Source organism: Hydra vulgaris, chromosome 03, assembly GCF_038396675.1.
Source record: "Hydra vulgaris chromosome 03, alternate assembly HydraT2T_AEP".
NCBI lineage: Eukaryota > Metazoa > Cnidaria > Hydrozoa > Anthoathecata > Hydridae > Hydra > Hydra vulgaris.
This window is the reverse complement of record NC_088922.1, coordinates 12,716,658-12,777,605: the sequence shown is the minus strand read 5'-3', so window position 1 is coordinate 12,777,605 and position 60,948 is coordinate 12,716,658. Positions and strand designations below refer to the sequence as shown.

At 27.9% G+C, this 60,948-nt stretch overlaps 3 protein-coding genes across 3 annotated transcripts; 1 reads left to right on the top strand and 2 right to left on the bottom strand.

The window, feature by feature from the left end:
• Positions 1 to 7,504: 7,504 nt before the first annotated feature.
• On the bottom strand, positions 7,505 to 9,148 carry LOC101236463 (uncharacterized). The gene is made up of 2 exons (XM_065792379.1): positions 8,438 to 9,148; positions 7,505 to 8,223 (listed from the first exon to the last, which is right to left on the bottom strand). Exons 1-2 carry the CDS (start codon positions 9,106 to 9,108, stop codon positions 8,100 to 8,102), a joined length of 795 nt encoding a protein of 264 aa, XP_065648451.1. The 5' UTR covers positions 9,109 to 9,148; the 3' UTR covers positions 7,505 to 8,099.
• A 3,634-nt stretch (positions 9,149 to 12,782) lies between these two features.
• LOC136077955 (uncharacterized) lies at positions 12,783 to 16,591 on the top strand. Its single transcript, XM_065792377.1, has 5 exons — positions 12,783 to 13,006; positions 13,084 to 13,215; positions 13,291 to 13,388; positions 13,548 to 14,025; positions 14,102 to 16,591. Exons 4-5 carry the CDS (start codon positions 14,010 to 14,012, stop codon positions 14,473 to 14,475), a joined length of 390 nt encoding a protein of 129 aa, XP_065648449.1. The 5' UTR covers positions 12,783 to 13,006; positions 13,084 to 13,215; positions 13,291 to 13,388; positions 13,548 to 14,009; the 3' UTR covers positions 14,476 to 16,591.
• A 9,589-nt stretch (positions 16,592 to 26,180) lies between these two features.
• Positions 26,181 to 27,209, bottom strand: LOC136078475 (histone-lysine N-methyltransferase SETMAR-like). Its single transcript, XM_065794247.1, has one exon. It carries the CDS (start codon positions 27,207 to 27,209, stop codon positions 26,181 to 26,183), a length of 1,029 nt encoding a protein of 342 aa, XP_065650319.1.
• Between the last annotated feature and the right edge of the window lie 33,739 nt (positions 27,210 to 60,948).

The following is a 60,948-nucleotide window of genomic DNA, read 5'->3' as shown; positions in this document are numbered from 1 at the left end:
AACTTATAAAAATGAAACTAATTACAAAAATTATATAAGTTTATTTGAAAAAACTAAAAAACGATCAAAAGTAAATTACTATGCTAAACTGCTTGAAAAAAACAAAGGAAACCCTCAAAAAACATGGAGTGTTATTAGAGACTTTACTGGGCAAAATAAAATTGAAAAAAATAACTTACCGCAAAAACTTATTATTGAGGGAAAAATGATTTATCATCAAGAAGTTATTATTGAGAAATTAAACAATTTTTTCCTTGATGTTGGCCCAAACCTAGCAGCGAAAATTCCAGTTGGTCAAAAAAAATTTGATTCATATCTTGCAACAACTGATTTAATTATGGAAGAACTGATTTTAACCAAAAGTGAACTACATACTGCTTTTAATAGTCTGAAAAAAAATAAAAGTGCAGGTATAGATCAAATTAATGTTAATGTAATTAAATCCGTTTTTGATATTATCGAACCCTCATTATTCCATATTTTAAATCTCTCCCTTAAATCAGGTCATATTCCAGATAAACTAAAAATTGCAAAAATAACACCTATTTTCAAATCTGGCGATGAGACCAATATTTCAAACTACAGACCAATCTCAGCCTTACCCTGCTTTTCTAAACTAATTAAACGCATTATGTACAACAGACTTTATAAATATCTATCTGAAAATAAGATTTTATATAAAAATCAATACGGTTTTAAAAAAAATCATACTACTAATCATGCAATAATTGAATTGGTTAAGCATATATCAAATGGATTTAATAGTGATTGCTATACAATAGGGGTTTTTATTGATTTATCCAAAGCTTTCGACACAGTAAATCATGAAATTCTTTTAAAAAAATTAGAAAACTATGGTGTTAAAAATCAAAGTTTACTTTGGTTTAAATCATACTTAACTAACAGAAAGCAATTTGTACTTAAAGAAACAAAAGACTCAAAAAACAACTTAATAACTTGTGGAGTACCCCAAGGTTCTATTTTGGGACCATTCTTGTTCTTACTTTATATAAATGACTTATATTTATCATCAAAAGTATTAAATACTATCTTATTTGCAGATGACACTAATTTGTTTTATTCTCACAAAGATATTACTGTTCTTTTTAAAATATTTAACGAAGAATTAGATAAGATCAACGAGTGGTTTATAAGTAACCGACTATCATTAAATGTAGAAAAAACAAAATTTATCCTATTCCATAAACCTAGTAAAGCCGAGAATATTCCTCTTAAACTACCCAATCTTTTAATCAATAATAAAATAATTAAAAGGGAATTGACTACAAACTTTCTGGGAGTGCTCTTAGATGAAAAATTGTCATGGAAATTTCATATTAAATATATTGAAGGTAAGATCTCAAAAAATATTGCCATGTTATACCGAACAAAACCTTTTCTTAATAACGAGTCTTTAAAAAATTTATATTTTTCGTTTATAAACAGTTATCTTTCATACTGTAACATTTCCTGGGGTAGCACTAATCACACTAAACTCAAAAAAATTTATAGTAAACAAAAACATGCTTGCAGGATAGTATTTGGGGCAAGTAGAAAAACACAATGCGAACCTCTCTTACGTCAGCTTGGAGCTTTAAATATTTATAAACTTAATATTCATCAAGTAATGTTATTTATGTTTAAAGCAAAACTTGGGTTTTCTCCAGTAACATTTCAATCCTACTTTAATGAAATCTCCCATAAATATCCAACCAAATTTTCAGTGAATAACTTTGTGGTTCCCATAAACCTTCTTAAATTAAGTTCGTACCAAATTCAATATCGGGGACCTTTAGTTTGGAAAAAATTTCTTCCAATCTTTAGTAAAAAACAAAACTTCGTTTTAAACTGCACTTTGCAAAGTTTTAAGGATGATTCAAAACGGTATTTACTGAACATGGAATTCGATATATTAGATTTCAAATACCTTTTTTGAAAACAATTTAAAGGTTTGGACTGAATCGCTTGAAAATAAATTAAATCTTTATCACTTTCTTTAGCTTTTGTTAAAATGGTTTCTAACCATTAGTATAAAAGATAACGAAAATAAAATTGTCTTTTTCGTTCATATTTTTGATGATATTAAATAATCAGCCCAAATACTTATCTTTACATATATTGCTTTTTTTTTTTTTTTTTAATTAAACAACGCATTTTTTTTTTGTGTCTTTATAACTTTCATGATTTTCTGTCGTTTTTACTTTTTTATTTTTAAAATTATTCTGCTGGAAGATCGTTAGCAACAAATTATTTTATTGCTGAAGTATTTGATTTGTTTTTGTTTTTGTATTTATACTGTCTTTTTGTCTTTTATCATTTATTGTGCATGAATATTTTTGTGTGACGGGGCTCGGTGATAAGACAACCTGTCTTCTTCTTGCTCCGGCCAGGATTTTTCTTTTATTGTAATTTCTTTTTTGTAATATTTATCAACGGCAAAATAAATAAATAATAAAAAAATTAAAAAATATATATATATATATATATTATTTAGATGAATAAAAACAACCGATTAGCAGGACTTAAAGTTTCATACCCTAAGGCAATCATCACCCGTTAATACATGAAAAAAACGTAAAGATTACTGTTGAATGACTTCTGACGTTATAAACAAATCTACGTTGAAAACAAATCAAAAAGCAAAAAGCCGTTATAGTTTACTAGTCTCCTGCGTCAAAAAAAGATAAAAGGAATTTTTTTGAATGTCGACACTGAGATACAAAATTGTTTTTTTTATTTAGTAGGTTGTTCCTATTATGTGATAAAACAACATATTTTTCGAAGAGACAAAGGTGGCATATTTTTGTTGCAAGATTGTAAGGGTTTCCATTCTATAATTGGCTTCACGTTTTGGTCTTTTAAACTCCATATTTCACTAGATAGTTCTGTGTCATTTCTATACTTACCTGATACAAATGATTTGAAATGGTTTACCTATCTTAATTTAAATGATGTATTACTAATGCCAAAAAATACTTATTTATTACTATCAGGATGACTGGAACTTACGGTTGCTTGGTAGACAATATTGTTAGACAAACATTAATTGTTTAACGGGAAAAATGCTTTATCTACGCAGTTACATTGATTGATTTTTGTTTTTCAAAATTTTGAGTTTATGCGAACTTATGATAGATTTTAGGTTAGGCATGAAACTGTAGCTGATCTTAATAGCATTTCGGTTGAATATTTTATGTAGTTTGTTGCCGGCTAGAAAATGTAACTCAATAAGGGCTAAAAAACGGTTTCCTATTTTTATTTTGACGCTTAAAGTGAACGGAGGGTTGGTACCAAATTATATTACGTTTGCAATGCTTTTTTTGTTGATTTTGAGATTAATTGTGGTTGGTAAGTAAGTTTTGACTTGTATTTCGATTTATATATATATATATATATATATATATATATATATATATATATATATATATATATATATATATATATATATATATATATATATATATATGTATATATATATATATATATATATATATATATATATATATATATATATATATATATATATATATATATATATATTATAACGTGTAATACTATTATGGAAGAATCTAACTTAAATCTAAGCGAGATAAGGAATGCTTTTAACAGTCTTAAAAGTAATAAAAGTGTGGGCATTGACAAAATTAGTCTAAATGTTGTTAAGTCAGTTTTCGATATCATTGAACCGTCATTATTTCATATTTTTGACCTTTCATTAACACTAGGTGTTGTGCCAAAAAAACTTAAAGTTGCCGTAATCACTCCAATTTTTAAATCTGGTGACGAAACTAATATTTCCAACTACAGACCTATTTCCGTCTTACCTTGCTTTTCAAAATTATTGGAACGAATTATGTACAACAGACTTTATTACTATTTGATGTTAAACAGTTTGCTGTACAGCAAACAATTTGGGTTTAAAAAAGATAATTCAATTAAACATGCGGTAATCGAACTGATTAATTGTGTATCAGATGCATTCAATAATGACTATTTTACCTTAGGAGTTTTTTTTGATCTGTCAAAAGCCTTTGACACTGTTAACTATACGATACTTATAAAAAAACTGGAACTCTACGGAGTAAAAAATAAAAACTTACTTTGGTTTGAAGATTACCTGGCGAACAGGTCACAATGTATTATTTATAAAAAAATTGAAAAAGAAAAACACATTACATGTGGTGTGCCCCAAGGTTCAATCTTAGGACCATTATTATTTTTATTGTATATAAATGATTTGTACTTAGCACCAAATATTTTAAATGTTATATTGTTTGCAGACGACTCAAATTTTTTTTATTTCAACAAAAACAAAAAAGTTCTTTTTAATATATTTAATGAAGAGCTATTAAAAATAAACGAGTGGTTTACAAGTAATAGGCTTTCGTAAAAATGTAGAAAAAACTAAATTTATTTTGTTCTCCAAACCTAGTAAAAGGTGATGATGTTCCTCTAAAATTACCTAATCTTTTTCAAGGCCTTTTAAATATTATTATTTCATGTTAGCTTTTAGAAAATAACTTATGCTGGTACATCATGATTCCAAAATATTATAGCAAAATCATGTAATAAAAAGCGCTAAAGATCAAAAATCAAACTTAGATAAAACAAAGTGTATATATGGCAAAATAATTTGTCGTTTTTGGTGAATGATTAAAAGCAGTGGGTTTTAATAATGAACTTACCTATTTATCATTTTTAACAATAGACACCAACGTGAAGGCAAACCAAATATCTATCAACTCAAAAGATAACAAAAAAAACAACAACATCACAACAACAACACACAACAATAGAACAAACAATAAGTTAATATAATATGCATATAACATAACTTTAGTAACATAACATTCATATATAACATAACATAAGTAACAACATTACGCAAAACGTTTTTAAAATACATTATAATGTATTTTCCGAATAATTAATAATAAATGCATTCAAGTTAGACTTTAGTTCAAGTTCGCTCTTTGCATTTGCTTAAGTCAAATTTTAGACTTCAATTTGATGTATGACTTATTATACTATAAAATTGAATTATGACTTCAAACTTAAAATTGAAGTATGACTTCAGTGTACTATACTATAAAATTGATACTATAAAATTGAAGTATGATTTCAAATTTCAAGTTCGCTTCTTGCATTTCACCCTCAATCTCTAATTTAAAGCCAATAAACTGTTTTTTCAGACAAGCAACTAACCTTCTATTAAAGTTACGAAAACCGATTATTGATAAAAAAGAAATACTTCGAAAAATAATCCAAAATTTTTAGGTATCGTATTTGATGAGTCAGGGTTAGGGTTAGGGTTAGGGTTTATCATGATTATCATGATTATCATGAAAGTTTATCATGGAGAAACCATATTGGTCTCATAGAATCAAAAATATCTTCTGCTGTAGATGCGTTGTATAAGTCAAGATATTTTCTTGATATTAAATCACCAGAAATGTTATACTTTAGCCTTGTCTATAGTAAATTTTCATACGGAAATTACGCAATATGGGCAAACACACCAGGGTTGCCATCTGGTGTTTTTTAAAGCCAGATTTCTCAAATCTGGTTTGTTTTATTATCGTTTGGCTTGGAACTTTTTTTTGGTTTATTTTAGAAAATCTGGTTTAAATCTGGTTTATTTTAAAGTCTTTGGTCCTTTTTTTGTTTTTTCTAGTATGTTTTTTAAAATCTGGTTTAATTCTGGTTTATTTAATAATAAATCAATTTAATCAAGTTTTTGTTACATAAAAAAAGTTAATTAGAGGGAAAGAAAGATTTCCATTTTTTCATTTTATAGAAGAACAATCAAGTTTAAAATAAATGAAAGAAATGCTTACATTAAAATCTTAAAAAGTTAAAAACTTTTACTTGTAATGTCATTAAAATGTAGTTTTTATCCGTTAATTGCATTAATATTAGAAAATTCTTACATTCAAAAAGACATTTTGTGAGAAAAATCTGCCTGTAATGAATGTTGTTTCCTAATTTGAAAAGGCCATTTCAAATCTACTGTTATATCTTATGGATGCAAAAAGTGAAGAAATTGAAAATCATTACAGAAATTGTCATTAATCATAAATTAATTGACATTGCATCATTAGAGCGAGTCTAAAAACTTATAAGAAAAATGAATTTCTAATAACACCCCTGAATTTTAAACAGCTTTGTGAGACCATTTAGAAGTTTGCGGAGACCTAGACCTCTGCAACATAGATGCCTACTGCCTTGACTGTCTATGTGTTATGTTTCTTACTATTTTGTTGAGTCTTCTCACAGGTCATCCGCATAAAAATCAGGCTAAGAAAATATCAAACCAAGTCTTGCATGCAGTCATTTGGATCAAATCATATTTAATAAGGTGAAAGATTTTTGCCAGGACTTTGAAACAATTGAGTCAATTTTCGCAAAGGTTAAAAAAGAAGTCTATATTTTACAGGTTGATAGTGTCGGATTTAGTATAGGTGTTTGGGATTGAAGTACTTTTCCCACGCCGCTTTGAAGGCTGGACTGGCACCCCATTAAACATTCACTAACTCATTCTTCTCCTCCTTCACTCTCTTACAAATTAAATTGTAATATTCAAGGATGAATTTTTGGATAAAAAAGCATTTTTTTCAAAATATAAATTATAAACAAGGCTTTAAAACAAAAAATTATGATTTTTTTTTTTTTTTTTGGTCTGGTTTATTTTTGTTTTGTTTTTGACTTGTGCCCGAAAAAAACCTGGCAACCCTGAAACACACATAAAACGAAATTTAAAAAACTAATGCATGTAAAGTAATAAATTTTATGAATAAATTAGATAATACAACCCGTACAATAAAAACAATGAAGGTCTTAGATTTAGCAAAACTTAATTCATTTCAGTTTCTTATATTTGTGCATAAGTTTAAAAATAACCTTCTACAAAATGAATATTATCCTTATGATAAAATTTTCTCATAAATATAATAATCGATCAAATATAGCTAAGACTTTTATTTCAACTATTTGTACTATATTTGTATTCATCTTCTTACTATCACTATTAACTAATATCACGATCAACTCAACAAGTTCCGAAAAAGTCTAAATTTTAATTGATGATTCACAGTCTTTTATTATAGAATGAAATGAAAAATACTAGTTTAAAAGAATTGTCTTTGTTTAAAAAGCTTTAAAAGACTTTTAAAAGACTTGTCTTTGTTTAAAAAGTTTGTCTTTGTTTTCTTTTTTTTTAAAGGATAATTAATAAATTAAAAACTTTTGTTTATTGTGAAAACGCATTTCATAATTGTTAACTTTTTTTTTATGTCCCACTGTTCCGAAATATTGTTCCGATTTGCAATTAACGTATAACGTTAACGTATAACGTTATTGAAAATAAATTATGTTGTTAATTTATTTTATTTTGTTATATAAAATATATATTATTTTATACAACAAAATATGTTATATTATATAACAAAATATATATAAAATGTATTAATAGAATATATTTTATGCAAAAAAAAAAAAATTATTTAATAAATAAATTATGATATTTCATATATATGACTTTTTTGGGTTAGACATACAGACATTGTTCATATCTACTTTACACCCACAAAACCTACACCTGATTCAGCAATAAGCTCAGGACAATGCCGCTAACATTAAGCACTTTTATAAGAAGTTTCACTTATTTCTTCGCGTATTTGATAGCAAGCTACTCTAGAAATAAATTGTTTTGTTCATGTTCAGTAAAAAATTCCCTCCTCTTCTATTCCTACCCCTACCGCCCATCATTCCTTGTATTAAGCACGAGAGAGCACCGAGCACATGATTGGAATTTTAGATTATAGTGAACCTATGTAATACGCACGTTAAGTCATTGGCATTACTCCTGGACCTGTGTCAAAATCAACCAACAATATATCTACCATTTTGCCATCACCCATATTTACCGCTTTTTTTTACAAATATTTGTAAACTATTTTCTGAAAGAATAGGCTGGGTTTTACCCACTTGACTTTTTAATTAGGGTTGTTTTCAAGTATTATTTCATAATGCTACTGATTTCTTTTGCTTTCACTAGCGTAACACCCTCAAGACGCAAACTTAAAGGTAGCGCACTTGCATCAGAAACCAAGGGTCTGTGGTTCGAGCCCGACTTTTGGGTTAGTTTTGCGACATCGGTTAGGAAGGTGAACTTCCTTATAAATGCTCTTTCGCGGTGCTCTGTGATAAGACCGTAAGGGGCAACTAAAAAGAAAAAGAAAAGAATGGCAACTTATCTCAAATTTGTAAGGATTCTAATTAAAGTCTAAAGCAACCGGTAATATTATCGTTTAGTAGATCGATATATTTTTTAACAATAAAACAATTTAGTTTTTTAAAATATTTATATTAAAATAAACGAATGTTTGTATAAAAATTTCACTATTATAAAAAAATTAAAAAACAACAACATATTTACTTCTTCCATCTTTTATAGTTTTTTTTAGCGATATCTTCTATTGGAATAATCGCCTGTGGCGGTGGAAGTTGCAATACATCATGGAGGGTTTTGTACATTTCATCAGAGACATCAATTGAAAAGCTTAGTACTTCATCTTCTGCTATTGGTTGCAATCCTTTTAATATCCTTTTGGTTTGTTTTAAATAATTATCCATGGAATACGGCTCTTTGTAAATCTCTTGATAAACTTCCTCAATTGTTTTACTTTGGGATTCAGCGAAGGCTTCAAACCGTTTAATGTGTCTCCTAACTAATTCGTCTTCTGATAAATTCAGTAGAATGAAAATGTAATGAGGAAACTGCGATCTAAAAAAATCTCGTACTTCCCTGTTATATACTGATATAGAAACAACTACGTCTGAGTTGGATTCAAGTGCTTTCTTTACTAAGTCAGCAACTCCTTGGTAATACGGTTCCCAAAGCTCACGTGGAGCTGATTTCTCATCAAACCAATACTCATAAAAAGCTTTAATTAAATTCGTTTTCCATTCCACGTGTTCAGGTTCTTTAGAAATCATAAATGTATCGCCATCAACATGATGAAATCCACACATCATCTCTAAGTAATCCCCGGTAAAGGATTTACCAGCTCCTGAACACCCGCTAATTAAAATAGTTCTTTTTGTCATTTCCTATTTATTCAAAATTAAAATTATTTAAAATATAATACAAATGAATACATATTTAAAATTATTAAATTAAAAAAAAAATTAGGATACGATAAATGAATAAAAATTGCTATATTTATTGATACAATTTAGTTTGTGCATAATACAAGTTCATAAAACACTTTTTAATAGAATATTTAATGTACCTGAATTTGAATATTTCATTTTAAACCAAAAAGTTAAAACCTTAAAAAGGCGTTGTTTTTTAAGCAATAAAAAAGAAAAAATCAGTAAAAAAAGAATCCACTTATAAATATTTACCTACACTAAGGATAAAAAACAAAGTTAATACTAGCTTACACAATTGATATTTTTTAAAAATATATAAAGCTTTTATAAAAGAAAAACAGAAAAATTATACAAATATAAAATAAATGTATTTTATATCATAATTTGATGTATATATAAAGTTTTTGACCGATTAAAAGACCAAAAGAAAACTAAGACCAAAAGACCAAGACACTGATTAAAAATGAAAATAGTGTTTTTAATTCTTTTATTTACCTTTTTTTATGTAACCAGTAGAGAGTATTTCTGAAATATGATAAGTTGTTTAAAAAAATATTTAAAAAATTAAAAATACCAACCTAGGACTCTAATTTTTTTTTCATTTTTAACTTATAATTAAAAAATATTATGATTTTACAATAATTACTTATTTTTGAAATATTATAGGACTTTGTTGTTGATTTGAGTTGATTGTTTGAATTTCAAACCCACATTTTTTACCCCCCCCCCCCCCACACAAACAGAAATTTTGTTTTTTTTAAGACCTCACACCTAGAAAAGTTCATAATCGGCCATAAGAGTTGCATCTCTTTTCTACAAATCATGGTTGCTGCTAAAAGGAGTTATTATCTCTAGTTCCATCAACTAAAACTCATTCTTGTTTGATATGTCATTCAGCTAAGTCTTATCGTTTTCTGTATCTGTCCCTGCATGATCTAAAATCTTTTATTCGCCTAGTTTTTTTCCCCCGCACTTCAGAAATCTATTTGATCCTCATGTTTTCTTGACTAATACAACTCACAACTTTTCAAGTCTTCTGTCAACTATTTCCTTATTCTATAACTCTATACTTTTTTTCCTAGTAACTCCTAACTAAATAGTGGTTTCTTGCAGCCTTGTTGGGAGTAAATCAGAATGAAATAAAAAAACTGAAAATAACTGAAAAAAAAATCCTTTTTTATAACTCACAAGTAGTTTTAAAAGGTGCTTTTAAATCTTTTAATTTTATCAAAGCCAAATCTTTGTTTATAAAACAATGGGGCGCCCATAAAGTACATATGCAGTAATACCACTGATTTAGGATTTCCCCTTCCTTCTATTTCTAGTATGCTTTCAACAATCCACCCTCCATCCCTTCTGCGTATGTATGCATTATTTAGTACAAAATCAAACTGCTTTCCCTAACGCATAATATTTTCAAAACATCAACACAAAATACTTTTAGTTTACTCAATATTTCTTTGTTACATAACATAATAATGATTTTTTAAATTTAATGCTTTTATTAATAAAAAAAAGTAATCAAGTTTTAGGAGAGATAAAGAATGAAAGATAGTCAAACTTAAAATGTACTTGCTGTTTTTAACCCTCCTTTTTAGATGCATTTGTATGTTGTTGGGTAACCCCCTCCTTCCATACTTGTGTGCATACTTTATAGAAGACTCCTAACCCCTTACCTATTTTTACATGGTTATTGGTTCAAAATACTAAAACATAATTGATGCAACTTGATTTCTATTGATAAATTTTAGTTAAATTTAAAAATAATGCCCAAAAAAAGTTTATGTTAGCCATATGCTTCAAAATTCTCTTAAACACAAAAAGACCCTCATTTTAGATATGATAAATGCCTATAAACAAAACAAATATGTAACAATTTTTTATAAATTCATTTTCAAAAAATTATCTTTTTGAGAAAATATTATTCTTTGATAATTTTCATATAGATTGTTCAAACAAAAAGACAGCCTGAGTTTTAATTTTTTATTGTGAGAACTTGATAATGATTAGATTTAATTCTCCAAAATCACAATTTTCCATTTAAAAACTTGCATTTTTATAAATATTTCTCAATAAAACATGCAATTAATTAAAAAACTTTTAATCAATTCTACAAAACAAGTAACCATGAGTTGTAAAGTATAATTTTAGTAATATTTTACTGAACCTTTTAACATTAAAATAATACAACATTAAAAAATTATTTAAACCATTTCTTATGTCTCATTTAGTAAATATTTCGAATAAAAAAAAAAAAATGCAAATAATTAATTGTAAATTTTAGAGGTTTTTAAATTTTGATTGTAAATTTTAGAAAATTTTTATAAGACCCTAAAGCAATTATCAATATTGGTGTAAAATGTTTTTGACCTTTATGTGGTAGTGGTGTAGTAGTAGAGCTTTCGCTTCATAAGTAAGAGGTTCCGAGTTCGATCCCCACCACATCCCTGGTAGTACCGCGCTTAACTTGTTTCTCCGCGCAGCAGCCTTGTTCGTCAAGGTTCGTGTTTCGGAGTTATAGAGTTGAGAGAGGGTTATAACCACAATTAAGTAGCCTCCATATCTGTAGTGGCCTTCTGGGCCTTGGGGAGGTGAAATAACAATAAAACAAAAACAAAAAAAATCTAGATAAAAAAGGAAAAACTTAATTGGCTATATTTGAAAAAGTATTAGAATAGTAGATAACTTTAGTTTAATCACATGATTTATGTTGTTATTGTGATAGATTTAGTTATTGTGGTAAATGTAGCAAAAACAAATGTTTTTGCCACATTTTTGTAAAGAATGATATTTAAAAAAACAAGGATTCTTTAATGTTTTTAAATTAACTTAGGTAATTGTTCATAAAATACAATACTTAACACTAGTATAGATATAAAAAAGAAAAGTGGAAACTAAAGTTCAAAATACAATTAAGTTAATACTAGTTCTTTATTTGTTTTCATGTTATGGTATGTGGTATGTCTGCAGTTTATAAAACTCATATTTCGGAGAATATTTAGATGATAATGCAATTTACAGTTACAGTCTGCAGTTGCAAACAAGAATAAACGGACAGAATGTAAACATATAAATCACCGTAATACAACTAATATTTGTAAAATTTTATTTAGTTTTTTACAATAGTTGAACTAATGTAAAATAAAAAAATGATAATCATAATAATTAACAAAAATAGTATAAAACTTTAAAATACTATACTATATCAAGGGTGAATCCAAAGAATTACAAATGGTAACAAATAATAACAGCATTTCTCAATACTAGGTATGTTACATGAAATTTTTAAACTCATCAAATTCTAGGTTGTTATATATCATTAAAAAGAGCTTCATTTCAATATTCCAAAAGTGAAAAAATTTTCAAAATCGAACACCCCTACAAAAAGTTATGACGTTTTAAGTACCGATTTTTTGATATTAGGATTTGTTGAAGAAACTGTGGTCAAAATAAAGTTTTTATTAACTAAAACTATTATAACTTAATTAATTCTTATCCAAAAGTTTATATCTTGGTATCAAATGATAGATCCATCAAGTCGGCGTGACGTCACGCCAAGTTGCGAAATAAATTAACCATCTTGAATGGAGGGAAAACAAACACAAATATCAAATAGCGTTACAACTGTTTTATATGACAAAAAGATGCCAAGAAGTTGTTGTGTTGTAGGTTGCACAAATAGTTGTAAAAAAAAACAAAGAACTTAAATTTTATCGCATTCCTAAGAATGAAACGAGTAGAAGAAAATGGTTAAATGCGATAAATCGTGCTGCAGATAGCACTTCGTCGAGAAAACTGTGGTCTCCTAAATCTTCGAATGTTTATGTTTGTTTAGCACACTTTATTACTGGTAAACAGCATTTCTTAAACTTTTTGTTTTATACACTAAGTAAATTTCAATAAATACAACTTATTTAAAAATTTTAGGTAAAAGAGAACTCTTTGAGAAACATCCGGACTTAGTTCCTTCTGTTTTTAATACCGCAACAATAAGTTCTCCTCAAAGAAATATCAATAGTAACATAATTAACAGAGTCAATAGGAGGATAAATAGACAAAGTAAATATTATTGTCTGCTTCGAGTCACTTTTTTAAATTACTTTGTCATTGTTGAACTTTTCAATTTTCTTTCAGAAGTAAGTGTTTCTGCATGCAAAAAATTAAAACTATTGCTCAATCAATAAGTGACGAAGTTGATTTTGTTATCGAAAAAGAGAGGATAATTAATGAAAGTAAGTGAAAAAACGAATTGTTTAATTTAGTTATTTATGATTTAAATTGTTGTATATAAACAATAATGATATTCATTGTCATTTATAATAGAGGTTGTAAAGGTTTAAAAACTACTCCGGTAAATTTTCATAAAATAAAGAAATTTATTTTATATTTAGCAGAAAATGATATCCAAGTTAGTACTGAAGGGTGTTTGCAAAAATCTGATGTCATTGCTCTTGTATGTTTCAAAAATGTTTTAGAACAATCATCCAGTCATAGTCATGATATTAATTAATTTTTATTTAATTTTTTTTTTCTTTTTGCATTTTGGATTGTTGTATAGTTTTTTGAAATATATTTTTCCAGACATTATAATGTCTGGAAATTTGATTGTTATGTAGAGATTTACTATAGTAAATCTCTACATAACAAAGTTAATTTAGAACAATGTTCCAGCACTGTAAATAAACAAGGTATTAGTTACTTTCAACTTAAAATTAATTTATCTATTTGATTTTTGATTTTGTTTACTGTTTGCTATTATCTTTTATTTGCAAAAGTTTTAAAAAAATTTAAAATATTTTTCAGAATTCAGTGTTCCTTTATTTAATGAAGATGTTCCAGTCCAAGATTCTAGTATGAATTATATAGAAGGTATTGATTATTTAAAAGTTATTTAAACACAATATAAGTATACAAAATACTTTATGTATTTTTTTCTATTTTAAAGAAAAATGTGTTGCTGTAAACATAGATATTCAACAAAGTTCAACCAATAGTCTTTTGAATTCGGAAATAAGTTTAATTGAGAAATCTGAAATTGACATTGGAAAACATGTGACAACTTCGGAAAGACAACAATTATATGTCGAAATAAATAACCTTCGATTAGAAAAAGATTTATTTATGTCTAAGTGGATGTCAATAAAAGATAGTAACTGCAGTTTAGGAATAAATAAAATTCGAGCCCATCCTGATAAGTGCAATATGCTTACTGGAGTTAGTCTTCCAGTATTAGAAAAGCTGTTGTGTTTCCTATGCAAAAGAGCTCAAGAAAATTTGTTAAAAAATTGGGTTCGGCAGATCAAGTTGTTTTCTGCTTAGTAAAGTTAAGGCACAACATTAGCTTTGACATGTTATCATTTATGTTTGACTTTAAAAAAGTATACCATAAAATCACAATAACTGACTTTAGTAACTCTCATTTCAAGCTGAACCTGGAAAAAATATTTGTGCTGTTTTTGTAAAAAATATTTCCCATCTGTATTTACACCAACATAAAAAACATCTTTCATTATTTCTTCTTTCAAAGATTAACTTTTAAAATATAAAGACATTTAATTTTCAAAACACCATGCCCACAACAAGTGCAATAAACAGAATCATCAGGAGATGCTGCATACCATGGTTTTTCATAGTCTATACAAAGTCCTAATTTTTCAACTTTCAAACTTTGATGGACAACAATCTCAGAAAGTGGCACAGAATTATGAGATTTATTGTAGTCTGAATAAATTTGTGCATATAAAGTCAATGCATTTTTCTCATTTTCTCACCCCCAAACTATCGGAGGACTTTTTATTATTATATTCTTTTCAGAACAAATATTTAAAATTAATGATTTAGGTGGTGTTTCAACTCTAGCATGATAAACTTGATACAAAGTAGAACCAGTTATTCGGCCTACTCATACCTGATACCAAGAACCACACAATGATTGATTTCGAGTTGCTTCTTCAACATAGACGATGTCATCAGAATTGATTTTAAAACTTTTTTTCTCATCATAATAGGAACTTAACTGCTCTTTATCTAGAGATTCATAGTTTTCAATGAAAAAATATCTAAGAGATAGTGGCAATTTTGCCACAACAGTAGATTCTAGGTGAATAAATTCATCATCGTAATCTTGGAACAAATGAAGAGCAGCTGTTTTGGGCTGCACACTTTGCAAATCTGACAAAAACTCATTTTTTTCAATATTGGTTGGGGAAACAGGCATTTTCCTCATTTTTTTTTCTCTTAAGTTTTTCCTTAGCAGAATCAGAATATAAATTGATAGATGAAACTGGGGAACCAACAATATTTTTATTAAATGTTTGATTCCATTGACATGGTAAATCAGTTGGTGTGGACGATGTCATTCCAATGCGAACAGCAGCTTCAATTTTGTATAACATTGCAGCTACATGTAAGCATGTTTCACCAAAGCTGTTAAAAAAAAATAACTATAGATGTAAATAAAACATGTTTGAACAATATCATCGCTTTAAAGTAATTAAAAAAAAAAAAGTTTACAAAACAAGAGTTTTTAAGTGTTAAATTATCATACTCGAATGCTCAACAGACACTTACCCAGCCATACAATTACAGTGAGCAGTCACTACATTACCAAGTAAATCAAGAACTATCCAAGGCTTATGATTAGGAGATGTGGTTCTATATGAAGGTCGAACATCACATTTTAAGATCATGATATCTTGACTTATTTTCATGTAAACAACAGTTTGTACCCAACCTTCTTAAAAGTACTTCCAAGCCTCTAATGACTTGTAGTTTTCCATAGCTTCTGGAGAAAAGATGCCTAAACAATGTTGAAACTTAAAAACAAGTGTAAGCAAACATAAATATTCAAAACGCAAAAACAAATATTCACAAAAAAACATAAATATTTACAACATCAGCCAATCAAACTAATAGATATTGGAATTAAATTGGCTTTTAAACAACCATTTAAAAATATTCCTTACATGGAGTCTTAATCAGATAATGGTAAAGATTATGATAACTTAAAGAAGGCCATTGACTCGGATCTTCAGTCCAAGAATCGGCTGGATACTTCTATGGACTCTTGTTCAACCCTAAAATAAAAATGCTATGTTTTATCTACCTTACTTTTTAACAAAAATGGTTTAATAAAGTAAATTAACAGAAAAGCTAATCACCTAAAAGACTTATTTTTCGCAGATATCTTTTTGCTGCTTCTTTTGATAAACTTTCAAAATAATTGAAAGACATTATAATAACTTCTCGAGCGATTTCTTATCTTTACGTATAACATAATAATTTGGATACAAGAGTTATCTACAAATTTATAAAGGTTTCTAGATTACGGGCGTATCCGGGGGCAAGAGGGGGCACAAAACCACCATCCATACCGGCAATTAAGACTAACAATATTTATAAAATAGTGCTTTTTTTTAATGAAAATTTAAATTTTTATATACAAGATGTTTTGTAATTAGCTATCAGACCACAGTCAAATATAGAAGTTTTATTATTGTTTTTGGGCGGATGTAAGCGTGATGGTTTCAAGCGCCCTATTATCAAAAATGACTCTTTTTTTTTATAAATATTTATCTTTATAATTAAAAAGAAATCTAGTATCAAATCAAAAATTATATTTTACTACTTTACAAAATCACTAGTAGCGCACCCTTTGTTTCAAGGGGTGTAGATGGGGAAGGAGGCGTGTCATCGCCCCCCCCTTTTTTTTACAACCTAAAAAAAAATTATATTTTAAATGAGATTCGAAAAAATATTTAAATGTAATTAAAATAATAAACTTTAATATAAAAACATCTTTTACAAAAATTCAAAATACATCACATAATTATGTGATGTATTTTGAATTTTTGTAAAAGATGTGGAACCATCGGGGGAAAAGGGGGAACCATCTATAACTATCACTAAGCATTATATAATGCTTAGTGATAGTTATAGATGGTTCCCCCTCTGACCTAAAAAAACAATTTAAAAAACAAAAAAGTTTTTTAATATTATTTTAATTAGTTTACATATTGGCTTTTAGTTAATGATTAAGACAGACCTTCCAACCTTTTTTTTTAAAAACCTTGAGATTAATTAAAAAAAACCTTGAGATTTACACAAAAACCTTGGGAAGCATAAAATTAAAAAAAAAGGGCTTTTTTTCAAACAAGAAAAATTAAAATAGAATGAAAAGTTACATTTTATAAAAAAATAAATAATATTTATTTATTATGTTTAGCATTGTACATTTTTGTTGCTTTTTTTGATGTTTTTAACAGCTGTTCAGATGGTTTCCATTGAAAACACGGTATAGTAGCCTCGGGAAACATTGTTTTCATAGCTAAAATACTTGATAATGTCCCATCCAACTTTAATGCTGATCTCTCAAGACATTTTTTTTTTTTTTTACAACACTAAACAATCATTCTAACTCAGCGTTACTGTGGGGAATAATGAGAACAATTTCAGCTAATTTTGGTAACAGTTTAAAACGTTTAACTAAAGTGTTGGGAATAACCATTTTTGAAATATGGTACCATAAAACCTCAATTCTATAGTGAATCGAAGGTTCACCTCCAGTATCATCAAGAATCTTTTCAGGTATCTTAGCTTCCTCAAAGACGTTATCATCAAAATCATTGTTCTTTAAAATCTGATAATCGCTAAACTCCTCATACAACTCATCAGGTTTGATACCATTCATCAAGTGTGGGAACCGGTCATAAAAACTTGCTGAACATGCTCCCACTTCGAGTTTTCACGGTCTAAAACATCCACCCAACCAGCATTAACAATTAAATCGTCATTAAGAGGAAATTTGTGCTTAATATATTTAAGAGACGACTTAAAAAAATAGTAAGCAGTATCATGAAATTCTTTATATTGTTTTTGTGAAATATCTCCTGTTTCAAAGAGTTGCCTGATATTTTGTTTTGTTAGAACTCCAAAATAAATATCTTGAGTATCAATATAACTTCTTGAATCTTCTAAGTCTATTTCTAAAACCGATGAAATGTTTTTCAGTTTGTTTGGTAGAATAATGCGCTTAGCCAGCTTTTTGCCTAGACTTTCCATTGCTGATTTTAGACAATGAATTGTTGGCTCTTCTCGCTGCAATAGTAGATTAAAATGTAAAAACAAAGGTAATGCTGAAGTTAGAAAAAGCATTGCTGGTTCCAAAATTGGATTATGAAATTTGTCATATAAACGCTTAAACCTTTCATCAGCAAAGCTTTTACTTGAAAAATAAGCTTTCAGGCTTGTATACTTGACAATAGCTCTTGAAATACATTTCTCTAAAGATAGCCATCTAACTGATAGATGCTTTAGAATGCCTTGATATTCTTGATTACAAAATTCAAAGTACTCTCTCAATTTGCCTTTTCGTTTTGCACTCTTATCAAACCAATAGTACAAGTCAATCATAACATTTTCGACATTTAATGCAATATAATCACAAAAAACATCATGTGCTTTACTAGCAGCTAAGTGTGCAAGATGACAAAGGCAGCCACCAATAAAGATATTTTTTTTTTTCTAAAAATCTTGATGCAACTGAATTTTTTTTCCAATCATAGAGTTTGTATTATCAACACTTAAACTTATGCAATTTTCCCATGGAATTTCATATATTTCAAATTTTTTTTCTATAGAAGGAAAGATAACAGCAGCCTTTGCACAATCAACTCCAGATGTTAAGCACATATCAAAGAAATGACATGTTATTATTTTTGAGCGGTTAGCATCAAATAATTTGATACATATAGGATTCATCTTATCAATGCCAGAGTCATTCGATCCATCTGTGCCTAAGGAATATGGATGAACTTTACAATGTTCTACAATGTAAGTTCGACAATGTGGAGCAAATGATTCGTTTATGGCAATTTAACTGTCTGGAAAAACCTCTTTAAAAAGAGATGTAAGATGATCGGAGATGAGAAATGTTGTGCTGAACCAAAAAATTTGTTACCATAACCTCAGCATTAAGTACTTGATTATCTAATGTTGTGTCAGTTTTTAAAAAGTTATTTAAAAAAGTTTGCTTTTTTAATGCAATAACATTTGCTTTGTGACTGTTTTTTTTGCAATGATCAAGTATATCTTTAACTCCTTGATGATGACAAGTTAGTTTTTTAACACACGGAACACAGTAAAATTGGTGAATATTACCTTTAACAGCCCTAACAGGGTAATCTTGGCATCATGTTGAGTTAAATTTGCATTTATATGTTTGCTTTGACGCCATTTTTAAAAATTCGGATTTGATTTATAATAAAAAAAAACTCATGTTTAAAGCTATTTATAAGTCGGAGCCGGTTTTATGATCTGTTTTGTTCACTTAATATTCATTAGTTTTTGATGTAATCACAATCTTTTTCAGAATATATATTGTTATTATTTTAAGCTAAAATATTAAGAGTAAATTGAAAAAAAAAGTTCTTCGGAAAAATTTTAAAATTTACCGTGAGAATTTTGGATCAACCGTGAGGTTCGTAATAAATTTTACCGTCAGTCTCACGGTAAAACCGTGAGAGTTGGAAGGTCTGTTAAGATGTTAATTTCCCTTAATGAAACTATATAAGAATCATTGTTAACAATAGACACGACGTGAATGTAAGCTAGACCCGTCTATCAAAAAAATTGCAAGTTCCACTACTCGCTTTATATTTTTACAAGTTCTACTACTTGCTGTAATTTTTTTTGTGCAAGTTCCACTACTCGCTGTAAATTTTTTTGCAAGTTCCACAACTCCGTGTACATATCTTTGCAAGTTCCACGACTCGCTGTAAATTTTTTTTGCAAGTTCCACTACTCCCTGTAATTTTTTTTGCAAGTTCCACTACTTGCTGTAAATTTTTTTTGCAAGTTCCACTACTTGCTGTACATTTTTTTTGCAAGTTCCACAACTCCGTGTACATATCTTTGCAAGTTCCACTACTCCCTGTACATTTTTTTTGCAAGTTCCACTACTCGCTGTAATTTTTTTTTGCAAGTTCGACTACTCGCTGTACATTTTTTTGCAAGTTCGACTACTCGCTGTACATTTTTTTGCAAGTTCGACTACTTGCTGCACACTATGTATATATATATATATATATATATATATATATATATATATATATATATATATATATATATATATATATATATATATATATATATATATATATATATATATATATATATATATAGACAAAAATTCAAGTAGTAAGATAATAAAATGCATGTCCAATAGTCAAAAAATAATGGCAACATTAGGAAAACATCAACTCACTGGAAACATCAACTACAATGTCAGCAACTAGCTGGAACTTTTTCATATAATAATCAACAACTTCAGAATCATTTTCTTTTCTAGTCCAGTAAGAAATAGTAATAGTCCGTCTGTGTTTTTTCTAAGTTTTTCTATTCTGCTATTGTGCAAGACTGTCATTGCTGTATCGGAATCATATCATTCATAATTGTTATTGATATCGTATGTATTAAATATATATTATATTATAGTATATATTTAATATATACTATAATATAGTATATATTAAATATATAATATACTATAAATATAATATACTATAAATATAATATACTAGAAATAGTATATTAAATTTAATATACTATAAATATATTATGTCTATATATTTTTAGACAAATATTAGTATATAATTAATACATGATATATTATAAATACATCAAAAAGCAATATATTATGTTATTATATGATATAAAGCTTTTTAAAAATGTAATAATGTGATTAGACTGAGCAAAAAATATGTATTATTGATTTTATATAAAAAATGTTATTTTTACATTGATACTTTATAAATGTAATATTAGTTTTTATATCACAAAATCATTGTATACAAAAATCACATAAATTTTTTAATAACAATTATTATAGGCTTATAAAAATGAATATTTAATATCCTTAAGTACCCCCCACCCATTTCTCCCCCAAACAGAAATCGGAAAAACAAAATTTAGGTACCAAAAGTGAGGGTAAAAATAGGGTATCTGCTAGTTAAAATAAATTCTTGAAATTTGGCATGTGCATAGAAAATGTATAAACTTAAAAGTAAGAATAGGATAGAAAAAAAAAGAAAATATCTTCAACATTTACTAAGCACAAGAAGTACAACACACATTTTGATATCAATAAATAACACTTTAACTTTCGTCAATATAATAAAAAAATACTCTTTAAAAAGGTTCAACTTTTCTACTTTTAAAAAAACTTCTAAGTTAATATAAAATTCTAAAAAAATATGCTACAAAACACTAATCGTTAAATACAGGAATGGCTCCCTATTTTGATTGGACAAAAAAAGATTGTTTTCCTTAGTCCGAAAAACAATTTTTTCTCGTTGCTGTATTTAAAAAAAGTTTATGCCTTTGTATGGATATACATATATATATATATATATATATAATATATGTACAATATAAATGCGATAGAACTTGCTACTAGATTCTAGTTTCTAATACGCAATAACGATGGTGAGTTTTAGTACAGTTTTATTTCATTAAAGATAATGCAGTTTTTCTTCTTCTAAAAGACATAACTTTTGTTTAGGTATCTGCTAGCTTGTCTTCAAACAAGTTAAAGCTTAATCACCTTACGATCAACAATTAAAATCGACATAATGCTAACGGGTCACAAAAACAGTTTATTAAATCTGTTCAAGATTATTCTATCAATTCAAGCCAGTCTCCTGTGGATATAAACTTTATATATATTGCGCATAGATAGCCAATAAACTATCTATGCGCAATAATATTGCGAGTGTAATCCATTATATAGAATGCAATCTAGGAAAGTTCATGTATGAAAGTGTTCAGCATCTAATAGCTCTTCATAGGGTTCAAGAAATGAAGCTAGCAGTTGATCGAGAGTTAACATGGTTTAATTCTCCCAAGTTATTACCAAAATCAATCAGTATTTTTCCTTCTCAAAATTTAATAGAAAAATTCAAAGAAGTGCTTTTTAGAAGGCCAGCTAACAAAGAAATACCAGAATATGGAATAAACCCTAATATTTTAGCTGAGTTATGTTGTGCTAGATGGCTTTCATCAGATCATATGCTGCAAATTTCTAGCATTTTAAACTCTAATCAAGGCTATTCAAAGGTAATTTATTTTAACTTTTTAGGAAATATTGAGCATTATGTATCAAGAATAACTGTTCTCCCTGAAAAGCTGATTTTTATTATAAATGTTGGAGGAAACAATGAGAAAACATTTTCTGGCACAGATTTAAATGCAGGTTGCCACTGGACACTTGCAGTTTATAATAGTATTGAAGGTAATTTTTACTATGGAGATTATTTAGGATGGACAGCTCCAGATAATTTTTTAACTAAAGTTAAATTATTATTCAGAAAATTGTATCACATAAGCAAAAGCTTTATTATCACTTATTGTCATGATCCAAAGACACATATGAATGGAGTTAAAAAATGCAGTTCTTTTTGCAAAGAAAATTATCCCATGCAGACATGTGGAAATATTTGTTGAGTTATTACCATAATAGTATGTGCAATCTCTTGCTTAAAATATGATTACTTTAACTGTATGATAAATAATGGTCAAATAGAGAATTTTTTTTATATGTTTGTGATTATGTGTCGTAAAAATGATTTTGAATTTGTAATAATTTCAAACATAATTACTAACATGAATAGGTTCTAAAAAATATTTATTGCCTATGTTTTAGTCCAGTTGCTGTTGATGTTATGAATTTTTTTTATGTAAGTTGTTACACAATGATAATTGTTTTCAAATTCATTTTCTCCTTTTTTGTCTTGTAGTGATTATTTAATTTTTGTTAATAATTTTTTAGAATTTGAAATGTGGAAATCAGATATTGAAAGTAATAATGCAACACAATATGTTTTACCTTCTGGTGAAAAGATTGATAAAGATGGTAGGAAAGTATCATACTATCAATGCAACAGAAGTGGATTTTTTAAATGGATTGCGAAGAAAAAACTAGTTAAAATTAGTGGTATGTATCAAGTAAATAGCGATATTTAGAAGAAGAAAATTATTTGTATTTGCCACAAATTTTAATTTATTAGCATTGTTTATCTAATTACTGTTATAAGACTTAATTCAGTGACCACTTTCTTATTAAATTTTTGTTAAATACATTATTTATTTCAAATAATATTAGAATACCTAATGTAAACATCTAAAAACTCTTATGTATTATATATATATATATGATATACAAATATTATTTTAATCTATATGATCTCAAATATCTACTTAATAGGTACTCGAAAAATTGCTAAAAATTGCACGTCCACACTTAAAGTTACCCAAACCGTAGATGGACATGTTATTGTTAATGCTTATTATTCACACTATAGACATAAAAATGGAATTGAACATATTTCTCTATCAAGTTTTTAAAGGCAAGAAATTGCTAGCAAACTTAAAATGGGTGTAACCAAAAATAGAATCCTAGATGATATTAGAGATGAAACAAGTTGTGTTCAATCCAGGTTACATTTAGCCCAGCGTCAAGGTATCAAAAACCTAGAGAAAGCATTCAACATTAAGTCTATACAACTTAATACCAATGATCAAGACAATGTTGCAATTTGGCTAAAAGAATGGCAAATGAAGGGAAATAGTCCTGTTTTATATTATAAACTACAGGGTGAGTTAGATACATGTTTATACATTTAAAGAATCAGACTTTATAATTATAATGCAAACAGAACATCAAAAAAAAATGCTGCAACAATTTGGAAAAAATGGTGTTTGTATTGATTCTACGCATGGCACAAATGCATATAATTTTCTTCTCACTTCAATATTAGTTGTAGATAAATTAGGTGAGGGGCAACCTGTTGGATGGTGTACAGCAAACAGTGATTCATTTAGATTTTTTTAAATTTTTTTAATAAAATTACATGAACATTCTGGAAGTTTTTGTCCAAAATGGGTAATGAGTGATTTGGCATCCCAATACTAAGCATTTTGTGATGTTTACTTATGTGTGCCTTTGAAATTCTGGTGTAACTGGCATGTTGATAAAGCATGGAGAGAAGAATTGCATAAAAAAGTACACAATCTTGAAATGGAAGCAGATATATAAAAGCGAATAAGATTTTTTTTACAGCTAAGTGATAAAAACCTATTTGATGACTATTTAAAATCATTGATGGGTTACTTGCAATCTTCAGTTTTGACACAAATGTTCGCTGAATACTTTGAAAAATATTGGGTTAATAATAAACATATATGGGCATTCTGTTATCGTATGGGTCATGGTATAAATACTAATATGTATATGGAATCTTTCCACAAAGTTTTTAAGTACAGTTACCTGCAAGGTAAGCATAATAAAAGAATTAATAATTGCTTGTTCGCTTTGTTAAAGTTTAAAAGAGACAAAGTGTATGAAAGAATAACAAAATTAACAAAAGCAAAGATTAGCTATAAAATAAAAATGGTGCACTATAGACACATTGCAAGCCTACAACTATGTGAAAGTTTTACTAAGGACGATAAAGTAGCCTGGCTAATAGCATCTGAAACAAATGCTTACCATTACAGAGTTGTAATACACCAAAAATTGTGTGACATCACTGAATGTTTCACTGAATGTCCAGAATGTAAAGTGTGTACTCATTTATATAGTTGTGACTGTATGGATTTCCTAACTAAAAATATTCCATGTAAACATATCCATTTAGTGCATCGTCATAGTAATCTTAGTATACCTACAACAACTATACCTCTCTATTTGCCATCATCTTCAATTGAATTGGACTGCAAAATTATAAAAGGTTGTGAACCTGCAGATATTAACATTTTAAAAGATAGCATTATTAAAAATTTAAAGGATCTAGCTAATTTAGTATCCCTTAGTTCAATATCAGATGAGGATAGTTTGCAGACCTTACAGAAAAATATATCATTAGCTAAAAATGCTTTCTTAAGCCTAACAACAAATAAGCAAAATGAATTACATATCAAAAGTAAGGTTCCATCAAACAAAACAATAACTAAGCAGCCAACGTTTTATTCAACAACAAAAAAAAAAGAAACACATTAAACATTCGACTAGCAAAACCTTCAGCTGCCGAAACTTATTAGATATCTCTAACTGGACCATGAAAAAAAAAAAAAAATGAATACATTATATTTGGTTTCCAAATATCTGTATCTTTATATATATTTATATTTTGATATATATTTAGTATATATATATATATATATATATATATATATATATATATATTTATATATTTATATATAGATATATATATGTTTATATATGCATATATATGTTTATATATGCATATATATGTTTATATATATATATAAATATATATATGTTTATATAAACATATATATATATATATATATATATATATATATATATATATATATATATATATTTATATATGTATGTATATATATATATATGTGTGTGTGTGTCTGTATATATATCTAATATACAGGCCTCTGTGAGATTAAATGAGTCTGAGAGCAGAGCTGCTACTCTAAACAACATTTTACAAAAGCTATCAGTTTTTGGGCAAGCTATCTGATTTTTTATAAAATACATCGTTTATTAAATACAGAATTTAATTTTACTCTTGTTACAGGCATTAGCTTGTAAATGTTAACATAATATATACATAACGAGTGTTAAAAATTGTACATTGAAAAAAATCCTTAGAAGAGCGTTTTCTTTATATTTTTATTTTCTTTTAGAAAAATTACGCATTTATATAAGGACTTACGCATTTATATAAGGACCTTAAATAAATTTTAAAAAAATTATTAAAAAGTCCAAGTTTTAAATGCTTAAAAAAAAGTTTTAAAGGCTTCTGTGAAGGCCTTTATATGTATATATATATATATATATATATATATATATATATATATATATATATATATATATATATATATATATATATATATATATATATATATATATATATATCAGGTAACCAAAAAAGTTCGTGCGGTTTTTCCGTAAATAATAAAAACACACAAAACGACAAAAGTAAGTACATTTATTCATCAAAATAGTCACCATTAGCATCTAAAACCTTTTCCCAACTTAAAACAAGCTTATTCATTCCACTTCTAAAAAATTCTCGGTCCTTTGAGTCTATAAAAGCTTTCAACTCCATTTCAACCGCGTCCTGATCTCGGAACTGCTGTCCTTTTAAATGATTACCCAGGGAAAGAAAAAAATGGAAATCAGTAGGGGAGAGGTCTGGCGAGTAAAGTGGATGAGGCAAACTCTCCCGACCAAGGCTTTGGAGCTTGTCGTGAGTCACGCGAGCGGTGTGCGGTCTCGCGTTGTCGTGGAGAAGCAGAACTCCTCTCCTGTGCACCAGTGCAGGCTGCTTTACAAGCAACAGGTCGTGAACTCGTTGCAGCTGTGCTGAGTAGACCAGTCCAGTAATGGTTTGGCCTGTTGGGAGCAGCTCGTAATGCACCACACCAGCTGTAGTCCACCAAATGCAGAGCAAAACCTTCCACTCGTGGAGATTGGGCTTGGGTGTCTTTGGGATGGGGTCATCGGGGGACAACCAATGGTAGCAACGCTTGGTATTGTTGTAGACAATCCATTTTTCGTCGCATGTCAATAAACGATCAAGAAAAGGCTCAACCTTGTGGCGTGATAAGAGTGATGTGCAGATCGTAAGCCGTTGCTTCTTGTTGTCGATCGACAATTTGTGCGGAACCCACCGACTCAGCTTCCACGCTTTCCCAATCGCATGCAGATACAGGCGGATGGTTTCAACACTCACAGCAAACCTCACTGCAAGTTCTTGGCAAGTTTGGCTGGAGTCAGACTCGACAGCGTCCTTCAGTTCATCCTCATCAACCAACAATGGGCGTCCAGAACGCGACAGGTCTTCGATGGACTCATCTCCCGAAGAGAATCGCTGAAACCACTTCTGTGCTGTGCGTTCACTTACTGTACCTTCTCCAAATGCTGTGCAGATGTTTTTGGCCGCTTGTGTTGCATTCCTTCCAAGTTTGAACTCGTAAAGTAAGCAAGATCGAATAATCGTCGGTTGCGTTGCCATCCTTTCTTTACACAAAACCTATCCTGTAAGCTCGTTACAAGCCTACACTATATATGCAGCAACTGCGCGTGACACACGCGTTCTATTACGCAACAAAGCTACTTGCCTTGTGCGATGTGGGTGTTGTAAAAAATGCAAAAAACAATTCAATTACCAAAACCCGCACGAACTTTTTTGGTTACCTAATATATATATATATATATATATATATATATATATATATATATATATATATATATATATATATATATATATATATTTAAAAAAAAAATCATATTCTTGTTATACGATATGTTTATAATATATAAGTTGATTTCAATGAAATGGCAGCGTATAATTATTTTTAAATATATATTTATATAATAATATATTAAAGATATTTCACTGACCTCTTGTGGTCAGCGTCATCAGGTAATAATAAAAGTTACAAAATAACATAAAACAAACCGTTAAAAAAGAAGACATTACAAAACGTCAAATATAAAAACCAATTAAATAATATATTAATGACTTCAGTTAAATTTTTGTCAAAATGGGTCCCCAAGTTCATGTTTTAACTTTATCAATAATAATCTCATATTGAACTCTTGCTTTGTCAATCTTCAGGGATTCTCTAATTTTACTTATTTGGTATTCTGGAATGACTGCCAATATCAAGAGTTTTTGCAAGTATGCTTAAAAACAAACAAACAAAAACCCTTACGGCCCTCAAAGGAATAAACCCTGTAATAGATAATAGTTTAAGATCATATCTTAATGATTAAAGCTAATAACTTAATGATTTTTAAATTTTTAATGCTTTTGCTAAAAAAAAGCGGGTTGCAAATCTTCAGCATAAAAAAATTCCTATGGTATATCATATCCAAGGTACTCTTTGCACGGTCGAAAAAGTTTTTCAAATTGGCATGTCTAGAACATTTGCGAGCATGTAAATCACGATGTCACATGCATTGTTCTTTTCTGCATTCAGATGGTTTTTTATATGGAAATTTAAAAAACTGATGAGCTAATTTTAACTTTATTTTGTAACTGTGGTTTTAAAAATAAAAAAATAAAATTTGTTGTACACAAATTTTCTTTTTATATCATTTTTCACACAACTTTTAGAAGTTATGCAATCCAAAGCATTGTTGAAATCAGGATTGCTGATTTTCTTTGTTGATTAATTAGAACAGTTAATATCTTGAGTTGAAAAATTCACTAATAATAATTTTATTACATTATTTATGATTTTGATTTTTTAAAACTTGAAAAATAAACTTTTCTTGGAATAATGCAAATAATTACAAAACTAAATGTCAATTTAATTTCTCGGTTAACTAATGAATATAAAGTCTAATGTAGTTTTTTGATAAGGGGTCGTCCATAAAAAACGTCAGGCAATTTTTGACCGTTTTTAACCCTCCTTCCCCCTCCCCCCTTACCTTTGTCTCAAAATTATAACACTTTAGAAGCAAGTTTTGTACGAGTCATCACAAAACCACCAAACCCCCTGCCCCTTATAGCGTGACGTAATTTGTGGACGACCCCTAATTTTTTCATTGAAAAAAAAAAAAAAATTCATAACTGGCTATAATCAAGGTTAAAAATTTTAATATCAACTTTTTTTCTAGTTGATGGAAGTTGAAAATGCGCTTTTTTTTTATTTTTAGGTAACAAACACTTGCATGCACACAGCATGCAATTTTTGACATTGTTTTTATGGCAATCGCTTCTGACTTCGTTGGTAACCAGAGCAATTAATATTTTCAATTTACCTTAGTTTTAGTGTTTTTCTGCAGTATAATATATGACAAAACAAATTTTCTTATTTTGGCAACTCTAAACTTCAAAGCGCACTTTATGGACTTTCAGCATTAGAATACTTAGTGTTACATTTTGTTAAAAAAATCACACTTTTTTGAAATGGGCTAAACTTGATATATATTGCATTGACAAATTAACTTTTTATTTACAAAGAATTAATGAAAAAGAACACATTGAGGTGTATGCACTACACCTTTTTTATAGAAGTAATCTTTTAGACAGTTGAATAATTCTAAGTTTAACAGAGATTTTTTTTTGGTAAAAGTCTTTTTACCAAACAGTTTTTTTCATCAAGATTTACTAAATCATGACTCTAATAAGGTGTTTGATGTTATCACAAACATTACTCTGATTGATGTGACGTGCAGCAAATCTTCACCATCTACATCTTAGACTTCATGTATAACTGTTTGGAGTGAATTATATAGATTTAATTATCATTTACTTTTGAATTTTACTTATGAAGCCTTCTAAAAGATAAACATATAAAGAATACATAAAAATTGGCAACACCTTTGTAAAATTTTATTTTACAAAGGTGTTGCTAATTTGTAAATATTTATTTTTACAAACACACAAGTCTATAAAAAAAAAAAGAAATGAAAATAGATGTTTGCTCTATAGTTATAAATACTCTTGAGTCCTAGATAAAAAAAGGGTGGAAGTTTGTTAATTTTTGGGAAATTTCCCCACCCACCTTAAGCTTAATAAGACACCCCCCCTCCTAAAAATTCCCACCCACCCTTTTATTACCTCTTTATTTATACCTTTAATTTGCCCCGTTTGTATTAAGGACTCGAAAGTAGTTATAAATTTGAATAATAGATAAAGAAAGAATTTTTATTTAGTATAAAAATAACAACAGACCTAATTAGCATATTGTTTAACATGATCACAATCAATAATATGACAGCTTTTAAGTTTCAATTAGCTCACTCTATTGTGTTATTGGTGTTTTTTATAAGTTTTTTTCAGAAAAAAAAGTGTGTTTAAGATAAAGCTGATAAAGTAACAACAATTATATTATTGAAGTAGGTTTCCTCATTCGAAAAAAAGTAAAAGCTGTATACAAAGGTAATTTAGTTTAGTGAAGTAGAATCAGAGTTATTAATAGAGCTCAGAGTCTCCTATTGCTTGTTAACGTTGAAAAAGTGCCATGAGAGCATGTGTGATGGGTTAAATGATATTCAGATGTTAAAAAAGTTCTCATGACTATGTATGAAAATATCACAACATAAATGAAAACAAAAGAAAGAGAGAGAGAGTTTGAAAGTAAAGGTTGGTGTGCAGCATTGTTCAGTGATACACCCTAGTATTCCTGTAATCTATTTGTAAAGAGTTTAGACTTATTTTAGCATAAAAACTAATTTATGTAGTTGAAGGAGAATTAATATATAGTGTTGAAAAGTTTCAGTGTTGAAAAGATGGAATTGAAACAAAAGAGCTAAGGATTAACATGATGAAGACATTAATCATCCAGTTAAGAATGAACAAGCAAAAATATCTGAGAAATGGGCTTGTGGAGTGTGTAGGAAGGTTACATTTTGTGAGCAATGAGTTCATAAAAAAATGTATTTCAACTGCTTTATACACAAGGAGCATTTATTAATTTTCAGAAAATTTTCCCACCCACCCAGAGCTTTTTAAGACCCTCTCCTTTTTCACTTTTTAACCAGACACATTGGTTTTGTAAAAGATTTCTGGTGCAGGTAAACTCATAAATTAGGAGATTACAAAACAAAGTTGAAGGCCAAACAACATAATACTATTTAGAGTATCAGAAAGTAACGTTTCCTCATTAGATAAATCATACCAAAAAGATGAGTAATTTTGAATTCAAATATTTAATATAACTACTTCACATATTGTTAAGAAAAATATAATTAAAGTGATCCAGGTTGGTAAAAAAGATAATATTGTATAACATTGTTCAAGACCATTGTTGGTAAAACTAGTAAATTATTGTCAAAAAACTTTAAAATAAAGAATCTGAGTAAATTTGCAGATGCTAAGATATAAATCAATCAAAGAGCCTCATAATTTGACATTAAAAGAAAACAAATATCTTGAAATTCTAATAGCTGAGGCAAAGGAATAACAGCAAAAAAATGTAGGGGAATAAATAATTGGGGTAAGACAAATCAGAGCAAATGAAAACTGAATTCAAGCAAAAATTCTATAGTGTAGACACATTATTGGAATAACTTAGAATTGAGCTATAGAAAACTTTATAGAACTCTCAACTTAAATGTCACTAGTTATCATTAGTTTAACAATAATATTTTATGAAGCTAACAAAATTGAAAATAAACTAAAATTATCATTTTAGTAAGATGTCATATATATATATATATATATATATATATATATATATATATATATATATACATATATATATATATATATATATATATATATATATATATATATATATATATATATATATATATATATATATATATATATATATATAATTTTAAAAACACTTATCAAAATGTTTTCTACAGTTTGTTTCACCTTCAGCAGGTTTATCAAGAAGCTTCCTGATGATCCTGCTGAAAGTAAAACAGTCTGAAGAGGATATTTAGAGTGTTTTTACTAATTTAAACCAAAAATATCTTCTAAGTCACCCGCAGTGGCTTAAAAATTACCAATGGAAAGGAGATTCTGGTACAGTTCGGGATGTTGCTCAATGCAATGATTTGTCAAGTCTTGTGTATCAGTTATTCAGTTGCAAATTTTCTGATGGATATTTTGTTAAGCTTGAAATTGATGGTGGTAAAGGTTTTCTAAAGTTTTATCTAAGCATTGTTATACTGCATTAAGAGTAGATAGCAGCTTACCACCTCAAAATCAACCTCTCATTCAAAGGACTGGTAAAGACACTAGTCAAGAGATATATTGTTGTTGTGGTATCAGAAAATTTGCCAGAAACTTACTCCAACATTGAACAAATCTAGTCATTGAATAATGCAAATAGAGTTGAAGTAATTTTTCCTTGCAAACGTAAGGCTTAAAAACATTGAGCACTCAAATTGTAGAATACACTAGCTTACATAGTGTATTTTACAGTTAGATTGCTCAATGTTTTTTAAAGACATATACTTTAAAGAAAGATCTTGGCAGTAAGATAATATTTGTTGACATCCTAATAGTAAGATAAAATTTAGTTATAGAAAACTACATCATTTAAAAACTTAACTTAATTTTAACTTTTAACCAACATGTATTTAACTTTATTAGTTAATAAAACAATTTAATAGAGAATCATTAGTTAAACAATATAATTTTATGAAGCATATCAATTTAACTTTTAATTTTATTTTGAACCAACAAACCTCTGATTGAAATTATTGCTATAGCTTAGAATTTAAAAGTATTGCCTTAGTAGTAGCGTGTAAAAAATTGTGTTGCTTTGTTATTGTAAATGTATAATAATACATGTTAATTATTGTAAATGTATAATAATACATTAATAATAACTAAAAAAAAGCTTGAACTTATATGACTTGTGCAATTCATAATGAAACCTTTGCTAGAAGTGATTGTCGCAAGTTATTAAGGCTAAGTTAATTCTTCCTTGGCAGAATTTTTTAGAAACTTAGATTCTTGCAGCATGGTACAATGCAATAAGAAAAAGTTTAATTATGCCAGCTTCGTAACTTTTATGTATGCCCCATGGTTTCTAAAAATTAGAGTAATAGCTTCTGCTTCAATATGCGACGAGGCTATGTTAAATGACTTTTATAAGCATTTCGATGAACAAATAGTTGTTCTTGCACTAGCAGAAGGAAAAAATTAGAAAAATTTAAACAAAAAGTTACAAAATAACAATTGGAGAAAATGATTTTGTGTATCAATTATGTTTTGCAATAATGATTTGTAATTGTTATTATTTGAATGAAATCATTTTTTAGCAAACAAAAACTTTTTTTCCAGGCTATTAGGCTTTCAATATTATTTTGCTTTTAACATAGTTTATTTAAAAAGTTTTTCGCATAAGAGCATAAAAATTGAAAAAAAATGAGTTCCATGTAATCTTGTTATGCATGATATAAGCTAAAATTTTAAACATCATCAATTTGATATAAATAACAAAGATTACAAAGTATAATGTCCCAGAATTTTGACTTTAGTTACAAAATGACACAGCCTATATTTGAAGTGCATTTTTTCAGATTAAATAATATATATTTATATATCATTTATGTTATTTAATCACATCATTATACTATATGTTTTTAGAACAACTACATGCTAAATTGAAAAAAAGATTAAAAAAATCAAGAAAAAGTATAAAATTTAAGTTTTGAATATTTAAAAATGAAATATTATTTATAAATTGATATTATAACGTAATATATATTTAATTGATATTGTTAATAAGACTATTATTTATTTAGAAGCATCGTAATGTTTGTTTATGTATCAGGCAAAGTGTATTTTTTGTAATTGTTACTTATTTAGTATTATATATATCAGGGGCTATTCTAGACCTTTTTTAACAGCATTAACCGTATTTAGGGATTTTTTTTTTTGACGCTAAATTTCTTTGGGGCGGGAATTTTTTTTTCTAGATTAGCCCCTGTATGTATATATAAATGTGTATATATGTATATATATATATATATATATATATATATATATATATATATATATATATATATATATATATATATATATATATATATATATATATATATATATATATATACATTTATCATGTTATTTAATTATATTGTTTGACTAATTGTTTTAAGAAATACATAAACTTATATATATATGTTTTAATCAAAATTTCATTGAATTATCAAACAGTGTTATATGTAGTAATTCGGTTTTTAAATTTAATTTATTTAATTGTAGATGGAGAAAAAATGCTGTAGAAATTAAGTGAGATTTTTTAATGTCTTTTTTTTTGTTAACATTTGTAACCATAACCAAAATTGCTCCCATAAAAAATACACATACTTTCAACCATTATGAACATTGTCTTCATGAGAGAAATAGATTATGTGGTTAAGATAAAAACAAAAAGAGTGAACAAGAGACTAATTGTATTAAATTTAGCTATTGGGCAGTCAGTTCATAATAGAGTATTGGTATATGCACTAAAATTTGCAAAAGAATAAATAGCTGATTTTATACTTTATTGGGAATGCTTGTGCAGTATCTGAAGGTTTTAAAAAGCGTTTCATATTCTGATGGAATAAGAAATACTAAAGAAAAAATTTGTTTAAATTCTCAGGTCCTATGGAGTAGCCAGTCTGTAATGCATGGTTTATAAAAAAAGATTAACATAAAGTTCTTTTTTTAAGACACAAGTGCATTTTAATTATGGTGAGAAACATCAAACCAAGAAAACACAGAAGCAAAGTGGTAAAATAATGATGACGATGATGTTCTAGTTTTAAAAATGACATTTTTATGTGGAAAGTTATTTTACAAGAATCCTCGCACACGTTTAAATCTGAACAAAGTTTATAAGCTAAGGACTTGAATGTTACCTAAAAACAATAGTTTAAAACAGTATGTCTTAAACTATTATAACAATAGTATAAGACAGTATGTTTTATACACATAACTTGTTGTATATCAAATAAAATAAGTAATTATAATGTAAACAATAGCAAGCTATTGTATCATACGATAGCTTGATATTGTTTACAAATTGATATTGCTTATTGTTACAAATTGATATTGTTTATTGTTATTTTACTTAACTTTAATAATAAAAAATAGTGGAGTGTTATCTATAAGTAAAATCAGTGCTAATAAATAATAGCAATTAAATTAATTAAATGTGTTCATTTTCAGAACCTTTTAACAGATATAAGAAGAAGCTATGAAAGTGGAGCTGCAAAAAGAAAGAAAAAAAAAAACAAAAAAAAAACATAAAGAAACATTGAAAACTTGATAGTTTTTTATTAAAAGCAGAATGTCATGGTAATTCACCAACTTCAGCTAATCTTGCAAACTGTGGCATAAGTAAAGAGGCAAAAATATTGGATTTTGTAGAGGACTCAATTAATGAAACTCAAACTTTAAATGAGCAATCAGAACTCAATAAGGAGAGAGTATGTTTCCCTATCGATTTTCCATTGAATAGGAAAGGTGATCCAGGACTTTGGGAAATTCTTTCAACTGAGGATATACAATTTTGGATAGAGAACGCTTTGTTAAAATGTCAAAATGCAGATTATGACTTTATATCCTCTAAAATGATGTATCAAGATCGCGATCGATATTGCTCAAAAAGCTTGTTAATGGGGAAAAAAGTAAATGGTGAAACCTTTAATTGAAAATGGGTCATATATTCCCCAGCATTTGGTTGTTTATTCTGTATTGTCTGCAAGCTTTTTGAACCCTCAAAATGTGCTTTAGCTTAAACGGGATATAAAGATTGGAAAAATTCAGGGTGATCAATTCAGGGGCAGGAACACTCATCAGACCACAGAAAAGCTTCATTAGCATACTTTCACAGAAAAAATAACAAGGTTTTTTTAAAGGATCGACTTCTCAACGAAATTCGCAAAGAAAAAAACTACTGAAGAGAGATTGTAAGAGTTATAGGTGTAATTTGCACATTGATCGAAAGAAACTTAGCTTTTAGAGGTTCAAATGAAAAACTTGGGTCTGAGAGCAACGGGAATTTTATTGGTCTGGTTGAGTTGATTGCTCAGTTTAATCCTTTATTGGCTAAACACATAAAAAACTATGGTGACAGTGGTTCTGGAAAAACAAACTACCTCTCAAAAAGTACATTTTTTGAATTAACCGTTTTGATGGCAAGAAAAGTTTTGCAATCAATCAGCAACGATGTTTTAAAATCTAAGTATTATGGATTATCAGTAGATTTAACACCTGCTGGGAGTCACAAAGATCAACTATGTGTGATCTTGAGGTACTTTGATTAAGTTTCTATTAAGCCTATTGAAAGATTTGTCAACTTTATTCACATCAATAATCACACCGGGGAAAATTTAGCAAATGCAACCGTGGACTTTTTTAACATAAAATTGAACTTGGAAATCAGCAACTGCAGAAGCCAGTCTTATATTAACTCAAGCAATATGACCGGAAAATACTTAGGTTGTTAGGAAAGTTCGTAGAACTTAATCTGTAACGATACAAGGAGACAGGAAATAATTAAACTGTGTTTAATTAACATTTTAAGTGCTTGTTGAAATATTTTGAATGTTTATTAAAAATTTATTTAAATTTTTTTATATACGTTAAAACATTTTAAAATAGAAAAATTTGAATATGAAGCATATATTAAAACCCGTGCTCTACTTGGAGTTTCAGCACAAGCCATATCTGATGAGTTGGTTTTTGTTCATCGTAACCAAGCTCCAAAATATATTACAGTTGCCAAGTGGGCTACTTAATTTAAAGATGGTAGAAAAAGTCTCAAAGATGATCCTCGCTCAGGGCACCCTCGAACCACGTATACAGCTGAAAATATTGAACGTGTGCGAGCCATTATTGAGGAAAACCCGCATTCAACACATGATATAATTGAAGCCCTGACATCGATTAATCGTTTTACAATCAACGAAATCATTCACAACGCACTTAAAAAAAGAAAACTAACATCACGTTAGATACCCCACGAGTTATCCGATCAAATTCGCATGAATAGAGTTAAGGCATGTAAGGAAAATTTAGCCCTTTTCAGAAACGGACCATGGAGACTATGTGATATTATTACAGGGGGTGAGTCGTGGTTTTATTTGAGACAAGTTGGACACAAGTCGGCTAATGCTAGTTGGGTTGCTGAAAAACATGTTCTACATCTTCTTCAAAACAACAGGTGTTGTTCATTTGGGTTATGTTGAAAAGGGAGACACCATTACTAGCAAATATTATATAAAAATTTGTTTGAAACCTCTTATATGCGAAATAAATAAGCAAAGACCTAAAACAGGCACTCAAAATTTCAAATTTCTCCATGATAACGCTGGATCCCATGTGACTGAAACCGTCACAAATTGTCTAAACCAAGGAGGAATTACAATAATTCGCCACCCACCATACTCACCAGACTTAGCTCCATCCGATTATTGGCTGTTCGACTTGATAAAAAAAAATCTTGAGGACGATACTGACGTCAAAAGTCAAAAAAATTTGTATAACGAAGCTACTTCAAAGTATACCCAAAGAAGAGTATAAAAAAGCGTTTATAAAATGGCTTGAAAGGACGCAACTTTGTATAGATAACGATGGACATTATTTTGAACATTTGATAAAAAAGAATTTTAAAAAACTCTTCTTTTTTTTTAATAGGGGAGTTCTACAAACTTTCCTAACGACCTAAGTATAAAAGAATGAAAACTAGAATTTTAGAGTTCAATAAGCTGTCAAAATTCTCACCATATTCAGGTCATTCTCTTAACTTGGTAGGAGAGGCTGCTGTAGATTGCTGCATCGAGGGAATCAATTTTTTTGGTTTTGTTCAAGAACTGTACAATTTTTTCTCTGCTTCTACAATGTTGTAGAGTGTTTTGGAACAGTTTGCAAGTAGTTCAGTGGAATCTTTATCGAATACTTGGTGGAGCGCTCATGCTGACTCGGTTAAAACCATTCACCAGAACTACAATGAATTATTGGAAGGATTGGTCAAAATCAATGAGTGTGAAAGTTTTGAAACATAAAAGAAAAACTGTGGCTGGAAATTTACTATCGAAAATGGAAACTTTTGAATTTGCTTTACAAACAATAATATGGGATCAAATGTTGCAACGAACGAATGCGGTTTCCAAATCATTGCAAAGTGCAACTATTACTCTAGATACATGAGCTGGACTTTATTCATCTCTTGGAGATTATCTTCTTGGATTAAATAACACATTCGATTTAATAGTACAAGATGCAAAATTACTGCTACCAGACATAGATTATTTATAAAAAGACACCGTAATAAGAAAGCGCTACTAGGTGAAAACCGATCAGAAGAACCTTAATTAAGTCCACGTGAAGAGTTTAAGACAAACGTTTTTAGACACAAGATTTAACAAAGATAAGCTGAAGATATGCGTGAATCATTTGGAGGAAGACTACACGGAAGATATTGATGATAATTTATATGCAGAAATTGAACATCTACATCTGTATTTAAAAGAATATTTTAATACTCAAGTTCCTGAATTGTCCCATTTATTTGTGTACAAACTTATAAAGGAAAATCAAATGGAGGCTACATTTTTAAATAATGAAATCTTTCTTAGGATTTTCAAATGTTGCATGATACCCAACTGCTCTGGAGAATGGTCATTTTCAAAATTAAAATTAATAAAAAATGATTTGCGATCAACTTTTTCACAAAAAATGTTAAACAATTTTGCATTATTATCAAGCAACGCAGACAAAATGAAGTGAGTTATTATAGATTTATTGATAAAAGATTTCCTTAATGAAAAATACAGAAAAAAGATTATGTAGATTTTATAAAATATTGAAAAAAATTTTAAAAAAAACTTTTAATTATGCTAAACTAATATTATATTTTTTTAAACTAACATATTACTTCTAAATATGGGACCGCAGGCTTTTTTTTGGCCTAGGGCCCCTAAAACGGTAAAGCCCGCTCTGCCAGTAACATTATTATTGTTCAAGCGGAATAATAAAAAAATGTAAAAGAATCTTACAAATTGTGATCTTTTCTAATCTAAGACTACATTTAAACTTAAGATTTATTGAAGTCCATATCTTTTTATGTTTATATACATAAGTCGTTTATTAAAAATATTAAACAATATTTATTTACATTAATTATTTTTAATTTAACAAAGAATCTAGACTACAATGCACAAAATTATTTAAGTGATCAACAAATTACTGACTGTAAGTTGTTGATCACTTTTGTGTCAACAAATTACAGTCAGTTTTCCATGTTAAATACATAAAATATATATCTAATATAAAATAAATCCAATATAAAATAAATAAAAAAATAGTAAACTTACTCAAATCAGTACCATTTATACTGTGTGAAGTGACTAAAAACACTTCAGTTCTTTCCAATTGCACTAAAAAATAGCTTTCAGCTCTTTCCAATTGCACTAAAAAAAAAAAAAAAACTTGCTTAGCTAAGTTGCCTAGTTTTTAAGAATCTGAAAACAAATAAGTAAAAAACCAAGAACAAACAAACATTTATTTATTAAAACTATTATATTTAAACAAATTATATTAAACAAAGAACAACATCAATTCTCCTTAAAGGTTAAAAAAATTTTTTAGCTAAAATTTGCTTGCAGACCTTGCTTGTAAAACCATGTGAAAAAGAAACATATTTAGAAAAGGTTAGAAACTACTTAAAAATGACATATGCAGCATTGAAGTTTAGACATCAACCGGACTAATTATTAGTAGATGTTTTTAAAAAAATCATACAAATTTACAATACTTTGTTCTTCTATATTGCATAAATCCATCATATGATAAATATGAAATGAAAAAATTTAATGAATAAGTAAACATAAAGAAAAAGACATCATATATGAATTGAAAATCAATGCATTGATAGATTATTGTCAATAGCAATAAGGGCATAGAAGCAGTCTTTTAAGGAAGTGTTAAAAATAATACCATATAAGCTATACCTACATTTATAGATTCAGTCATTCTCAAACACAAAATGCATACGAATAAACTATTATATTATAAAATATATATATATATATATATATATATATATATATATATATATATATATATATATATATATATATATATATATATATATATATATATATATGTATATATACACAGAAATGCACACGTAAACACACTACTTTGTACGCACATATACATTTTAGCTGTATTTTAACTCTTATTAATAGTTAAAATAGAGCTAAAATGTCTAATACATAATAAAATAGTTTTAAATGTAACTTTATGATGATTTTATTATGTATTAGACATTTTAGCTCTATTTTAACTATTAACAAGAGTTAAAATACAACTAAAATGTATATGTGCGTAGAAAGTAGTATGTTTACGTGTGCATTTCTGTGTGTGTCTATATATATATATATATATATATATATATATATATATATATATATATATATATATATATACATATATATATATATATATACATATATATTTTACGGAGTTACATTTATTTGAATCATATTAAGTATGATTCAAATAAATGATTTAGCTTGTTTCAATTTTTATAAGTTTTTATGCTAAGTATGAGACAGTTCAATTATAAAACTCTAATATTTTGAATTACAGTTTAACTGTAGATAAAGTTCTAAAAATTAATAAAGAAGTATCTTTAATTTTATTATTAGCACATTGTTTTTTTAACTTAATAAAAGTTAATATTACTACAAAAATATGACAGAAGGTGCTGTTAAAATGATCAAAAAAAGTTACAATGTTTATCTATTATTTAGTTATGACTTTGGTTTCATTTATTTAAACCTAAAAAGTTTATTTGATTTATTTCTTCATAATTGTATTAAAAAAAAAAAAAATTAGATATATATTTTCATTTCTTTTATAATTTGCTATTAGTTAATAATTTTTCAATTAAAACAGTTAATTTGCAATTTTAAATAGTTCTTTAACCAATTTTTGTTTAACTTTTTTTTAATATGCAGTTAATAAGATTAATCTTGGTTTTACTGAAATTGAAAACATTAGTATTGTGCTTAGCATTGGTTGTAGAAGGTATTTATTCTATTGTTTGCACTTACTTTTTCTTTCATCCATTTATGTTTTCTTATTATAGTATTTCTCCTATTGCATAGTATTTACCCAATTGACTAAGTTGGTATAATTTTAAAGATAATATGGGCCCAAAAAGAAGTTTACATATATTCGTGGCAAGTTTAAAAAGTTTTTGTTTGCTAACTTTACATTACCTTTCGAAACAAACAGTGTAGGGTAGGGCATATACTTTTTTGTTTTACTTTAAACAGTCAGTTTTTTATTGAAACTGTCAAGCAAGTCAAAGAGTATTTTGGCTTCAGCATTAGCAAAAATGATATTCAGACCTTTGTTAATAAAGCAAAGAAATGGGTTTACAACTTTAAAAGAGCCTCTAAACATTTTATTACATTTTGCAATGAGACCTATGCATTCCAAAAACCACTATTGACCAATTCATTGCAAGCTAACTCTAGTAGCATAAATCTTGTATCAACTTCTTCAGTTTTGTCATCATTTGAAAACATTATTATGTTATCTTTAATAAATAGTGAATCTTTATGCTCTCAAGGTCAAAGTGTAAATTTACAATGTTAAAGAGAAAAATTAAATCCAAAGGAAATAAAACTAGAGAACATGTTGTCTCATTTGTCTTTAGTTAGCTAGTTCTTCTAAAGAATACCAAAATAAGATAGCTTTATTAAAAGATAAAATAAAGAGCACGCCATATCAATTCAAAGTTTTAAGAGTTAAAAAAGTTTCTAAGTGTTAAAAGAAAAGAAGATATTATAAAAGCTTTAAGAGCAGAAGTTAGAGACTTAAAACAAAAGTTACGAACATAATATTACAGTAGACCTTTTTGCAACCTTATAATTACAAGAAAGGCAAAAAAAGTTAAAGAAAAAGAAAATTTAAGGCAAATGAATCTCAAACATAATAATGTCATAAGGGTAGATAAACTGGAGTTATATAGAGTAGAAGATGATATGATACAATGATACATAATATTACAAACAAGAATGATAATTTACAGCATGTTGTTGTCTTATGTCCCAACATGTAACATTCCATTCTTATTGCAGAAAATTGCACAATATTTAGGTGTTAAATTTTTACATATTCCTTAGCGTATTACAGTTAAGCAAATGGCTCGTGAACTCGCCATTATATCTGAACTTCAAGCAGCAGAATGGGCTTTCAATAATAATAATCTAACTCTTGGGTTTGATGCAACAACGCAAGAGGGTGTCAATATCAACAGCATCCACTTGACTTCCAAGAATAAATGTCAAGTCGTTGTCCTTGACCAATTACCTGGAGGTACATCTGATGATTACCAAAATCACATATATAATGCAGTGGATCATATGGCTTTAGTTTATTCAGATTATTTCTCACTTTCCTTCGACGAATGTTGTAAGTCTATTATTTCAAATATAACAAACACAATGACAGCCAGAGTTGCAGCAAATTATCTTACCATTACCAAAGTTTGTGCAACCTGGGGAAAGAATTTAAATGAGCGGAACTGCCATTTGCACCCGCTTGATACAATAGCTATTTCATGTCGTTCAGCATTACAGTCTTTGGAAAAAGAAAGTTGCCTATTATTTGGACACGACTGTATAGCAGTTGATGATGTACCAATCTTGATAAAGTGTTTCAAGAGACCCGCCCTCGCTAGCACCCTTGTTTTTTTATAAGATAGGGTGAGATGGTGTTTGTTATTATGTTAGGATGGTGGTGGTGTAAATATTTTAGATAAAAAATGAAAAAAAAACTTTTATATCGCTTAACGCCAATACGCCCACAAGAATTTTAATTTGTTTAATGAAGCGTGATCAAAAGTATATAAAGAGTAAAAAATCAAATAGGTTCATAATAAATGGAAACGAAAAACAAAGCGTTACAACAATTTCAAACAAGCTTAATGGTAGCAGTAGTTCAACCTTATAAACCTGATCCTCCAATAGATAATGGAGGAACACACGACTCGCATGGTAATTTTATTCGACCGTTTGAAGTGCGTTAATAAAGAAAAAATAGTGTAAATATGAGCAATTTCGAGCGTGTTTGTTATTATTCTTGTGGGAGGTTATTTATTTGGAGCGTTATTGGCTGCTTTCATATTACTTGGATCGATGGTGGGATTATATATTTGTAATGAAATAATAAAAAACACATTGTAAATTTTTTTTTATATATTATAATAACATTATTTATTAATTCGATTAATTCCGTAAGAAATTCCACCTGAAATTGCACCGCCCAAAACAGCTTTACCAATGGTAGGTAGAAGAGCGCTAGCAAAGGAAGGTAAAACTACTTTAGATATCATTCCCAAAAGAGGACCAAAAAATTTTCCACGCATACGTCTTGTTCTATGTCTTTTTTAGTGTCTTTTTTATGTCTTTTTTTTATCGTGGCATAAGAGATGATAATAAAGTTGGTGCTAAAACTGCTGCTAACAAGGGTAGAAATTTACCACGCTTGCGTTTTCTTAAATGTTTTCTTAAACGTTTTCTACCTGCGCCTTTTAAAGGTGGTAAATAAACTCTTCCTCTTCCTCTTTTTCTATGCATTACGACGAGTTTGAGCTTAGCTAAAGTAATTTATATTGTAAAGTCGTCTTTTTTTTAACTTTTTTTTCTTGTGACGTTTTATTAGTATACAAATTATTAGGGTCAAAGAAATTTAAAAAAACCTCTACATGCTGGAAAAATAGAAGGCGCTTTTATAAAATCGGCTTTAGCGCTGATTGGCTGTAATTCTCTGCCTCGAATTCTTTTTCGTCTTTTTAAACGAATTCTACCTGCACCTTGTAATGGAGGTAAGTAAACTCTTCCTTTTCCTCTTTTTTTACATGAACTCTTTTTTATTTTACAAATTTTTTTACGCATTGCGTTTTTTTTTTTTTAAGATTGGCAAAATTTTTAAGCTTTGTAAAAAGGGTAAATTTTTAACTTTTGTAAAATGGGTAGTAATTCTCCTCCTCAAATTTTTCTTCGTCTTCTTATAAGTTTTCTACCTGCGCCTTGTAATGGAGGTAAATAAGCTCTTCCCCTTCATCTTTTTTTACATGGACTTTTTTTTATTTTATAAGCGGTGCAACAAAATTTTTTACGCATTGCGTTGTTTTTGAAGATAATCGAGTGCGTAGCCTCCTACGTTTGATTTTAGTAGCCGTTTGGCAAAATTTTTAACTTTTGTGAAAAATTTTCCTTTCTCTCTATGATGTTGTGCGCTACCTCTACGATGTCGACGGTGGCCGCTTCTTCTTGTACGCCTGCAAGCCATTAACACAAGAATAAAAAAAATAACAAGATTTGATTTTTAAGATTTTTTTAGAAATAAATAGCCGTTTACTTATAAAAATACAATGCAAATACGGTTTGTTTAATAAAAAGTAAAAATGTTTTATGTTAAATTTAATATGATTTAAATTTGGTAGTAACATAGGTTATTTGTGCTTGTTCTGATACCCCGCTTTCCACAAGTTTAGCTGGATATTGTAGATACATAGTAAGTACTCCTCTAAATTGATCTGTAAATTGAACATTGATTAGAAAAGAATAATTTCCAGCAATAACAGCTGGAGGTTTATTGTTGACAAAATTGAAATCGCTAGTGGTGTCAATGACTAAAGGTTCTGTATTGTTAGTGTTTCTAAAATATCGAGTAGGGTGTCTTAAAAAACTGTCATCGTCACTATTGTAATAATCTGAAATTTTGTTAATGTTATAAGCAGAGGGTATATTTCCTTTACACTAAGAAACATAACTTCTCCAAACGTTCCATTGATCGTCTTGCTTTGTCAAATCGTATTCGGTAGTATCACCCGCTGAATTAACAAATGTTCTTCTAAAATTATAAGGAGTGACTTTTTTAATGATATTGCAAGCCATTTTGACTGGTGTTAAAAAATTTTTGTTTAAATGATCGCCTTTTTTTTTTGATGTCACGCAAAATACGATACTGTGCGGTACAAGATCTGCTGTTTTTATACTTCCTAAATTGACTGTGACTTCTGCGGCATTTTCTACATTGGTTACAAGTTGTTCGTAATGAGCAATACGTAGTAAAATATAAGCTTCGTCTTTTTTACTGTTAATATATAAAGATCTTTCTAACAGTAAACTGGGTTTGATTCTATAATTATTTACATAAATCATAGGGTTTTTAAGACTTACCATTTTAGCATCAGTGATAGGTCTTACCCATTCTAATAGTTGATTTATATCATTTTCAATATAAAATTCCAATTTAATTTGTTTATTTTTTCCAAAATACTCTTTCATTTGAAAAACTTCACAAAACAAACTCATAGGCACTCTAAATTTATAACCATTTTCCCCAGTCAAGAAAGCATTATATCTGTTTACAAGTGCTGTTTGATAAGCGGGAGTCGTTCCACTGAGAGCTCTAATGAGCCCATTAGGGTCTCCAGCTTGTACAAGTGTTTGGTTTTGGCAAAAGAAACGGCGTTTGTAGCTAAATCAGCTCTTCTACTAATCCCAAATTAGGATTAATCTCCATTTTCTAAAACTTTTCATATAACTTTTTTTAATCAATAGAGATCTAAAACGGTCATAAGCAGTATTGTTTATTTGATAATTGGGATAAAATTTGACAGTTTTAATTAAAGCGTTGATAAAATTTGAAACTAGACACACTTTTGGTATTAAAGCGTCGTCTGTTGTAGGTATAAATCTTGTTTGTGTGCTCAAATTTTTAAAAAGAAATTAATTCAAATCCAAATACCAATCTTGTGGATATGTCCATTCGTTAAGTATAGTGGTAAAAGTAACTAAATTAGACATGTCAGAAGTAAGATCGTAAGCAAATTTCTGATTAGTAACAGCGAAGACTTCATCTTGAGGTTGAGCTGTTTGATAACCAGGATATTTTTCATTTAAAATAGCTTTATATTCGGCGCTAATATTATCAATTGTTGCTTCTTGCAATAAACGATTTTCGTTGTCGGCTTGTCCTAAAACATCTTCGATAGTAACATGTCCGTTTGTATTAGATGTATAACGATTACCGTCTCCATCTCTAATCTATTTAGCTTATAAACACATTTTTTTTTTTAAAGAAATTAAGTTTTTTTTTATTTATTCATCCTCTGATTCTGAAGCGTTTTTTTTAAATGGTATTTTTTTGTTTTTAACGTCTTTTAAAGCTCGAGTGTAACCATGTTCAATTAAACTTTTTTTAATCAATTTTTTTTCTTTTTTTCACTAATTAAACTTGTTAATTGTAAAACAGAACCATTTGAATCTTTAATGTAGGATTAAAAAAAACGGTAGAACTAAGATTGCTAAAGGTGAGCGGTTCAGATTTGGAATTGAGAAACGACCATCTTGTTTGTTTCCAATGGCCTACATCGTTCATATCAAAGGTGGTCAATTGTAACCATGTTCAATTAAACTTTTTTTATTCAATTTTTTTTTCTTTTCAATTGTCCTTGAATAGAAGTATTACGATTTTTTGTAAAATTGATATTGGTAGTGACTTGAGTAGGATTGGTATAGTCTAACAAGTTAAAAAAAGCAACAATTCCGGGAGCATAAGTTTTATTCATGTACATTCCACAATTTGTAGTTTGATCATATTTGATAAAAATGTAAGCTTCTGTAGTAGTAGGAAAATTGGAAACGTTGATATTAAAATTACTAATTGAACAAGAGTGCATCTTGAGAAAGCTAATCTTTTTTTTTGAATTTGAAAATCAAGAGTCATGGCGTTGGTCATATTTTGATCCACTTGCATAATAAAAGGATTGATTTGTTGAGATAAACTGTATTGATCTCTTTGTAAAAGTAAAATATAAGGTATAGGATTGTTTCCAATAGGTTGATACATTTTTAAAATGATATTTTTTAGTGGTAAACTGTCTGTTCAAGTTTGTATAATAGTACCGTCACTCTTTTTTTGATAAATAAATTGTCCGTTGAGCAAAGTGCAATAAAATACCAATTCTGTTGGATTATTTCCTTGCAAAATCGCTTTGACACTATTTAACCATGTTTTATGACTCGGTGTTGTAGCTCTTTCTAAGCTAGTTGTAGTGAGAAGAGGTACTTTGATTGTGTTTGAAAAAATGGGTTTGCTTTGTTTGCAATATATTAAAACTTCAATAAAAGTTTCTGCGTTATATTTTGTCAATAAAGAGTTTTCGCTTGTCCATATTTTATTATCGTCGCCAGGTAAGTTTATATCATATTCTGAATAGGAATTATGGTTCATTTGAAATCCTAATAAATCTTTCTTAAGCCATGTGCTAATTTTAATGGGTGATAATAATTTTCTTTGGAATGACGGTAAAGAAAAAAAAGTATATTAATTTGAAGTTCTGTCTATAGGATCAGGAATGCATGAAGGCACACCTTTTGCTTTATTTGTATAATATTTATTAAATATGTTAAAATCGGGCCCTTCATAAGTATGATCGGCAAAGGTCAAGTTATTTAAATTCAGATTGAGTAAATTGTTTGACTTGTTTAAACTTTCGGTAAAACATCCATCATTTTTAATTCTCAAAAGGCCTCATGACTTGATCTACATTAATAAAAGTTAAAAGTAAAGAAGCTAAAGGTATATTTTTTAAAGTGTAACGATAATATTTTCTTTGTGATGTAAATTTAAACCAAATTTGATAAAAACTTGTTAATAATTCTGTAGGTTCTGCGCCTAAGTTATTTGCATTGACGTTAAGAAATTTTGTTGCTATAGGAGCAGTTGCAAAAGCAGCTTTAATAATATCTACAAATTGTGGCAACATTATTTTTTCAGTGGTATTAACTCCGGGATAAAAGGGATTTTTAGTGTTGACATGATCATTCCAAATGTTCAATTTGGAATGATCATGAAAAAAAACAATTTGCCATGGTACAATGCGTTTCATTTTTGATTTTGTACTTTCTGCGATAGGTAAAGGTTGTTAATATAAATATCTAAATCAACGCTAAGAATATTATCGTCTGTTGTTAGAGCTCTTGTAGTTACTATTCCATCGAATACACCTCCTGAGTATGATAAAGCTGGATTTTTATAATTTGGTGTGAGCATAATATGAATGAACGGTCGAACAAAGGTTTCTTCCATACCGTTTAGAATAACTTGTCTTTCTGGAAAAATAGCAGCTATTTGTGCTGCGGTTTAAACAGGATGTTTTGCGTAAATTAAAAATTTTTTACTAGTATTAGTTTTTAATGATAATTTGAATATGTTCTCGTATTGAGATAACGAGCTATTATAATCAAATTGTAATAACTTTGTAAAATCTTCTAGAACGTATGCACTCGCACTTGTTCTGTTTGAAAAAAACCCAAAATAAGATAAACCTCTTTCGTTTATATTTGAATTTGTAGACAAACTAGATCGAATTGGTTGTAAAAAAGAAGGATTGTTTATATATTGGTTTCTTTTTTTATAATACCGTAATAAATTATAGTTGGTTCGATTATTAAATGGGGAAGTATTGACGTTAAAAAAAATTTTGTTGAACATTGTTGTTGGTATTTAAACTAAATTTTATCATGGGTAAATTGATTACAGCTGTTTTGTATCGAAGTTTAGTTAAAGGATCAAATAAATATTTTAAATTAAAATATTTCGTTGATGAAATTTTACCATCTTTATTATAATAACTTGAAAAAAGTCTGAAAAATTCAAAACTTTATTTAGTTTAGAATTATAAAGTTCCTAATAAAACAATCATCTTGATAGGCGGTGGGTGTCATATTGCTAAAGAGTTTAGCTCCAATTGTCGCATAAAAAGTCCACATATAACTCAAATGTGCATCACTCATGTTTTCCATATCTAATATGTCGTAGCAAGGAAACGTGTGGCCTGGTAAGGGTATATGATTTGCATACAACACAACATTTTTAGTAACAAGATAAAAAATATTTTATGGGTCTTGTAGGATTAGCAATCATATCGCTTTGAATATCTGATAATATTTTTTTATAGCAGGTTTGGATTCAATTCGTAAACCGATATTGTTTTCTGCCAAGGATAGGTTTTCGTCTACTCTTGTTAAATTAGTTCGAACATCCATACTCGCGAAATGTAGGATGGTTTTATTTTTAAATGTGGGTTTGTTGATATTGTTAGGGGTCAAGGGCAAACTAAAATTGTTCAACAAATTATAATGCACGCTAGCTTCATATTAATTTTTAATTTTGCTAAAATAATATGTACTACAATCATATTTATTTACATCTAAAACATCGTCAAACGTTAAATTGTTCACTTTTTCTTTTTTTCTTTTTTCTTGTAGTCTTTTGCCAGTAGGCACGCAACGTTTTATTCACGTGTCAATCACGTGTATTTTAGGTGACTTCATCCAGGTTACTATTTTACGTGAAAGTTACGTGAAAGTTACGTGCCAAAATATCGCGTCTTTTGGAACTTTTTTTATTCTCAATAAAAACCTGGCAAAAGAAATGTGAAATAATATTTTTTCTTATATTAATTATTTTTTTATAGTATAGTTTTTGTATTCAATATAGTAGCTATAATTATTTACTGTTATGATAATATAATTAATTTTTATTGTAGTATTATCATAATTAAAAAAAAAATTTATCTATATAATATCTTATAATGCAATCCATTTAAAACAGAACTAAAAAGTACAATATATTTTAAGTTGTTATATCAAATTAAGTTAAATAAATTAGTACCAAGCATCCCTATTTGCCACACAAATAAGATTAAACTCAAATACAAAGTATGCTTTTTTTCTACTTAATGATATAATATTTTAGACTAGCGAATCTGTCCATTTTGCTTACTTAATTTAGGACAAAATAAGTTATGACAAATTTAATATCAAATTAAAATATAATTTGTCCATGTAGCTTATTTGAATCGATGTATACAAAAAAGTTCTAAGTCATAAAAACTATTTTTAAGTGAGACAACTTTAACTATGTATAACACATATGAACCTGTCATTTCGAAAAGGGCACAAGTCTATTTACTAAAACTTTTCAAAATCAACAAAAATATGATTTCTATTAAAATAATGTCTAGGTTGCTAAAGAAATTAAACATAGAAGTAGATAAATAAAGAACGTATATAACTTATGTTTTTTTTATTTTTTATAAAAAAAATATAAATCATACATAAATTTTTAATTCAAACTTATAAACTAACTGCTAAAAGATTTGGACTTATGTCCTTTTCGAAATGGCAGGTTCATATATATATCACAAATTTTGATATATATTTTAACATATCTAATATGTAAAGATGTCAAAAAGCACCCAGATTTTTTTTTTGAATTTATTGAAGTAATAATTTTAGATTAAATTAGTTTTTACTCGTTCCCCGAAAAAATAGTTTTTATGACTTAAAACGTTTTTGTATACATCGATTCATTTAATTATTAAATAAGCTACATGGACAAATTATAAGTTCTAGCAGAACTTATTTTTGATTCTTGAGCAATAATAATGTCCCTAGAACTTCTGCATACATTATTGCTCAAGAGTCGTTTAGATAAAAACCAAAAATAAATTTTTTTTCTTTATTTGGTTTTTATCAACAAGGTTAAAGAATATATCCAAGATAATATCAATAAATAAATGTGTTATGTTGTTTATTATTGGTATATGTATATATTATTATTAAATACTTTATCTTTTTGTAATATATGACATCTTGATCTGGTGCTTTACTTGTTAAAAAAGGTTAATACTTATTTATTTCATTTTTTTATATTATTTAAATATTAAATGATTAATATATATATTTGAATTATATGAAAATATTATTATATATATATTATATGACTTTTATTACTATTGTTATTATGTAACATATAAAGTAGGTTATTAAAGCGGATTTGTTCGATGTTTTCCCCACAAAAAGATGATTGCGATGCTATTGTATTTAAAACTGCATAATACTTATCTTTCAATGTTGACGACCTTCCAATATGTAAAGCAAGTTTCTTTCAAGTATGGCATTCCTTTTTTAAAAATTGTTTCATGATTTAGATCAAAGAAATAGCAACACCAGAAAATCTTGTTGCCAAAACAGTTGATGACTCACCAAGTAAGATTTGTGTTAAAAATTTGTGATTTAAGATGATTATTTAATAATCATATTATAATTTAAGTTTTTAAATGTTTCTTTTTAGCTAAATTTGGTGTCGCGAGCTATTATTGGAGAAAATATTGACTTATTCATTAGATAAAGTATGCTGCGTGCTCTTACCTAGTTTCCTTCTTCATGTTTCAATCATTTATATTTTAGGTGACCTTGTCCAGGTGACAATTTTACTTGATTGAAACGTGAAAGTTACGTTGCCAAAGTATTGTGTATTTTGGAACTTTTTTATTCACAATAAAAACCTGTGATTAGAAACTTGAAAAGATATTCTTCATTTTATTTACTATTTTTTATAAATTAGTTTCAGGGATTATCTTATTCGGGATAATCCCGGAATACCAGATATTTTTCTGAAATTTATCTTTTTTAAAATATCCAAAAAGTTTTCCATACATACAACTTAAAGTATATATTATTGCATCTAATTGTTTTAATGTTATTTTAGTCATGATTCATACAAAAATTAAGAAAAGTTTTTAAAAAATTGAGAAATAACTTGACTGAATGCAAAATTAAGGGAAAAATGATGGGAAAAATAGTCTGAATATTTTTCAGGATATTTTTCGCAAACAATTTCCGGATTTTTTAAAATATAATGATTATATGAAATATGTAGTTTATATATTTATTATTGTAATTACTTTTTATTTTACTTTTATAATAATATAACTATTTTGCATTGTAGTTTTATAATAATTTATAAAAAAAGTATCAGGGCGTAAGATATCTTATAACGTCGCAATGCATTTTTGACAAAAAATAAAATCTCACATATATAATATTTTATCTAAACATATTATATTATCTTATATCTAAGTTTTATTAATTTAGGTTTAATAAATGTATTACAAAGCTTAGTTTAAAATTGTGTACCGTTATGGCAGATGATTCTCATATTGCAACACGCAAAAGATCAAACTCTACTATAAGGTATACTTTTTTTTCTACCCTATTGTATATTATTTTAGACTGTCAAATTTGTCGGTGTAATTAATTTAATAATAAATAAGTTGTTATAACTTATTTAATATTAAATTTATTATGCTACATGACAAATGATAAGTTCTGCATAAAACATTATTGACTAGAAAGACCTAATGGTATTGTCATGTTATTGCCTAGGAATATCATTCTGTAGTAAGACCCAATAACCTTCTAATTTTTAAAGTTCGAAAAATTTCACTTTTCCCTCTCTTCATCTTCTTTTGTGATCGCACCCTGTAGCAAGAATTTAATTTAGTTCATATCTTGTTGGAGAATGCAACTTGATTCTGAGTTGAATTTTCAGCACTCTGTATTTATTGGTGATATAATTTGACAATACTTTATTACACATATTTTTAGTTTTATACTTAATATGTTATATATAATGAGGGGTAGATGAAGCTCCTTAGCCGTGGTGAATGTTTCCACAACAAAAGGAGCCTCAAGGTGAAAATCTCACCATGGGTAAGGAAAATCATGATATAAAATCCCCACTATAATGTTGTATGGTTTGTGGTAACTATTACATTTTTATAAATTGTTTTAATTTTTTTGTGCGGATTCTAAAATGACATTTAATGCTGTTCAAAACTTTGTAGATTACTCATTTAAAGCAACTTTGTGGGCTGTTCCTATTGCATCTAGTGAGTTAATGTATGAAACATGTTAATGCAGAAACAGATGCAAATATAAGAAGATGGAAAACAAAGAAAACAAATGATCATGTAATCACATAATACACAGATGTTATCACATAAGGTGAGTACAGGTCTTTTTCTAATCACAACCATCAGTTATTAACATTATATAGATATAGATATATCTATAGATAGATTTTAGATATAGATATATATAATATTTTTCTAAACTTGTATTTTTTTATTTTGTAATTCTATTTTTTTAATCATCTGTCGACTTTTTTGTTTATCTTTTTTTATTAAATCCTTATTTGTTAGCAATTAGAGTATAAAATTAGAAGGCAAATGACTTTTTTTTATTTTTTTACACTGTACGTAGTAGGGGAGACCGGGGCTAGTTGCAACAAAATTAAGAAAACTGCATTTATCTCCTTTAACTTATATATTTTTTAAATTTTTTTTTCAGGGTTATATAAAGAGATCTTAGTGACATGTTAATCCAACATTGATAAATATAATATAAAACTTAGTTTTTCCGCAATAGTGAAACAAAAATGAAAAAAAAAATGTTGCGACTTACCCCGCATCGGGGCAAGTTGCAACAGTGAACGGGGCAAGCTGCAACACATTACTTTAAAAAAAAAAGCCTTGTAGAGTTTACAGAAAAACTACTATTCAATCTGTAATTTCTATTTGGTAACAAAACTTTTATAATTACAATAAAAGAAAGTAGTATTTTCCTTGAGTTGCAATACATTTATTATGCTAGACTTCACATATACCTGACTTGTTTAGTAAACTAAAAACTGTTTTTGAAAAAATAAGTTATTTTGGTCAAATAAACAACAATCAAGTTTAAAAAAAGACAAGAGGAGTATTTAGGATATTTAAGAACTGTTTTTTTTGGTTTTTAGGATATAAAAACACAATAACATTTTGATTAAAAGCAATTTTTTTAATGCAAAAAATTACATTAATTTCATTTTAATTCACCTTTAATGTTTTTCTTTTTGATTGTTGATGTGGAAGTATTGGACTTTCTCTTTTTAGAACTAACTTCTTTTTCAGCCATAAGTCGCTGTTCACTGGAGTATCTGTAAGAATTTCTGCATACTTTCTCTTTGATCTAGTGAGTATTTCTTTCCTAGGTTGTGCTTTTGGCAGAGGTCTTATATTCTCTGGGGTAAATTCTAATGATGCCAGAGATGGAATTGCATCTGAGATTGAAGTTGATATACTAATATCAATACCTGCTTTATATTGAGTTGCTGGACGATCAGTAACAAATGATGGAGCAAAATCTGCATCTGAATATATATATATATTCAGATGCAGATTTTGAATATATCCTTATCATATGGGAATATTCCTGCCACTCTTAAACCAGATGTTATGTTTTGTTGTGTAAGAGAATGCTGTAAGGCAATTTTTGTAATTCCTGGCAAATCATATATACCCATTGTTTTTCCTGGCCATTGTTTCATCCATGAGTCTTGTGCATTAGCTACGCATTTTTTGACCCCTGACCCATTCGAAGCACCAGTGCATTCATTTGGTCCATCACAAATAAAGTGATTAAAAAATCTCTTTCTCGGAAATAGAAACATTGGAGGCACACTATTGCCACATGCATTTACAGCTAACACCTTTGTCACAAGTGTCCCCCGTTCTTGAGATTTTAATGCTCCAACTTGCTTAATACCTTTACGAGCAATTACCTTGTTTGGTTTTTGCACAGTGGTGATACCAGTCTCATCAACATTGTAAATATTAGATGCAGAAAAATGATTTCTATCTAAAAAATCTGATAATTTTTGAAAAAATACACCTACATTAGCACGATTAAAACTAGTTGCTCGCGCAAGACTTGTTGCATCTGGAGTTCTGATAGACAATCCTGAATGTCGATTTAAAAAACCTCTCATCCAGTCAGGACCAGCCATTGAAAGTTTTAACCAAGATTTTGGAAAACTAAGGTTATACTTTATAGCACATTCAAATGCAAGTTTTCGTGCTTCATAAGGTGATATCCAATATAAATATCAGAAGCTGTTGATATATATGAAGCAAGAAATAGGTAGCGGCATTCCCATATTAATAGCTTTTTTTACTTTATTTATGTAATGAAAAAGAGTTGAGTAGTGGATTCCATACTTTTTTGATGATGCTCTAATCGATAATTCTTTTCCATCAACAACATGGTTTGCTGCCTCTTTTACCAATGTTGTTGGATAAAGTCCTTTTTCAGTTTTTCTCTTATAAGTTCTCATTTACAATTTTTACTTAAGCACAAAATAACAGTTTAATCAAATAACAATAAAATAAAAAAACATTAAAGTCATTTTATACAACTTAACCTACATCATCATTTATTTACATACAAATGATTAATGTATCTTTGCATATATGTATGCATGTATATATATATATATATATATATATATATATATATAAATTTATATATATATATATATATATATATATATATATATACATAACATATACATATATATAAATTTAAAACAAAATTTTATGATAAAGATAAGTTTAAAAAAATTAAAATAAAAAAAATAAAAATTTTTTATATGAGTTGTATATGTAAATAATGTATATGAAGCGTATTTATACACATATTTATGTATTATATTATGTATATATACATATATGCTATATGTATATTATGTATAAATTTATATATACATATAGATATATATATATATATTATTATTATTATTATTATTATTATTATTATTATTATTGTTATTATTATTATTATTATTATTATTATGTATTTCGCCGATAAGAAAAGTTTACAAGTTTATGCAATACAAATATATAAACACATGGCTGGGGCAAGAAGAAGACAAGTTTTGTCTTATCACCAAGCCCTTTTAAATAAAAATGTCAATAACAAAAATACAAAACAAAGTAACTCGTTAAATAAACGTTATACAAAACGTTGCGTTAAAATAAAATAACGATAAATAAACACTAAAAAACATTTTACGCTATATTACAGTGTAATATATCCAAAAGTATACGAAGATTTTTTAATTAATTATTTTAATTAAATTATTTTTTTCCTAACTGGTTTTAGATTTATAAACATTTTGAATTTAAATCATAAAATAACAGATAATACACGAACAACAAACAAACAAACAAAAATAAAAAATAAAACTTTTTTTAAAACATTTTTAGTATCATAATGTGTCTTTTATATATGTAAAGTTTATTATATCAGATAAAAAACAACATCATAATGTACAAATTGAACTGTATATAGAATATATATTTAAACCATATTTATAAAGAAAAAGACAAACGTGATTACTCCAAATCAAAGGCTTCAGAAAAATTTTAATTCGTTGTCATTTATTAAAAGCTTTTGCTTAAGTTTGTTTTTAAATTGTTTAATAGAAGAAATAGATTTTAACTTATTATTTAATAGCATGTTCCATAGTTTAGGACCTCTGTTAGCAATTGAAAACTTAGTAACAAAGTAATAGGTTTTAGGTTGAACATAATTGTTTTCTTAAAATCGTGTTGGCTATAGATGATATATTTTTTCCAAAAAAGAGTTAAATAAAATAGGTGCTATTTTTTTATTAACTTTGAACATAAAAATAAGAATTTGATAAAGATTTAGTTGAAATACGTTGAGAATATTAAATTTAATGAATAGAGGTTTAGTTGTGAGAAACGATCTACATTTCCAATAATTCTTAAAGCATGATTTTGTTTAATTAATAGTTTATTTATTTTAGTTACGTTAGTGCTACACCAGGCAACGTTTGCATAACTTAGGTAGCTATAAATAAATGAAAAATAAATGTATTTTAAACAGGTTTGATTTAATAACTGCTTAGCTTTGTAAAGTAGACCAATATTTTTCGAAATTTTATTTTGAATTATACTTATGTGCTCCTTCCAACTCACATTTTTATCAATAACAACACCAAGAAATAACAATGAACACTCTCTTATTATACAAGAGTTATTTACAACTAAAATTGGAAGATTTAATGGGATGAGTCTCTTTTCATGAAGACGATGGAAGAAAGTATATTTTGTTTTTTTTATGTTTATGGATAATTTATTTGCTATAAACCATTCACTTAGTTTTGCAAGCTCTTTGTTTACTGTTTCAAATAAAGAATTAATATCCTTATCAGAATAAAATAAGTTGGTGTCGTCTGCAAAAAGGATTGAATTTAAGATAATTGAAAATTTATTTAAGTCATTTATATATATGAGTAATAAAAGGGGCCCTAAAATTGATCCTTGTGGGACGCCGCAGGAAATTGTCGCTAAATCCGTTTTACTATCATTAAAAGAGATGTACTGTTTCCTTTTTGCTAGATAACTTTTAAACCATATTAAGTTAAAACTTATCATACCATAATTTTTAAGTTTGTGCAGGAGAATATTATGATCCACCGTATCAAAAGCCTTACTTAGATCAATAAAGACGCCTAAAGTAAATTTTTTTTCATCAAAAGCTTTAAATATTTCATGTACTAGATGAATAATTGCATGATCGGTTGAATGGCCAGATTTGAACCCAAATTGTTTATCGTAAAGAATTTTGTTATTAGTTAAAAAAGAAAACAGTCTGTTATACATAACACGTTCTAAAATCTTGGAAAAGCAGGTAAGAATTGAGATTGGTCTGTAGTTTGAGACATCAGAAGGATCACCTGTTTTATAGATTGGTATATGATACATATATATATATATATATATATATATATATATATATATATATATATATATATATATATATATATATATATATATATATATATATATATATTTTATTATAGATTGTTTTATAGATTAGACTGTTTTTATAGAGTAGACTATTTTATAGATTGGTATATGATATATATATATATATATATATATATATATATATATATATATATATATATATTCATGTATTGTATATTATGTATATATATATATGTATGTAATATGTATATTAAACATAATATACATATAAAATACATATATATATATACATAAGTTGTCATACATAAACATATATACATATATATCCATATGCTTTATATATATTATATACATTTACAACTTGTTTAAACTTATCTTCATCATAAAATTTTTGTTTTCGTTTATATTTGTTTACGCTGTTACATAAAAAAGGCGTCCATTATTTTAGAAAAAACTAGTAAAGTGCGTAAAATCAACAAAACCCGAAGCTAATTTATGATTCAACTTACCCCAAGCAATTTTATGCAACTAACCTCATAGGCATCATTATCACTCTAATCATTGTATATAATTATGTTTATTGAAAATTTTTTTTTTTGACTTAAGGTGTTTGAAAATGATTTTTTTAACTTACCATAACTTTTTTATGGTCATATACCTCTTAGTTTAAAGTAAAACCCAAAAAAACTTCAAAAACGAAATTTAGATATTTATATCGAAAAACGCGTTAAAGTTATAGTTATATTATTTAAGAAAAATTTAGGAAAAATATACAAAAACCATTCTTTAAACCGCATTGTTGCAACTAACTCCTGTTGCAACTAGCCCCGGTCTCCCCTAATGTTTTCTTAAAATTATTTCAATTGATTTAGCGTGCTCTTATAGGAGAAAATATCGACTGATTCGTTAGATTATGTTTAAAGTGTGCTTTTATGGGAGAATATATCGACTGATTTGTTAGACTAAGTTTGAAGTGTGTTCTTTGTGAAATGAAGCGTGCTCTTCGTAAGTTGCAGATCTACGACTTTGTTCTTATTACTTATTGGATAAAAGGAGGATATTTTAACAAAAGTGCAGCTTTTATTACAAATTCAAAATGTTTATGTCAAGATCTAATATACTGACTAATATAACCATGTAATATAATACGTATTAAATATTTCCTCGATGATGATTTCTTTACACGAATCCAAACACTCGTTTTTATAAATTATAATTATTTCTTAAATATTACGTTCCAAAATTAACGTAAAAAGCACGTCTTTTGGACAGTTCATGGGGACGAAAAAGTCACCTAAATATCACGTGCCAAAAGTAACGTGAAAAACACGTCCATTAATCACGTGAATTGGTCATTTTATTGGGACCAAAAAGTCACCTAATTGTCACGTGCCAAAATAACGTGAAAATCATGTTTTTGTCACGTCGCTGTGCCTACTGGGTTCTTCAAAGGTTTAAAAAAGTATTAACATATTCGCTAAAGTTTTTATTGTAAATGTCTTTATCTTCCTCGTTATTAGGTAATAAATCTTCTCGTTTTACTTTGAAAGTCTTATTTAAATCGCCTACTACTCCCACTTTATAATTATAAACGGGTAAACAACCTTCTACTGAAGAGTTAGAGCGTTTAGAGACTTTGATAATAATTACTTTTTTGGTAGTGTCCCAATACACATGATTTCGAGTAATTGATTTGCTAAATGTGTCTTTGGGATCTATTTTATATTTTTTCAAATAACATTCGGTGCCAATGGATAGAGGCTTGTATATTTTTAATTTTTCGTTTTTGTATTCTTTTTCTACTCGATGTAACATGTTGGAAGAAAAATGAAGACCTCGTCTTTTGTCGTCACGGTATTGATCGACTAAACGAAGAGCTTTACCTTTGGCATCGTCAGCATTCAAATCTTCAGGAGCTACTCCACTCGTTACTTTTTCTTTTTCATTTAGTTTTTGTTTTATATCTTCCATATAAAAACTCCAATTGTTTTATTGAAGTTCGCCTTGCTTTCTTAATTTTTGATAAAGTTGTTTTAATCGTCCTATTGTCGATTCAGCCTAGTAAGCTTTTCCATAATTTTCAAAACTAAAATGATAAATGTTTTTTCATAACACCATTCTTCCATTTCGTTATTAAAAATTCGTCACCTTAATCGGTTTGTAAGTAGATAAAAGTTTTATCGTCTCTTTTAATATCTTCAAAAAATATGTTTAAAACTGCTAAGCACTTTATCGGCGGTTTTTTTACTAGTCACTCTCAAATAAACTTTTTTAGACACTCCATCTACCACAACTAAACAAAATTCAGGACGATGAGGAGCAAAATTTAAATTAAAACTGTTCATATCAGCCAAACCAGCTTGAAAATGTTGACGAGGTCTATCGTATGAATATTGATGACTTTCGTAAATATAAGGTTTCCTTGGCGTTTGTTTTTTAACATTGACGTCAGTTGTTTTTTTAAAAAGGAAGGTGGCACGACACCAAGCTGTTATTAGACCGTTCCATTTAGCATAAATGGAACTTTCTAAAAGCGTTTTTAATTGTTCATAAAATTTTAAATCGGTTGGATTTTTTTTTAAAGTGTCAAATTGAAGCAAAGCTTTTTTAATTTTAGGTACGTCTGTCAAAGCAAATAAACGACTTGATAATTTGGTGAGACTCTTCTACAAGGTTGTCAATAGCATTTCTTAAGACATTATCCATTTTAATAGTCAGGATATTTTGTTATCGGAGATTTTCTTTTTCTTTCTTCTGAATTTGCGGATGTTGATCTAGTAGTTATTGTTTTTTTGTCCTTATTCCTATACGACCTTCTCTAGTTAATATTGAAGTCTTAGTAGTATTGATTAAATCACTAGCACCTGCTGGTTCAACTGTAGTTTCTGTTGTTTCAGGTAAAGCAGTAGCACCTAATAAGTCAGGAGGAGTAGTTTTAGGTGGAGGTTTGTTCTAGGTATTTCAGTAGGTTCTTCTTCTTTTTTAGTTTCTAATGGTGTATGTAAAGCAAGTGTACGCGGTTCTTTTTTGGGTGTAGGAATATACAATAATAAGGAGCTTGTTAAGAGATAAGTGAATAAACTTCTTTTTTTTAAATTGCTAAGTAATTTTAAAGAATTGGCAAATTTTTAATATTATTAGAATCCATTTCAAAATATTTTTTATAAGATAATAAAAGTGTAATAACGACCAAGTTGAGAATTATACATTGAACCCATTATCATAAACATTTCAAGTAAACTTTTTTCTTTGATTGTATTTTCCGTGTTGTAAAATTGATTTGAATTGGATTTTATACTTTCCAATAAACCCGACATTCCTTCTTTAGCACAAGTTTGTTCAACATCTTCTTTTAAAATGGCTACGTCTGTTACATCTCTAAAAGGTAACGAAGGCAGATTGAAAAAAGTTTTAAATGTTAAATACAACAGATTTTCACCGATAGCTCTGCTGGCTAGTGCGTTTATAATTATTTTTTATTCGATCATAAATATCTTTATTGGATAAAAAATAACTGTTATTTTGAATATATTCTCTCAAAATGTCAAACTTAACACCTCGAAAACATTTCGCCATATTGTATACACCTTTAATTAATAATGTCTTTTGTTTCTAAAAATATTTCAAAAGCTCTTTTTCCGGCAAAACTTTTATCGCTTATTGACTCGCTTTCTATAAAACCAGAAGTCATAACAGTTTAAGGATTTCGAGCTAGAGCTCCAGCATATACACCTTCAGATGTTAATTTAGTTTCGTTTTGGAAGGGTATGTAGTATCTTT

Coding starts and splice junctions, on each gene's coding strand:
- LOC101236463 (XM_065792379.1), bottom strand. CDS start 9,108: ATGACAAAAAGAACTATTTTAATTAGCGGGTGTTCAGGAGCTGGTAAA. Junction 8,224..8,437: donor AACTATAAAAGATGGAAGAA/GTAAATATGTTG, acceptor TTTTCTTTTTAG/TTGCCCCTTACGGTCTTATC.
- LOC136078475 (XM_065794247.1), bottom strand. CDS start 27,209: ATGGCAACGCAACCGACGATTATTCGATCTTGCTTACTTTACGAGTTC.